Source organism: Silene latifolia, chromosome 4 (genome assembly GCF_048544455.1).
Source record: "Silene latifolia isolate original U9 population chromosome 4, ASM4854445v1, whole genome shotgun sequence".
In the NCBI taxonomy this organism is placed as follows: Eukaryota; Viridiplantae; Streptophyta; class Magnoliopsida; order Caryophyllales; family Caryophyllaceae; genus Silene; species Silene latifolia.
Window position 1 is genome coordinate 12515051 of NC_133529.1, and position 54761 is coordinate 12569811.

General features: G+C 38.7%; 7 protein-coding genes, 2 non-coding genes and 1 pseudogene across 14 annotated transcripts; 4 read left to right on the plus strand and 6 right to left on the minus strand.

The window, feature by feature from the left end:
* The first annotated feature begins 13652 nt into the window (after window positions 1-13652).
* Window positions 13653-19416, plus strand: LOC141652971 (uncharacterized). Of its 5 annotated transcripts, none has more exons than XM_074460602.1 (16): window positions 13819-13984; window positions 14602-15139; window positions 15256-15378; window positions 15929-15988; window positions 16095-16196; window positions 16805-16882; window positions 16985-17103; window positions 17543-17644; window positions 17740-17856; window positions 17983-18051; window positions 18135-18201; window positions 18327-18380; window positions 18473-18562; window positions 18640-18699; window positions 18799-18837; window positions 19040-19416. In XM_074460602.1, the coding sequence occupies exons 4-16, from the start codon at window positions 15947-15949 to the stop codon at window positions 19151-19153; spliced, it is 1053 nt and encodes a 350-aa protein (XP_074316703.1). In that variant the 5' UTR covers window positions 13819-13984; window positions 14602-15139; window positions 15256-15378; window positions 15929-15946; the 3' UTR covers window positions 19154-19416. The 5 variants fall into 5 exon arrangements, with proteins under 5 accessions (XP_074316701.1, XP_074316703.1, XP_074316702.1 ...); XM_074460598.1 differs by having other exon boundaries at window positions 13896-13984; window positions 14602-14665; XM_074460599.1 differs by having other exon boundaries at window positions 13896-13984; window positions 14602-14665; window positions 15259-15378.
* A 183-nt stretch (window positions 19417-19599) lies between these two features.
* LOC141652972 (uncharacterized) lies at window positions 19600-23462 on the minus strand. Its single transcript, XM_074460603.1, has 13 exons — window positions 23159-23462; window positions 22783-22840; window positions 22236-22291; window positions 22010-22110; window positions 21786-21855; window positions 21579-21648; window positions 21370-21426; window positions 21173-21240; window positions 21007-21087; window positions 20805-20882; window positions 20535-20690; window positions 20296-20448; window positions 19600-19898 (listed from the first exon to the last, which is right to left on the minus strand). Exons 1-13 carry the CDS (start codon window positions 23321-23323, stop codon window positions 19815-19817), a joined length of 1197 nt encoding a protein of 398 aa, XP_074316704.1. The 5' UTR covers window positions 23324-23462; the 3' UTR covers window positions 19600-19814.
* Window positions 23463-24581: 1119 nt separating this feature from the next.
* LOC141651075 (probably inactive leucine-rich repeat receptor-like protein kinase At5g48380) lies at window positions 24582-25493 on the plus strand. The gene is made up of 2 exons (XM_074458800.1): window positions 24582-25168; window positions 25379-25493. Exons 1-2 carry the CDS (start codon window positions 24582-24584, stop codon window positions 25491-25493), a joined length of 702 nt encoding a protein of 233 aa, XP_074314901.1.
* A 114-nt stretch (window positions 25494-25607) lies between these two features.
* LOC141652978 (UDP-glycosyltransferase 74G1-like) lies at window positions 25608-28013 on the minus strand. Its single transcript, XM_074460609.1, has 2 exons — window positions 27289-28013; window positions 25608-26502 (listed from the first exon to the last, which is right to left on the minus strand). Exons 1-2 carry the CDS (start codon window positions 27949-27951, stop codon window positions 25786-25788), a joined length of 1380 nt encoding a protein of 459 aa, XP_074316710.1. The 5' UTR covers window positions 27952-28013; the 3' UTR covers window positions 25608-25785.
* Window positions 28014-31476: 3463 nt separating this feature from the next.
* Window positions 31477-36863, plus strand: LOC141652975 (ABC transporter I family member 1). Of its 2 annotated transcripts, none has more exons than XM_074460605.1 (2): window positions 31477-31560; window positions 35671-36863. In XM_074460605.1, exon 2 carries the CDS (start codon window positions 35671-35673, stop codon window positions 36358-36360), a length of 690 nt encoding a protein of 229 aa, XP_074316706.1. In that variant the 5' UTR covers window positions 31477-31560; the 3' UTR covers window positions 36361-36863. The 2 variants fall into 2 exon arrangements, with proteins under 2 accessions (XP_074316706.1, XP_074316707.1); XM_074460606.1 differs by lacking the exon at window positions 31477-31560 and adding an exon at window positions 34728-34952.
* Window positions 36864-36904: 41 nt separating this feature from the next.
* On the plus strand, window positions 36905-39925 carry LOC141652973 (acyl-coenzyme A thioesterase 2, chloroplastic). Its single transcript, XM_074460604.1, has 5 exons — window positions 36905-37585; window positions 38122-38302; window positions 38437-38903; window positions 39185-39313; window positions 39518-39925. Exons 1-5 carry the CDS (start codon window positions 37193-37195, stop codon window positions 39683-39685), a joined length of 1338 nt encoding a protein of 445 aa, XP_074316705.1. The 5' UTR covers window positions 36905-37192; the 3' UTR covers window positions 39686-39925.
* A 2502-nt stretch (window positions 39926-42427) lies between these two features.
* Window positions 42428-47323, minus strand: LOC141652976 (formin-like protein 1). Its single transcript, XM_074460607.1, has 4 exons — window positions 45247-47323; window positions 44751-44950; window positions 43891-44135; window positions 42428-43367 (listed from the first exon to the last, which is right to left on the minus strand). Exons 1-4 carry the CDS (start codon window positions 47058-47060, stop codon window positions 42555-42557), a joined length of 3072 nt encoding a protein of 1023 aa, XP_074316708.1. The 5' UTR covers window positions 47061-47323; the 3' UTR covers window positions 42428-42554.
* A 4315-nt stretch (window positions 47324-51638) lies between these two features.
* On the minus strand, window positions 51639-51718 carry TRNAL-UAG (transfer RNA leucine (anticodon UAG)). Its single transcript has one exon. It is a non-coding gene; the product is annotated as a tRNA-Leu (tRNA).
* Window positions 51719-51791: 73 nt separating this feature from the next.
* TRNAL-UAG (transfer RNA leucine (anticodon UAG)) lies at window positions 51792-51871 on the minus strand. Its single transcript has one exon. It is a non-coding gene; the product is annotated as a tRNA-Leu (tRNA).
* A 236-nt stretch (window positions 51872-52107) lies between these two features.
* On the minus strand, window positions 52108-54550 carry LOC141652977 (pentatricopeptide repeat-containing protein At1g08070, chloroplastic-like; annotated as a pseudogene).
* Between the last annotated feature and the right edge of the window lie 211 nt (window positions 54551-54761).

Genomic DNA, 54761 nt, shown 5'->3' on the forward strand with positions numbered 1-54761 from the left:
GACCCACAACCATATCGAAGACTCGTGGGCCGGCTGGTTTACCTCACAATTACGCGGCCAGAACTACTCTACTCGGTTCATATCTTAGCCCAATTTATGCACGCTCCAACAACCGAACATTGGAAAACAGCTCTTACTGTTGTTCGTTATCTCAAACAAGCACCTGGCCAAGGTCTTTTACTTCGGTCAGATAGCGACCTTTGCCTCAACGCTTACTGCGATGCCGATTATGCTAGTTGTCCAACAACTCGTTGTTCCCTCAGCGTCTACTTGGTTTTCTTGGGCTCATCTCCTAACTCATGGAAAACTAAGAAACAACCAACGGTTTCTCTTTCATCCGCTGAAGCTGAATACCGCGCTATGGCTTACACCACATATGAACTTAAATGGCTTAAAGGGTTACTTGGTTTTCTCGGCATTCCACACAAACAACCCATCCAATTAATGTGCGATAGCCAATCCGCGCTACACATTGCCAAAAATTCGGTCTTTCATGAACGAACAAAGCACATCGAAGTGGACTGCCACTTCGTTCGTGATGAAATCCAACGAGGCACCATCAATCCTAGCTACATTCACACAAGAGCTCAACTCGCAGATATCTTTACCAAAGCCCTTGGCCGCGCCTCTTTCATTGAACTACTATCCAAGTTGGGCGTCTCGACTCTCCACGCTCCAACTTGAGGAGGGGGGTGTTAGCAAGCCTCTAGCTTCTCTATCCATTTTCTGCCAAAGAGCCATTAGGCTCCATATTCCTATCAAAGGCAATTTGTGATTATTTCTTTATATACGTTTTATAGCTGTTAGGTTTATTTTGCTTCCGTAAATAGTTCGATTACATTCATGTATATATAGGATGTTGTACCAATGTATAAAACACGATTGAACAAAGCAATAAAACATATATGTTCATCCCATTCAGATCTTATCAAAGTAACTACTTAAATAGCTTTTTGGGATATTCTACGGTGTACCCCGTGTTTTTCGGTTTTCTATGTTGTACAGATTTTTGAAATTCTATGGTATACTCATAAACTATATACATTAGTCTATACAATGACCTTATTCACTGTCTTTACTAACTTAATTTCTTAATTGATCTATTAAATCGTCTATTTTCCATTCCAATTACTCGACAACCTAATCAATTACTTATTAGATCGCCGAATTACCATTAACCCACCAAATAGTATACGAATTTACACTACAAGAAAACACGATAAAGGCGACAGACATACTACAGTCGCCAAATTGGCGACAGGAAAAAAAAAACGGGCGACCACTATCCGTCGCCAATTTGGCGACTATACCTTTTTATCCAAAAATTCGTATGAAATCCACGGGCGACGCAATATTATCCAAATTGGCGACCGAAATCAGTCGCCAATTTTGGCGACCAAAACCCGTCGCCAATTTGGCGACCAAAAACGGTCGCCAACCCTCTGTTTATTTTTTTTTCGCCAATTTCTTCACCCCGTCCCCTTCATTCACTTCAATCAACTTAAAAAAAAAAAAAACGCCCAGATTTGTCCGACGATCCGACGCCACCACCAACTACAACCACCGGACGCCACCACTCGCCGCCGCCATCCGCACACTACATCCCTACCGACCCTTTGTTTATAATAAAGGTTTGTTTTCGACTCAAATCGATTTAATTACTTCAATCCTTCATATTTTGTTTAAGTTGTGATGTTTATTTAGTATCTAGTTGTAATTTATACATTAGTGATGCTTATTATTGTATGTAGTTGTAATTTAATTAGCATTTTTGTTAATTAATTTGAGTTAGGGTTAGAAATTGGGGTTTTTGTTAAATTAGTAATGTGATTTGATTAGGGGATTGTATAAGGTAGTATAGTTTTATGAAGGTAGAAATTGGGGTTTTTGTTAAATTAGTAATGTGATTTGATTAGTGATGCTTAGTTTTAGTAATATTGAAGTAGTATTGTTGAAGGTAGTATAGTTTTATGAAGGTAGTATAATGTTAGGATTGTATAAATTTGCCTTATAATTAACCAAATTAAGTTAGAATGATTTAATTAGCATTTTTGTTAATTAATTTGAGTTAGGGTTAGAAATTAGCATTTTTGACAACTTGTATAATTAACCAAATTAATTAAGTTAGAATGATTTAATTAGCATTTTTAAAAAATTAATTAGCATTTTTAAAAAATTAATTAAGTTAGAATGATTTAATTAGCGTTTTATTTTGTCTTTTATACTTGTTTATTAGGTTTTATTTTTTTGTATCTTATAATAATTATCTTGTAATATTTGCTAACACTTTTTATTCAATTGTAGTACACATGGCTCCTGGAGGAAGTAGGCAAACACGGAGGCTATAGTGAGGGAGGTAGTAGCTCAGGAGAGCGGGAGGAGGACGTTGACCGTTCTACTACGGAGGTGAGTGAGGAGGAGGAGGAGGTTGCTATACCCCGACATACTGACAACAGGATGATCCTTGATCCGAATGGTCTTTGGTAATTTTTTATTCATTCTATTTTGTAATTTTTTTATTTAGTAATAAATGACTTTTTTTAGACATATGTTAATTATACATTATTTTTTTTCCTATATAATTATGTTTTTAACATGTTTGATTTCAGGTTTAGAAGTCAAACAGTTGTTCGTGGTGTGACTAATAGCACCCAAGAGAACATGACACACGGCGTTACTTGTTGGAGTAACGCTAGTGATGAAGATAAGGAGATGTGGTTCAACAACTTCCGGGTATCTATTTATAAAATATATATTATTAAATATAATTTATTTATTCTTTTTACCTTATTATTAATTTGTTTCTCATCTATGTGTTTACTTTTTGTAGCGTGTGTTCTATTGGCCAACCAACCTTGAGCGCCTAGTTTGGCAAAGGTATAATGACATTGGCAAGAAGAGGCTAAGGGACAACATGTATAAGGTGTCTAAGAGGAAGAAGGCGCCATCTTTCATGAAAGGTATTTAGTTTCTTTTAATACCCGTAATTAGTTAAAATTCATTACATATTTTGAAAATATATTAATTAATAATTGTTATTTTATTGATTACAGGTTCGTCATATGAGGAATATACAAGTAAGGAACAAGTCCGAGTTCAAGGAAGCATCGGCCGGAACAAGATCAACGGAAAGGAGGAGATAAGGATGCGGAAGTTGAGCCTACTCATTATGGAGGGTCTCAATCTTTTCATGATCGTGTGGTGTTAGATGTAAGTTATTTGTCTTAGCTTTTAATTTAATAGTCTTCTAATTTAATTAGTCTCATTAATTATCATGTTTGAGTAACAATTTCCTTGTTTTTTTCCGGAAGACCAAGAAGAATAAGGGTAAGGTACCCACGATTGTTGATCTCTTTGTTGACACTCACGCAAAGAAGACAAGCAAGGGCAAGTTGATCTTCGCGAAGGAAAAAGATCAACAGTTATATGTAAGTGTCAAAAAATAAAAATTTCTTAGCTTTTTAAAGTATATGTTTTATCAATTTTTAGATAAGTAACCTCTAACCATTAATGTTTTATCAATTTTTTAGGAACAATTCCTTGTCCGTAGGAAGAACAACCCGGAAATTGATGACAATGAGCTATGGTTTGATCTTGTTGAGGGGTTCCAAAGAGGAGATGTGTATGGAGCCGGGTCGGCAAAGGAGATTTTCTACCCTCCTACAAGAAGAAGAGGGTCAATTTCCTCCCAACAACAACCTTATACCCCAAGTGTCGTGAGTGTGCTCCAAGCTCAATTAGCCGCCAGGGAGAGGCAGGATGCCGAGAGGGAGAGGCGGGATGCCGAGAGAGATGCTGAAATTCGGAGGATGAAGGAGGAAATGGAACGGATGAACTCCTTCTTCGCCAATTGCAACACTGGGTGGCGCCCGCAACCAAAGGATCCTAGAGATCCTAATCATGGAGGTGGTAGTGGAGCGGGAGCAAGTTTCCCTGTTATGTAGTTTTTTAGAAAACATGTTATTCCCGGATAATGTTAGATGACCAAAACTCGTAGAACTCGTAGTTGTGTGTATGGAACATGATTTTCTTTATCAAGTTTGGTTGTGTTGGCTTCCCATGTGTTCTCTGCTGGAAATGTTGGTTTATTTGCAGGTTTTTACGTATTTGGCTAGGTCAAAAACGATTTTTACGCTAAAAAAAATGTAAATTTGGCGACGGATACTGGGCATTTGGCGACGGGAAACCGTCGCTAAGTCTCTGATCATGAATTAATTTTATGGGCATTGGCGACGGGGAACAGTGGTTTTGGCGACCAAAAGCTGTCGCCAAAATGGCGACCAACATCTGTCGCCAAAATGGCGACTAAAATCCGTCGCCTTTTTAAAAAATATGGAGATGACGTGGATTTTAGGAAAGCGACTAATAGCAGTCGCCTTTTTAGCGACTCATGACAGTCGCCAATTTGGCGACGAATTTTGGTCGCCCGATTTAAACAATTTCAGTCGCCAAAATTGGCGATTTAACGCTTTGTCGCTAAAAAGCGACCAAACCCAGCTACGAAGTGCGGGCGACGGGTCTTAGTCGCTTTATTCTTAATGGCGACTGTTCTCAGTCGCCTTATATGGTCGCCAATTACCTTATTTGTTGTAGTGTTAACTCAAATTCATCAAATTGCCATTATCATTTCATGCTTAATAACGGAGGTTTTTAATAGTAGTTTGTGCTTATTAAAAGTGATTTGTGATGCTTCTAATATAGGATAGTGATACAACATTAATGAGTCAAAATAAAGGCCAAATTACGGTTGTTTTATAGTGATAAAAGTTAATGGAGATTTGAAGGAGGTCATGATGGAAAATAAGTAAGAAGTTTTGGGCACCATAAAATTTCAAAAATGTAGGGGGTACAACATAGAAACTCAAAAAACACGAGAGTACAACGTATAATATCCCTAGTTTTATGATTTTACATGAAAAAGGGTTTTACATGAGACTTTGACCCTATTCTTTTGGACTTAATTTCAGTTCTAATAAGTTCAGTTTAGCTCCATTCGATTCGATTCACTCAAATTTCGAGTTGATTCGATTGATTGATTGATTCATATTAGTTTATTTCAACATTACTATTACTATTATTATTCTTATTGATATCATTATTATATTTTTATATTAATGTATTTACTATTGTTGTTGTTATTATTATTATTATTATTATTATTATTATTATTATTATTATTATTATTATTATTATTATTATTATATTATTATATTTATATTTATATTTATATTTATATTTATATTCATTATTATTAATATTATTCATAAATTATTATTATTATATTTAATATTATTATATTAATAAGTTATTATTTTATATTTATTATTTTATTAATATACTCATTATTATTAATACTATTAATCACATATTTATTATTATTATTATTATTATTATTATTATTATTATATTTAATATTATTATGTTAATAAGTTATTATATTAGACCTATTATTATTATATTATTATTTATTTTTTAGTTATTATTATTAATATATTATATTATTATTAATAATGTTATCATTTATAATTGATGGGGCATATTCTGCACCCGCTGAAGTCTGGTGCCGAGTCTTCCCAACGACCTTGCATGGGATGGCTCAGAGTTGGTACAAGGGGTTGCCCGATGGCTGATCTCTTCATCGTTACGCCGACCTAAGGGACGCCTTTTAGCCCAAGATACTCTTGCAATAAGAGGAGGGCCGTGGAGACATCGGATCTCCGACATCGACAGGAGGGGGCGAGTCTCTACGAAGCTATGTGAAGAGGTTCGATGCCAAGGTTCAGCAGATTCGAGAGTCGAACCCGAACTAGCGGCCTTCGCGCGATGAAAGGCCTCCCAAGGGGAGACTTAAAAAACGAGCTCATCAAGTGCGGAGGCCTGGGCTTAGACGCCGCTAGGAAGATGGCCGACCAGGCCATCAAGGTGGAAGACTGTCACAAGACCTGGGTAGGCCACATCGAGGCTGGGCACTCAGAGAAGAAGAGCCACCGGGAGGATAACCCGGATGAAAGACGTCGTGACAATAATAGGTCACAGTCTGACAGGTCCGCCAGGAAACAGAGCTCGGCGGGCGCCGGGGGGAGTTCGGGAACGTACTACCAGAAGCGGTACAATGATCACACCCCCTGGTCGTATCTGCCGCCGAAGTCTTCGCCCTGAGCAAGAACGAGGGCCAGAAGTGGGAAAGGCCCCCCAAGCCGAAGGGGGACGGTGACACGAGCCAGTACTGTGAGTACCACGGCCACACCGGTCACCTTACTGACAACTGTCGGCATCTGAAGAATGTCATCGAAGATCTGATCCGAAAGGGGAGCCTCGGCAAGTATGTCGCCAAAGGCCAAAAGACTGATGCCGGCGGCCCGAATAAGAAATCCGTCTTTGAACGGATAGGAGTGATCCATGTTGTCATCGGGGGCAACGAGAACGGTGGGTCCGCTCATGGGCACAAACGACATCTGAATGAACTATATCAGGTCATCAACTTTGTGCCCAACACAGCGACTCCCGCTTCCAAAATCCCCGACATGACTATTGGGAAGAAGAACTACGAGGGAGTCATCGCCCCTCACAGCGACCCACTCGTAGTCCACTTGGACATATCCAACCACCTGGTCAAGAGGTGCCTGATTGACACAGGCGCCTACACGAACATCATGTTCAGAGAGTGCTTTCTCGGCCTCGGTTTGAAGGTTGAAGACTTGAGCCCCTGCACTAACCCGGTGTACAACTTTTCTGGGGCCGGCCTGGTACCCCTTGGGTCAATCAGGCTACCAGTGAGGTTCGGCGAGAGAAGTGCGGCCAAGAATGTCATGTCTGAGTTCGTGGTCATTGACGGCTCGTCCGCCTACAACGTTCTCATAGGCCGAGTCACTCTGAGCGAGGCCGACGCAGTGATGTCCATCCGGGCCCTGACACTGATGTATGTCTCGGACCGGGGGGAAGCGCATAAGCTCGTCTCCAAGGACGAGAAGGACGAGGTGGTCAACATCCAGATATCTGCCAGAGGATGCAACATGCAATCCCTCAAAGTGGCAAAGAAGTCGGCGAAGGGGAAAAGCCCATCCTTACAACAGGAGGGCGACCTCATGGATGCAACTGACGGCTAACTGGGAAGGTCCCTACAAAGTGGTTGAAGAAATAAGGCTGGGTACACACCGGCTGACAGACATGGAGGGGGAGCCTTTGTTGGGCCATTAGGACACTGACAATCTCGGGAAAAACTTTGTATAGCGCCGGAGGTGCCCAAGACAACTGTGGCCACCCCGACGCATGTTTATATCTAATGAAGAATCGCCCAAGTTTTCCATCAAAGTGTTCATTTCCCCCCCCCCCCCCCATAGTCACTATCAAGAAGCGGACGCCACGACAGTCACTATCAAGAAATAGACGCCGCAGCAGTCACTCCAAGAGGTAGACGTCACGGCAGTCACTACCAGCGCAGTTGATACTCGCGAAAGCGATCAACATGCCTTAGAAACGTTAAACAGTTGAGATACGCACTCTAGACTGCCTCGGCCAGGCCGAGGCGGAAACAAAAGAAGCGCTCAATTAATAACGTAAGAAGACAACTCAGACGAAGACAAGAAAAGACCTCGGCCAAGCCAGAGGCAAAATAAGCAAACTCTTATTAAAAGTGATAACAGGTTACAAGTAAGGAGAATACAGACGACGGCCGTCCTCATAAGGATAAGCCAAACCACAACCTACCAAAGTTGTACAAAATACAAGGAAAAGAAAAGCAAAAGGTTACAGACATGTCAGTTGAAGCGCAAAAAAAATGGCAGGGAGGCAAGGCTTAATAATTGGCCCCCGAACAGCTGAAGCTATCCGAGACGCCGGGTGAACCTGGTGACGACCGCCCGTCTCCCTATGCCTGTTGCTTCTTGCCATCAGCAGCATTAGCAGCGCCATCTTTCATGGACGACCCAGAAGCTGTCTTGGCAGCCTCAGCTTCAGCAGCCTCAGCCTCAGCTTCCCTAGCGGACCTCGGCCTCGGAAGAAATTTCCCGCTTCATCCTCTCGGCTTCCTCCTTGGCCGCCCTAGTCTTCTCAGCAAGAGCTGCCTTCTCCGCGGCCACCTCCTCCTCTTTCTTCACCCTTACCTCCTCCTTGGCTTTCTCCTCCGCGGCTTTCTCTTTAGCTTCGAGCTTGTCGTCAAACAGCTCGTCAAATTTGTCCCACGGAAAGGAGCCATCAAGGGGGAAGAGCTCCCCAATTACTTCCCTGGCAGCTTCTTCGGCCAGGTCCCGGTATTGAGCGCACATGTTGGGGAGGATAACGGTTTGGAGCGTCTCAATGTCCTCCTCCCTTTGGGTGATGATAGCATCCTTGTTCCGAACCACCTTCCCCTGGGTCTGAAACATGCCCCTCCATTCGTCCCTCTGCGTACGGTAAAGGTCGGCGTGCTTCGAACGAGGTCACGCCCTCCAGCCTTAGCGGCTTCAGCCGCGCGACCTCGGCCTTGGCTCTCTCAGCAAGGACCTCCTTTTCAGCGTCCTCCCTGAGTTTTCTCTCAGCACGGACTGCCTCCTCAGCCTCAGCCTTGGCCCTCTCGGTTTTCTTGTTCGCAGCGTCGAGTTCGAGCCTTAGCCGCTCGAGTTGTGGGGCAGCTTCAGCCATGGTCTTCTCTTGCTCCACAATAAGAGCACCGGCCGTATCAACCCACTTCGACAGCAACCTGACCAAACTTAGGCCCTCCGACTTAATCTGGAGGGGGGTAGGCTTCGGGAAGGAGGTGGCAACGGTGGCATCTTGACCACTTGCCTTCGCAGTTTTCTTCTCGGCGCGCCGTTCAATAGTGTGGCCGGTTGACGGCAGCGGTTGATCTACAAAAAATTCAATTAAAGCATCCGTGTCAACATACATAGACATACCGGAGAGCCTGTCATCAGGAACGCCTAATGAACCGGCCAAGTCTGAGCCACAGGATAGATCTATACCATGCCTGGCCTTCTTGGGCGGAGGAAGCATTTCCTTGCCGGCAGCAGTAGCAGCAGAGGCATTAGCGGCAGGGGCAGGCTCTTTCCTTTTACGGACAAAGGGAGACCCCTCCGAATCGGAGTCCCCCCCATTGGTAATGTCAACGATCACCACCGTCTCCTTCTGGACTGAAGGAATGGGAGGTGGAGCTGATGTCGACGCCGTCGCCGCCGAGGACTTTGTTTTCCGCGTTCGGCGTGGCATGTTACTAGCAACCTTCGCCTGGGCCGCCTCCACATTCAAGCCTTTCAGCTGCTGATCCATGAGATCATTCGGCGACGTCCTACGATCACGGGCCAGAGCCTTAGGATGCAAATCAGCAACGGTCTTATCCTTGTGCAGCCCCATTCTCCGGAGGATATCCTCAGACAGGTCCGGCCCAAAGTGGTCTGCAAAGGAAGCAAAGCAAGAGTTAAGTAGAAGAAGTAAATCAAAATTCAAGAAACAGAAACATTGATAGCCGAGATGGGCCTCACACCGACCCCACTCACCCTGTGCTAGGGCCGGTATGAGGCCGACATGGCAGAGCAGCTCATCCTGAAGAATGATCTGCGTTGGGGGAATCCATCTTTTCGGCACCCCACTCTTGTCCGCCTCAAAAAGCCTCATCGCCAACTTCTCATTCGCATTAAGAGGGACCTTGCTGACGTCCATCTTAAGCTTCTTCCGGGTGACCCATCTGTCATGCTCCGCCTTAGTCTCGCACCGCAAATTAACTTGGTGCTGGAAGGACCGGGGTAGCGGATAATCATCCGGCACCTCAACGTACACCCACCGATCTTTCCAGTCTTTGCAGGAAGAAAGCTTATCAACGGAGACGTAACCCGGCTCCATTTGCACGCTGTACCATCCGACGCGACCAGCAAACGACGGCCGAAGGTGGTGTAGCCGGCGGAACAAATTAACCGTTGGGACTTCCCCCTTGAAGAGGCAGAGCCAGACAAAGCCGACTATGGTCCTAATAGCCAACGGGTGCAATTGGGCCACAGCGACGTTCATGGCTCTAATGATGGCCATAACATGTTCATTCAACGGAAACCGGAGCCCGTACTCTAAGTGCCGGATGTATACGCCGGTGCAACCCGGTGGAGGGCAACAGACGGCCTGACCCTCCTCAGGGATAACAATTTTGTATCCCCGGCCAAAGTAGAAATGGCCCTCGAAAAATGTCTCGCCGGAACAACTGGCGAACTTATGGGTCCAAGTACGGTCAGGACCGACCTTACAAGGGTCGCCGCGATCCATGACGTACTCCCTCCCCTCATTAGGACGAGCCCTTTCAGCGTCATCACCATCATCGTCAACATCATCATCATCCTCCCAACCCTCCAAAGCCTTTGGATCGACTTCGGGAGAAGGAGACCTAGGGCCCCCGGACCTTATCGGGATGGCGTCTAGTATCTCTTCCTCATCAAGACGCGACGGGGAACCCCCCGACGCAGGTTTACTAGGTCCGGCATCAGCAGAAGACATGTTTACAACAAAACTTACAAGTTAAAAAGTTGAGAAAATTTGTGTGTTTACCTTGAAGAAAAGCACTAGTCGAAGCAACGACTCTGAAGATTAGAAGAGAGAAGCCCTTGAAAGTTTAGAGAGAAGAAAATTTTAGAGAAAATGAAATTGGTGGCCAATTTCAGGGACTAACTGCCCTATTTATAGGGAAAAGCCCATGAAGAAGGACCAATCAGGGCACGACCTTATGAAACGTCACCAATCAATGCACGGACACGTGTGTCGCATGCAACCACGGAATGTCAATCGTTGCAACAGTTGAACGTCAATCAATGCAACAGTGACCAAGCGTCTTCAACACGCTCCTTCACGTCTCTCTGCCTATTCATCTTCCTCAACAAAATCCTAAAGTATCTGTTCTCCGCCGGCCACATGATCAACCAAGCTAGGAAGCACCGGCTGGGGGCAATCAAAAACAACCGACACTCTCAACCCAGGTCTCGGCTAGCGTCACTTTCTTTTCCACATCGGATGCCCTTTACACATCCATGTGGAGGGGGGATACGGTACGGCCTAAGCAGAGCCACGCCGAGGTAGAAGAAGAAGCGGTAAGGCGGAAAAATTTTGTCTTGCGCAGAATATACGCTCAACATACATCGGAGCCCATACCACGGCATAGACTACGCTGGGGGCAAATTGATGGGGCATATTCTGCACCCGCTGACCAAGTCAACATATTGAGCAAGGTCAAAGATATCCACAAGCAAGTCAACGACTTAGACAACCTAACCGAAGCCTTGGCTGTCGGCTGTCTCTTGGGTCCCGGCCAGGGGGCAACTAGCAGGCCCGGGGCACACATCCGCGAACTCATATCCAAGACCCCTCGGCGAGTCAACGGGGCCCGCGGGCCGCTGCCATGGGTCCTCGGCCGAGGGTAGATCGATCTTTCCACCGCTAGCCACTCAGCAACTTGGCCACTACGTGACAAAAGGTGAAAGTCTATAAATACTCCTCAACTCTCATTGCAGAAAGGATCCACAATTTAACCTAAGAATCACTATTCATCTGGTAATATCTTCCTTATCTCTCTACAATATATACTTCAAAATAACAACTTATCTCTCTAAGTTTCCGACTTGAGCGTCGGAGTGAGTTCGCTCGGTCCAAAGCCGAGCCCTCAGTTTGTTCACTGTTTCAGGAGACCGAAAGGAGGATTCAATCAAAGACGTCATTCTACAAGCACGGGTGGTAACAAATAACTGCTCTGGAATTACACCCGGAACAATAATACTAATATATTATTATTATTATTAGATTATATTAATATATTATTATTAATGATTAATATAATAATAATAATAATAATAATAATAATAATAATTATTATTATTATTATTATTGGTATTATTTTTATTATAATATTTATTATTATTATTATTATTAATATAATGTTTTTATTATTATTTCAGTTCAGTTCAGATAAGTTCAGTTCAGCTCCATTAAGTTCAGTTCAGCTCTATTAAGTTCAGTTCAGTTCAGTTCAGACAATTTTAGTCCAAAAGAACATGGCCTTTCTCTAAAAAAAAATACGGAGTTATGGTCTTGAAATCCCGAATAGTAATGCTTCAGTTAAGACGTTAAGTGGTCCGTCTCTTGGCTAAACCTCCTTAGACATTGGGCCTGGACTGGAAAATCACGCCTATGGGCTGATAGATAAGACCTACTAATGTTGGGTTGGGTTGAAATTCAACAGTTGACAACATTGCCCCAGCAATTTTTTCCTCCATTTTTAGCTGTTCGGCCCACAAATTGGATCACCACCGCCATAACCGTCCCGGGGATTAGGTCAGGTCAGGTTGGGGTTGAATCTCCCCAACTCGACCAGTCGTCTCTAGCCTGACAAAAAGTCTAAAATAATAAGGTCATGTTCTTTTCGGCTGATAGAAGCTGAATTTAACTGTTTTGTGTTGAGCTGAAGTGAATTGAATAGAGCCGAGCTGAACTGAATGAAGCTGAAAAAAAGAAATAAAAGTTAATTTGTGAAAGAATGAACTAAAATGAGCTAAATTAAACTGAATGAAATTGAACTGAAAAGAACTGAGTTAAATTAAAATGAGCCGAAGTTAAGTTGGAAAGAACAGGGCCTAAGTGGTCCTTAGCTAAAACCAACCACGAGCCAAGCCAACTAGGTCAAGCTCAGATATAAGAACCTAGTCACATACTCCCACGACCCCACTTAAGGTCAAATGGCCTAAGGTTCTGTTTGGTAAAACGAGTTGAGAAGGTACCTAAAATCTGAAAAGATACCTGAAAACTGAAAAGCTAACTGAAACCTAAAAAGGTACCCGAAAACTAGGAGTTGATAAGCTGACTGTTTATATAAAAAACGATATAACAAACTAACTGAAAATGTAGCTTATTTAGGTGAAATGACGTAAAATGATATAATAGTTATTTACTAATTACTATATTATACTCCGTAGATTAAAAGGGTAAAAAGTGAATATAACCTAGAATCGGGTACCTGAAATCTAAAATGCTACCCTACTCTAGGTAGCATTTCATTTTAGGTAGCTTATTTGGTAAAATAAACTACTTACCAAACATATAAGCTACTTGAATGTTTTGACAAAAAAATTACTTTAGTCAAAATAGGTATCCGAAAAGGCATGTTAAACAGGGCCTAACTCTTAATTCACTTTCGAGTCGACCTAGCCGAACTCAGTCTATAGCCACCTTTAACATTAAGGATGTGAAATTAAACTTCATTTTTTCGATAAGTGATAATTAAACATTGTTTTCGTGAAGTTAATAAGGCTGCTGATTTTAGGACTTCTATTGGACATTACTTCTATTGGACATTCATGTCCAACTCTTTTGAGATACTTTGAAAGCCGGTAGCTTTAATTTACTTCATTCATTCGAAAAAATGAGGTAAATTTGTCCTACCAAAAAAAAAAATCAATCTAATTTTCTTACATTATAAAAAAAAAAAAAAAAAAAAAAAAATTGGAAAGAACGCAGAAATAGGGAATAACCATAGAATCAAAAGTTGTGTACAAATCAAGTGTGTCCCCATGTCATCCCATATCTTTTTGACCATGAAATGCACATTGATGACACTTTGTCCCTGCTTAACGCTAATGGTGGTGCCACACTTTTTCAACCCAATGAGTACGCTTCACGATGCATCATTAGTCATTAATTCATTACCTTTACTTACCCCTCTTGTAATATAATTATTGGTAAAACCGTCTTATTCTATAATTTGTGTTACTTTTGAATAATGTGTATATCAACCTTGCTGTTCTGCCTCCACATTAATGCTTAATCTTGTGGAGCATACCTTTATTTATGCTAAAGAACCTAACTTTCTGGCTTTTCTGCACTCCCTCCATACCCTCTTCATTCTCCCACTATAAACTGCAGTATAAACTATAAAGTTCCCTCCTTTGTTTATCTTACCAAATTCTCGTTTATGACGGACATATCTGTCTTACACAAATTACCACACTTTCCTTCATTTTCATGAAAAATGAAGCTTTCCAAATTTGTAAGTATCCCTTTATTATTAAATACTCCCTCTGTCCCGGTCATTTGTTGTCCTTTTCCATTTTGGGGTGTCTCAGTCATTTGTTGTCCTTTCTATTTTAAGAATGAACTTGATGAGTAATTTGATCATTCACACTCAATTTGTTCCACTTGTCATTTAGCTATTGGCCCTCTCCTCTTTCCTTGGTCTTTGTGCCAAAACCAAAGGACAACAAATGACCGGGACGGAGGGAATAATATTTTTTCCCTTGTTGATTTTTTTTTGGTTAAAGTAGTTATGATCATTGGTTGATTAGTTAGTTTTGAGTTGGTAAATTGCTAGAAATTTGTCATTTCTGTATACCCTTTTAGCTGTTTTGTCTGTATTCCTGCTGCAGGCCTGTAGTATGGTTATTTGTGTTTAATTGTTTATGTGTGGCATATAATTATATCATATACATTGTGTGTTGTTTCTGACTTTCTGTCATATATTGTTTAAGCTTCAGGATTTGATAGATTTGTGAATGTTGCTAGAATTGTATTTTCACTTTTACCATTTTCTTGTCATTGGTAATGAAAAAGATGAGAAAACTAGACATGCTGCATAAATCCGACCTCCCCTTACCTCGCAATTTACAGGACCCCTTGAGGCACTAAAGTAATGTTGGTGTCGGTGTTGTTGGTAATGCAGAAGATGAGAAAGGTATATGTTGTCCCAAACTCTTAGAATACAAAGTTTTAGCAGATGGAGGGTGTTGGGAGATCAAATCATATGTTTTTCTTTTCTTTTTGGTTTGTATGATCGAGATGTATAAGTGTATAACAAGTGCGGCAAAGCTCTACCATTGGGGTTTAACATTGCTCTATTATGAGGAAATTGAATTCAAGACCGTTGGACTGTAGTTCAGTTAGCTCAAACCCTTGCCAGTTGATCTAATTGCTCGGTGATAAACAAGAGATTATTGTGCCTCTCTCTCGAGTGAAAGTGTGAAACTGTCATGTACGACGTTTTACTTGAGACCTTGAGTGGAGAGTTAGATGCCTACTGAGTGTAAGGACTAAGGACGATGGAGGTAGTCTCTTGATGAAGTGTCGTTTGGTTAGTAGTGAATTGTGATGGATAGAGTGTAGTATGTTGAGAACAGTCATTCGGAGGTGACGGTCATTCTTTTAACAGGTTTATATGATCTTCAATTACAATTACATGTTTCTTTCTTGATCCAAGTGATGATTAACAATTAGAAAAACTCTGGGGTTGTCCTGACTTGTGGAATTTTTTCTGATTTCATATAGCAGCTGGCTTCAATAAGTGCTAAAAGACGACGGCCCCTTTGTTGCAGGCCCCTTCCTACTCTGGCTTTGATCTGTGTTGCTGTATTTATTGGCAGTGCATTCTTTGTTACAGATTGCAAGGAGGTGCGTGTATTTGGTACTTTAAATGTCGCTTCTTCAGAAAAAAATGTGTCACTTTGGTCAGGTATTATGGTAGGGAACTAGGGATGTTTTGGGACTAAAATTAAGAGTGTCTACATGCTTCTACTCTGAAGTCTGAACTACATCAACCACCCTACCCCGTTATGCCAAGGACTCCCGCAAATGCCAGGGTAGAAGAGAGGGTTTCAAGTGTATGTAGTCTTTACCCTATGTTAAGTGTAACAACATAGAGACGTAAGTTCGTGATGACCCAACAACATAGAGCAAGTGCTACTTCAAAATGAAAAGAAGTGCATCCTGTTTAGTCAGTCATTTTTTTTCACTCACAATAGATAACTAAAGAATTAACGATTTTTTTGGCACCATTGAATTTCGAAACGCGCTTCTGCTCCAAAAAATCTTTCTTTCCTTAGCCTGGTTAGCTTGATACTAATACCAACTTTACAGTTTATGTAGCTGTTGATGCTATAACAAACATAAAGGAAATTCGTAAATTTGTAGCTCTCAGAACTGAAAATCTAACTGCTTGCAGAAAAAATCAGCGTTTGGGATGCTGGATTTTCTACTGGGAACGAGGTCTAAAAATTGTGAGGTTGGTGATCATTAAAATGGTTTGATGTGTTTGTAATATTCAGTCACCAGTTAGTTTGCTTTTTTGACTTCGACTATATCCTTATACTGAAGTCTTTTCATTCCAGGAAAAATGCAGACCCTCTGGAAGCGAGCCACTTCCTAGGGGCATTGTTTCCAGCACTTCGGACTTGGAAATGCGACCTTTGTGGGGTGCACCAGCCAAGAAGGTTAGCCAATACTCCTAACCATTTCCCAACATCACTTTACCTAGTAAAACTAATGGAATACAAATTTTTGGTCACCGATGAAAGTCACTAAGAAATACCATGGACACGCGTCGGACACGTGCCCAAATAAAAGATGAAAGTTAGACACGGCTTTACAGGTGTCCGACACGTTTTGACGTGTGTCCGACGAGTGTCGTGTCCGACACGGGAACACCGATTATGAGGAGTGTCCGTGCAACCTAGGTCCTCGACGCAATTTTCATCTTGGGTCATTCGGAAACAGCCTCTTTGTGTTGCTAACACAAGGGTAAGGCTGTGTACATCCGACCCCCCCTTACCCCGCAATTTGCGGGAGCCATTGAGGCACTGGGGTAATGTTGTTGTTGTTGATGAAAGTCACTAAGAAAGTTTTGGGCGAGTGAGAAAAACCGATAATTTAGGGGTACTAATGAGAAATCCCTTTTATTTAAGCATGTGCATTTTGTATTTATTACTAATTGCCTTCTACATATGCAACTCTTTCACTTATGACAAGCTGGCAATATATAGTTTCAATTTTTTGTGTAATCGGAGTTCTGAAATGATTTCCTTCTTTACTTGTTCTGTAGAAGCTAAATACAATGAACTTATTGGCCATGGCTGTCGGCATGAAGCAGAAAGAAAGTGTCGACAACATCGTGAAGAAGGTGAGGAAATTCGTTTTCATGGTTGCCTCGATTGATTTGGTGGTGAACAGAATGCACTTTGAATAAATATTAATTAGATATTATATTTTGTTTCGTCTGCAGTTTATAGGAAGCAATTTTGTTGTGATGCTTTTCCATTATGATGGCAATGTGGATGACTGGGGAGAATTTGATTGGAGTTCCCATGTTCTACACATTGCTGCTTCCAGGCAAACCAAATGGTACATATTGATTAATTCTTTCGACTATCATACTTCCCGACTTATTGTCATTGTTAGCAGATATTATCAACTTTATCATTTTTGAAAAATGGAGTCGATTTTGACGTTTAGCTGAAACAATTTCTCTGATTAGTAGGAATAAGCTATGTTGCTTTGACTTCCACTCTAGGGACTGTACTCGTGTCTAACAAGACATTTAAAAATAAGGTCGTTAGAATCTGTTCCTGATCTTTGCCACTCCTGCACTGCTCGTACAAATATCCAAAAATACAGGCCCGCGTAACAAAAGTAGAGAAAAAGTCTGCTTAGAACATTTTGTATGCCCCGCGTAGCAGTGTGATGTGTCCAGCACTTGTACCGAAGTTTGGGTAACATAGAGGAAATATTATGTTTGGGTCTTGTGAAGTACATGTCAACTTATCTGGCTATTATCCTTCAGGTGGTTTGCAAAGCGGTTTTTACATCCCGATATTGTGTCAGAATACTCCTACATTTTTCTTTGGGATGAAGACCTTGGAGTTCAAAGTTTCAATGTACAACGGTGATATATCTTGCTACAAATTTTTTTTAATAACTTCAGATATCAATCCTTGTCGAGATATCTTAACTCTCGGACGTTGGTGGGGTCTGTTGCAGCTATCTATCAGTCATCAAGAAAGAAGGGCTAGAGATATCACAACCTGCACTCGATCCAGATAAATCAGAGGTTCATCATGAACTTACCGCCAGACAAATTGGAGCACTGGTTCACAGGTTTTCTATTAACCCACTGTCATTCCCATTAACCCACTGAATGCTAAAATCGGAAATACTACCTCAATATATGGGTTAGTCATGTTAATCTCATCTGCAACCTTCAAAGTTTTCACTGTACTGCAGGAGAATTAACAAGGTCCTTCCCGGTAGGAAAAAGTGTGACGAAAACAGCTCAGAACCTCCTTGCACCGGGTAAAATGCTCGTCAGATTTCTTCTAATTTTTTTTCAGGCTTACCTTTTTTTTCTTGTCTTGAGATGAAATGATTTGTTACAGGTGGGTGGAAATGATGGCCCCAGTTTTCTCAAGAGCTGCATGGCGTTGTGCATGGTATATGATTCAGGTTTGTGCTAATCACCGCAAAATTACAGTTTGAAACAATAAGCTGTTTCGTACAAAAGACCGTCTCATACAGAACTCAATGTAAACAAACTAGTTCAATGACTTATCAATTCACTTTGATTGCAGAATGACTTGGTTCATGCATGGGGCGTGGATTTCCAGCTCGGCTACTGTGCTCAGGCAAACCTCCTTTAAAAAGATATCATGTTTTCCTTTTTATTGGCGAGTTTCCAAGATATTGACGTGTGGTGGCTGTAACTTGCATTGTACAGGGAGATAGAACAAGAAATATTGGCATTGTTGATTCTGACTACGTCGTTCATTATGGTCTTCCTACTTTGGGGGGTGCATCTGGGAATAAGGTAACAGACTCAAAACCATACTGCATACCAATTATAGTGATAATAACAATAAATAACAATGACGATGATGCATACAGACTGATGAAGCCTCTAATCAGGCAGCAGAAGCGGGTTCTTCACTGAATTCGTTGGAAGGGGTACTTGCATTATAACCCGTCACATCCTTTTATTTTTGTATGGTTATTACGGAGTACATACTGAGAGTAATATGCCTATTCATTCATGTTCATTTGCAGGGAACATCAACCTCCGATAAACCTGATCCAAGAACTGAAGTAAGTCTTTAAACATTTCATTGATTGTAAACTGTAAATTTCTCTTGTTTGTAGTTAAAACATGTGAGATCATCCCATATGTGAGACCGTCTCATATAATACTCACTGTTTTGTTAAGACATACATTACGTCATCTATTTTAAATTGGAAATAGAGAACGTTTGTAGATTGTAGGATACTCAGTGAAGCGAGTTTCTTGCAGGTGCGAAAACAGTCATTAACAGATCTAGAAAGATTTAAAAATAGATGGAAAAAAGCAGTCAAGGATGATGATTGTTGGAAAGACCAATTTCGACAATCATCGAAGAACAGCTGATGACATTCTTCAGTTGAGTTCTCCATAGCTGCTGCAAGATAAACGGTACATCTCCTTTAAGTGGCGTAACTTTGCCACAGGAGTAGAGCTATTTTTGGCAAATTTTGCTCGAACAATTTTTTTTATCTAAAATTACTAGTACCATTTTTACTCCGTAATTGTGAATGAAATGTGCCAAGTTGTAAATTTGTAATACCATTCATACTTGTAATTGTGTAATGAATCAAAATATATTATCAATATAGAAGGATTTTGTTCATTCATCCCTGATTTTTCGTTTTTCCTATTTATGGCCCCATCTCGATGTCTTATATTCACTGAACACGTCTCAGGTAAAACTATCCTGCAGTATGGACATAGTGACTATCCTGCAGTAGGGACATAGTGAACTTAGGGCAATTCTTCAACTAAAAAGGAATTTCAAAAAATCACTTCAAAACCATCTGTTAAGATCAAGATGACTTTTAACATTACACTGTCGCTATTTTACAGTCTCGTCTGCAATTTTTCTGCAGAAAAATACCGCTGTATCTTATAAACATGAAGAAAGTGCTCAATAACAGGTCAACAGTAGTTAAAGTACAACTCAAAGTTCAGGCAAGAACTGATTTTTGCAGTTTGTTCCAATTGCTAGATGTAACTAGCCCGAAAAATGCAAAATCTAATTGCGTCTTCTTTTACTGAGCAGTTCAGCGATAACTGTCCCAAGTTCTTCACCGCTATCTTCCTGTACATGATGTCCAGCCTGGAAAGCCAAGAACATGTCATTTTACTATTCATCGGCTCAAACTAGACCCGAAAAACTGGCCAGACCGAAATTCCGACCTAAATCCCGAAAAAACAAACAAACAGTGAAGTAAACCCTGAACCTGAACGACCTGACCCAAATGATCTGAAACAAGTCAAACAATCAATTTGAATATAAACCTTAATTGCCACGACCAAAAATGATCTGACCATATCCAAACTGACCCTTACGGACCCGAGCTCATAATGACTGACCCGAATAACTCATTCACCAGGTCTAGCCTCTAGGTGAACTAGACAAGTACTCATCGAGTCATCGGGACTATCAGGTTGAACAAAAGAGGTTTCATGGAGAGCACTGCGATCAAATTATCAGGAAGTAATAGAGATGTTACCATTGAGAGTTCGACCAACTTATGATTGGACGCTTTACAGAATTCTTCGACCCCATCAGAGTTCAGCCAGCGATCTCTTTGTCCCCAGCAAACAGTTGTCCTGACTTTCCAGTTTACACTCATTAGTGTATTCCTCGTTTCCTCAACATAAGCCTGTAATTTTGAAAAGCGCATGAGTTTGCGAAGCAAAATAAATCGGTACTGACAGCCTACACAATGCGATCCAAAGAAAATCTGACCTTTAATTGCTTTTTCATTGATCTACTAATTGCATTAAGTGCAAAGCCAGAAGAACCAGATGTCAGATAAGGCCTTCTATACACCATTGCGTCGTCTTCCTTCATTTTGTATGGCCCACAGCTTGTCAATGCTTTATCACTTGCCCTAAGCGGATCCTGATCGTGCAGCACATACATAAATTAGATTCGTATTGTTATAGGGCATGTACTAAGAAACTGGAATTCAGATAGTAAAGAAGAACAGCAAGCAAATGGTCTTAGATTTTATACCTGAGAAAATATTTCACCCAGTAGAAAGTTACTGAATATTGACAGTGTTGATGGTAAGTTGGCATGTTTAGCTGTTATCTTCAGTAAAACAGAAGTACAAAAATTGTCATTTTATCGGACAGTGAAAACCCATAACATTAAGCTTTGATCAGTGCAAAATCCACTGGAAGGTAGAATCTAAGCAAATATTACAGAAACTTACAGGTGGATTCAGAAGAATGAGATCATTGATTTTTTCCTGATTATCGGAAGCATATTTCACGACGACAGGAGCAAAATATCCCTGCACAGAAAAGATTATCCGTTGTTATTTCTGCTATAGCCATCACTAGTACAATAAGGTTCATAGTATTATTTAAAGCTGGTACCTGTACAACAAGCGAAATCTTATTGGGAACAAGTTCATCAATCAGGGATTTCAAGGATGAAACGTATTCTACAAAAGTACATTCATCTTGAAACATTCAGGATCTAATTTCTTCGTAAGATATCTAAGGAACATTGCAAGTGATTTTCTGATAAAAAAAAAAAAAAAAAAAAAAAATCAACCTCCTAGATGAATTACCTTCCATAGTGTAGTCAAAACCGTAGTTAGGCTGGGGCTTCTCTGAAAATCCAAATCCTGCAAGGAGCATAATGTAACATTGGTCCTGATATTGCTAACATGAAGAGATATCCAGAGACTTGACATAAAGATAAGGAAACTTGGAAGTTCCGTTGGTTGAAAGACATGGGAGCGGAGATTTTTAGTTAAATTCAGAAAAAAGATTTTACCTAACCAATCAAATGCTATGACATGATAGTCCTTCGATAGTACTGGAATAACTTTGCGGTATGAGTAGGCCTGTTTGCAGCATGCATATGATTAAGTAAAGGTCATTCTGAAGTATAACAGAGGAATAATCATGCAAAACACGACAGTGAAAAGAGCGGGCATGTCTTCAAAATTAAATTACAGAAGATGGATTGAATGCTAGCTACCTGTGACGGAAATCCATGAATTAGAATAACGGTAGGTTTGTCAGCATTCCCACTTTCGATACAGAACCATCTATTGGACAAAATCATATGTATTGGTAAACCCTGCAATTTTTCCCACTTCAATTCCTGTAAAAGATGAGGCTAGGCCACTAAAACCCCAAATCTGTGTAGACATGGCCATATGTTTTACGGAAAATTACTTAAAACTGATGAGACAACTTCACCTGAAAACATCATCAGACGCCTGTGAGCTGCTGGCAAATTTCAATCCAAAGATGGGATCTTTGGCTTTCTCTCCCGAGCCACTAGGAAGACACGCTTTAACCTGGGTACGTTGGTATGAAAGCTTTATTTTGGTACAAGAATAATGAACATGGCATTCTCACATTTTAAGCCTGATACTATAGTTCTCGATTTCTAGGGTGCGAAATTAAAAGGGAAAACACTGACCATCTTTCCTTGCTTGAACCAGTCATCAGCCGGGCTTGAACCGTCTGCATACTTTCCTGTGAAAGGTATATTTGCTTCACTGTAAGGTATATGTTACAACTAATTCATTTGCAATATCAGTTTTATCTCTTAATCAATGTTCCGAATCAACAGAAGGGCTGGATTTAAGTAACAACAGTCCTTCCTATGCCCTTACAATCTTACATTACTCAGTGTTCCAAACTGTCTACTGCAATTCCTTTTGCAGTATTGCTGCACAAGTTATAACTTGTCCCTAGACGATAACACTACTTACACTCCTCGCTCCCAAAAACAGCGATCACCACACATATTTCCATCTGACAATTTTCCTATATGTACATATCTGAGTACAATTCCATGGCGCGAAAGTGAGCATTAAGGGTATGTAACAGTTATACTAAAAACAGCATTACAACAACATTACCACACGGCCTTTTAAGCTATAAATATTAAAAACTCGTACTGTTCCGAATTACCCATGATGAAAAAAATGAAAAGATTAAAACTTGGAAAGTAAATTAATCACCTCCACTAAAAGAAAACCCATCACCAGCAGAAACAGGAGCATCCAACAAGTAATAGTCCTGCATACCAACAAATTCCTTAGTAAAAAAACAAGTTAAATTCATCAAACAAAGACCTTTTGAAATTTGAATCAGTAGCGGAACCAGGATTTATAATTAAGCACAAACATTTATGCAATAAGGTTAATTACTAAAAAAATCGAAACTTTTTACTAAAATTTTCATTGCTCAGCAGGCGGATTTACAGAAATTCTTGTGTAAGGCGGATTTACGTAAGAATATGCATACAGGTTTTTTAACCTAATTTTAAGTGCGTTTTTCTATTAAACTAAATGATGATCGCTGTACACAATATTAATGTAAAACCGCTTTAATTACCTCTTCCTGACCTCCACTTGATCGGCAACAAAACCCATTTGATTTATTTTTCTTAGTAACACCAGAAATTTCAGGAACCTTAAATTGAAAAGCAGAAATTGAATTAAGGGATTTAAATTGATGGGGTTGAATAAAAGAATTAGTACAAGTAAATTGAAGTGACATTTTTAAAATAAATTTAATTTAAGTATAATTAACATAAATAATATAGAGAGAAATGAAGGTTTATATTGATTGATAAATATCTGTAAAGTTGGTTGAAAAAATGGTGATCATAATAAATTTTCATGGACATGAAGAGTTTGAAAGTTGATAGGATTTCATGGGTTGTTAATCGTTATGCTCTACCGCCAAAATTGGTTAAATTTCTTTTTCATATTTTTTGTGAGGCTTTAATTTTGAGAACCCATTGAGATATTAAGATTTTTTATTTTTGACGAAAATATTTTATGATCTTTTGTTTGTAGAAACTGATATCAAGCAATTCATGGATTATACAACCAGTTGTATTGTATATGTTATACGGTTTGTCATAAAGTATCCGAGCTTTATGTTAAATAATATGAGATTTATTAGAAAGTATTGAACTCATCCATTTACACATTAAAAACTTTAACTTTGAATTAAATTTTGGAAAAAATATATATGTTCTCGATTCTTATACCTTAGTTAGACATCACAGACAACCTGGATGTATAATCCTATTTGTGGATATCAAGCCAATATCTGAAAAGCAAAGTAATGCATTACACGATCTAAAAGATTAAAATGTCTCGACTCATATCACTTATATTCGAAAGCACCTTATATAATAACACACTTGAAATTTATGCGACATCTGAAATAACGCGTCCCAAATTGAGCCCGCTAATTCTCAACCCGATCAACCATTTTTTCAAATTTAGTTTGGAACCCTTTGCAAATCGGTTCAAATCCGAATAAAGTGATTGGTTGAGGATGGGTTGACATTTGACTAGTTGAGTCATGAGCGTAGACCAGTAGAGTGGTCAAGGGGGCGGAATAATTTGGAAACCAAACATTCCAAATTCCACAAATTAGCCTATTCCATTTTTTTCAACATTTATCTAATATTTTTTATTATTTGTAAATTATAAGTACATATTTTAATTAAAGTTAAACAAATTATAAAAACACAGAATATTTATTTACTTAAAAAAATTCTTAAAATATCACGTGTTAATATTACCTGTTATATCGATAATATTATCTCAATTTCCTTTCAAAATTTCAAATGGTCAACAAAATACACCTCCATTTCATTGACCTAAAGAATAAATGAACATTCAAAGAAGGACACAAATCACAATCTATCATTTCTCCTTAACTATCCCACATCTAAACACCAAAGTTTCCATATCTCCTATGCACTTTCACAAGCATAAATCAAACATATCTTACTAAAATGGCATCAATGACAACTATCATAACAATATTAATCATAATCACTACAATTAGCAATATAGTTTATGCCTCTACTATGCAAGAAAATGACATACTATGTCTCAAATCCATAAAATCCTCAATTCAAGACCCTCACAACTCCTTAACATCATGGCAATTCCCCAAGAAAATCACACCAGGATTTATCTGCTCATTTGCAGGAATTCAATGCTGGAACGCACTCGAAAACCGAGTTCTTAACATTGATCTTAGCTCCCTAGGCTTAAAGGGTGAATTCCCAAGTGGCATTTTTAAGTGCGAGAGCTTATCAACGTTGATTCTTTCCAACAACAAGTTTTATGGGTCAATTCCTTCTAATATCTCAACAATGGTCCCTTTCATAGTTAATCTTTCATTGTCTTCAAACGATTTCTCGGGTGAGATTCCGGCGAGTTTGGGGAATTTCACCTACTTGAATAGCCTAGAGCTTGATCATAACCGTTTTTCGGGACGAATTCCGTCTACCATTGGTAGTCTTGCTAGATTGAGGGAGTTTAGTGTTGCTAATAATCTCTTGGTTGGACCAATTCCTCATTTTGAGAGTGGCATGTCTTTTAATGCAAGTAGTTTTGTTAATAATAGTGGACTTTGTGGATACCCCCTTAGTCCTTGCAAACTCTAGTCATGTTTCTTGTAAGAGTAAAACAATATCGGAGATGCAATAAATAAAAAGAGTCTGTTACATGCATACAACAGTCTTATTGAATAATTTGCATAGTAATTTCTAATTTGAACATTTTGAATGCTCTTAATTTTCAGATTGTTACCTGAACAGTCTTATTGGATAATTCCTGTAATTTCTAATTTGAACATTCGGAAATATCTGAATTTTCAGCTTTTGGAAAACGTAAAGAATTCACCAGAGCAGAAGTAACATCCGTTCGAGTAGTATCATCACTACACCAAAGAAGCTACAAATTCATCAATAATAGTGGACTTTGTGGATACCCCTAGTCCTTGCAAACTTTAATTATGTTTCTCACAAATGTAAAACAAAATCGGAAGCGCGATAAATATAAAAAGAGTATTACATGCGTACAAGAGTTTTATTGGATAATTTTCGTAATTTCTAATTTGAACATTTGGAAATCTCTTAATTGTCGGCTTTAAAGTGGAAAACGTAAAGAATTCACCAGAACAGAAGTAACATTCTAGTAGTATCATCACTACACCAAAGAAGCTACAAATTCATCAATATTCTTATCAGAACTTCCACCATCATCAATCGCCTCTCTAGCAACCTTCTTCCACAAATCCGCATTCTTTCGAATCTCGACACTCTTCTCTCCCTCCATCACTTCTCGTATACATTCGACTACTTCTTCCTTCCTAGCAATCCCCTCTTCATCGACCTTCACACGAAGACCAATCTTCCAAACATCCTCAACAAACTTAGCATTAGTGGGTTGATCAGTCCATTGTGGCACCCCAACCACAGGCACACCAAGGCACAACGCTTCCAGAACCGAGTTAAAACCGCAATGAGTCAGAAAACACCCGATTGCCACGTGTGCCAGCACTTCCAACTGCGACGACCAACTCACAACCAAACCCTTATCACCAGTCTTAGTAACAAAGTCCTTAGGAAGTTTGCTCTGCTCTGACTGTCTAACAACCCACAGGAAACTCTGTCCACATTCCTGCAAACCTTGTGACAGTTCGTCAAACTGTTCATCGGTTAACTCAGCCATGCTACCGAAGGATACATAAATGACTGACCCTTTTGGCTTCGTGTCGAGCCAGTTTGTGCATAAGGCTATGTCTGGCTGGATGAGCTGCATGCTGTAGTCTTTGTCATTCTCAAGTCTTTTGTCTAAGTAATATGATGGAACTGTTGGCCCTATTGTCCTTACCTTCCATAGTTCCGACATCCAATCAACCGCCTTCAAAAATAATAAATTCGAAGCACAAGCGTTAATTAATTAATGGATGGGATATTCTCTCGTGTACCCCTCAACTTTTTCATTTTCTAAAACGTACCCCTCTTTTCTTGCAAAAAAACTTTGACCGTCAATAACTTTGGCTACAAGTTCAGAATACGATAAAGTTTTTCAATTGAGCGTCTTTAAGAGGTTTTCAGTTTTTAAAAAAGAATTCATCGACGTCTTAACTCGTAGTCGAGAATTATGGTCGGTCAAAGTTTATTCGTTAAAAAAACTTTGACTAACCCTAACTACTGGCTACGAGTTCAGAAGGCGGTGATTTTTTTTTTTAAAAATTCAAGGCCTTGACGAGATAATTGGTTTGCAAAACAAAAAATTTTCGTTTTCTGAACTCGTAACCACTTACCTAATTTTAATTATTACTCCGTACATGAGACGGTCTTATACACTGGTGACTCGTGATATTATCATGAATAATCTGAACCATATTAAAAGTAATTATTTCTTGATTGTAACAGAGTAGTTTAATATGGTTAATGGTTACATGACAAAGTAGTAGCTTTCAAAGAATCAACGATTTGATTTTGAGAGATACGTATGTTTTTGTCGACATCTATCTAAATGAGTAATACTAGACCGTTTTAACTAAAAAACGGATGCTTATATCTTAAATAAAAATTTGTGAACCTACCTAAATATTCATGTAGACTTATGAGTACGGTTACGTCTAATTTATTATTATCATTAAATGACGTGCAGAACGGTTTTAATTATTGTACTTGTTACCTCTTTCTCCATCTCATAGAAGATATTGCAGAGCACCCAATCAGCTTGATCAATATTACCAAATTGTGACTTAATCACATCAAACCAATACGGGTATGACCCGTATTTATGCATATACGACGGAGCTTCCCACGGCTGAAGCTCCGGTACTCCAGGAACCGACACAGTACCCGAAAGAGGTAACTGAATCAACCCTCTTTGAACATGATAATACACACTATTAATAGAACAAGACTGAGTAAAAAATATAGCCGTTACTAACCCGGCTCGTTTAGCCACATCCAAAGCCCAACTCGTAAACCCGTCATAAATAACAGCTTGGACCGGGTCCCCTTCCTCATTAAGCTTACTAATGAGCTCAGCTAAGGTCCTAGACCCAGAGTCTCTAAGACTGTCTAAGTAAACTCCAGTAGACTCGGCTTGGCCAAACCCGCCTTCGTCGTATCCGTCGGAAATGGGTCGGATTTGGATTGGTGGACCGTAGTGTGTTGGAATGGTGTTGGAGTGCATTGATTTCGCAAGGTAAATGGTTGGTGATAAGGTAGTTTTAATGCCTTTAGAGGCTAAACGTTTGGAGAATTGTAGCATGGGATTAATATGGCCTTGTGCTGGATATGGTACTACTAATACGTGAGCTTTTTGGGTTTGTTCTACGTTTGCCATAACTTTTTTTTTTTGTTTTGAGGAAATAAGAGTTGAAATGGGATGTATTGGTTTTGTCTAGGTTATGCTACAGTTATATAGGAGCAGTAGTTGGGTGCGATTATATCAGCAATAATGCACTGGATCCTATCAGAACTTAGTAAAGCTGGACAATTATTAAGTGGGTCGTCCCAACCTGTCTCGGCTTATGGGTCGTCTTTTTTGTACCGCCGGACTTGCTACTTAGCCTAGGCTTGGGTGATGGACTGATGGTCTGCATACTTGGAACCCGTAGATTTTATATTTCCGTACTTTATTTTTTCTGTTTTTAGTATTTGTAAAGATCATACTCTAAGCTAAGATTACCATCATTCTTAAAGATGGATTTTGGGTTATGATTTTGGGTTTATTTTGCATTTGGAAAACATATCGTTATTCGCGTTTCATGTTTCCTGTTACAATAGTTGAGCTATTAAATAAGCCTTTTTATTAGCGAGTGCTAATTGAAGAAAACCGCTTTGTATCTTTAAGCTAAGCTTGTTTATATATGATTATTGCTTTCTTTCAACATGAGTATTGCAAAAGTATCGGACCGTGACACCTTGCCGCACTCGGGCCACTTCAAAGTCGTTCTCCCCTAGCTCGGCGAGCCCAAATCCTTTCGAAGGGTCGTTAAGGGTCAGGTGGCTGCCAAGTCCGTCCAAATCCTGCGGTATTTAGAGTAAAAGTAAGCCAACATACCTTAGTAAAAAGGATTGAATGGTCCAAATTAGAGTAACAAAATTTTTACCAGTAGACTAAACTCTTCTTAGTTGGATTCCATTCTAATAAAGAGTAAATTTTGGGACCTCATGTAGCACGTGGTACATGTACTCATCCTTTTATATGCTTTTTCATTTGTTACTCAAATTATTATTGGTTGTACTCTTGACTATATGATAAGTATTTTTTTCTATCTATATGGGGCTTCATTCTCCTACAATAATGCAATGACAGATGGGGTATTGGGGTGGTAGTAAACATGTGGTCTGAGTAGTGATATGAGGAGATAACATTGCTGCTGTTATTAAGAGCATCCACAACAATAAAAAAATTTTGTTATTTTTTGTGGGTCCTCAATGCGCCGTCTAAATCAGCGCTACATATGCGATAGACAAGACTTACCAAAATTTTGCGCCAAATCTTATTGTCCATAAATAATTGAAAAAAAAAAATGGAATTAGGCAACTCAAAAGCACGGTGTGTCTTATACTCTATTCCAATACTTCAAGTATTCAATCAATTCAATTTCCTTCCTAAAATACTGAGTAAATTAATTTTCTTCCTAAAATGATTAAATTTGCTCTCTAGTTTTCCCATAAATTCATCCAATGTTCCTAATTTTGAAATCTTTAAATATGATTTATCCCATATCAATTTCCCACCATTCCAAATTTACAATTAGAGAGATTGTAATCAAAATTTTGCTATATTGTTTCGATTGTCAAAAAAAATCCAGATTTACACTAAGTTTCAAAGAGATAGAAATATAGGTAATATTTCTTCTTAGTTTAATGAATTGTTTTGTTATGGGGATAGTCGATTTCTGGTGAATCTTATCTTTATTTTTCTTTTATATGATTGTCTTAATTTTTATTTGCTTTATGAATTTGCAGCTATTTTCGGGAGATTAGAGGATTTTATTTTGTCGGTTTTTGTTTCACACCGCCGCAACGATAGTTTTGCAATTTGGCTTCAATAGGGCAGTTTCAGTATTTTGTAAATCTTGGGGGCCTCGTATTTTTTTGCTCCGGACCTCCACTTTTCTTGAGACGGCCCTGGTCCTCAACCCATCCATCTCATCTTATCATAAGATGATTTTTTTTACAAAAACTTTACACAACAACAATTAATGTTAAATTGGTCTTTACCTCCACTCAGGGGCGGACGCAGGATTTTTCTTCAAGGGGGGCACAATTTTTTTTTTCCGTCGCGGAAAAAATCTTTTGAAAATATGATTGCGATAAACTCGGAAAATCGATTATCGAACAATGGAATTTTACGGTCGATTGTTAAAATCCTTAATGCAAAATTAGTAAATTTTGAATGAATTTTCGAAAATAAAACATAATTAACGTAATTCCCTTATAGTCTATACTCTATAGATATATTAGGATACAAACTTGAATGACAATAAATCATGATTTAAATATGATATGTGGTTTATAACAATTTTTAATTCCTCTTATAAATAACACAAATTATTGTATGGGACTGTCTTATAGCATAAGACCATCCCATAATCCAAAAGCCCAAACAATTACTTAAAGCTCCCTTTTTTTAATCAAATAACCAAAAGTCCTTAATATACTTGTAAAAAAAATATTTTATTTTGATAACCTAAAATTTTATATTAATAAATTGTATATTTAAATATGTTAGTTTATATCATAAAATATCGTGTTGTTAAAATAAAAATAGAATACTAATTAACTTAGGTGTTATTTTTGCTTTCTTCCTTTTTGCCAGTAGGTCATCTTTATGGGACGGTCCAGGGAGGATTCTTTGTATAAATAATAATGATGGTTGTAAAAGTGGTCTTACCTTTAGCCGTGATAAGACAGTGGGCGTTTGAACCCCCCAGTGCCAACATGTACATACACATTTAATTAAATTCCCCCAGTGCCAACATGTACATACACATTTAATTAAATTGTACGTAGAGGGAGTCGAACACAGACCCTCGTGGAGTTTGTACACAACTCTTACCACTGCGCCATTTCACATTATTGATATTATAGGCTATGTTAAATACTTATTATTGATTTTTAGGATCTCATGGTGGGCACGTGCCCACCCGGGCCCCCTAGATCCGCCCCTGCCTCCACTCAACAACAAGATCACATTAAAAAAATAAAAAAAATACTTACCAACACCTACAATTCTCATTGTCAAACTCATCACATTTGGATGAGAGTGACAAAAAGTCATTTTTAGATTAATACTTTTTGTTGCTGTATGATGATGAGTGTAAAAATATCATGTTTAGGCATAGATTTTTTGTTGTTGTAGATGGTCTAATGTTGTCATTTCTTGATGAGTTTTTGGGATGACAATATCATCCTCTATAATGTTTATTATTCATGACCAACTATGACCGTCCTCCTTTGTGAATTGGGCAAGTGATCGTTTGGGTCATGGATCACCCAATAAGCCACTACGTCAAAAAAAAGTCTAAACCCATTGATAGTCATTGACTTGGAGAACCTACCAAAGGCCACAACATTCTTGGGCTTAGGAGTACTCGTATTATCGTAGACTCGTACTAGATTGTTCGCGCCCACTGGAAATATTACTGACCATAAAACAAACTTAATCGACTCAAACAATTGAGACCAAATCCATAACAACTACACCATGGTTAGGCCGTTGGTGGAATAAATCAAAATTGAGATCGAAACTGAATCGACTAAAAAAAAGGAACATGAAGGGATTGAGACCGAAATTGGAACAACTAAAAATTGAATAAACCGAACTAAAATCGAACCGTCTCAGAAAATAAAATCCGATCAAAGAAACATCAAGCAATTATCGCCGCCATTCTTCTTTGCTCCTATTCTCCCGTGTGCTGCTTCTTCTACTTCCGAATTTGTGAGTATACTTTCCTAATCTCCATACCTATTTCATCTAATTTCATTCTTGTTTCAAACATTATCTTTACTTCATTTCAGTTTCCTTCAATTAAATCGTTATTAATTGATCAATTTTTAGGTTTTTGTGCTCGATTAATTTCACTTATCTCTCGATATTTATTTGCGTGATTATATTCCAATGTTATATTGCGAGTATCTTATTAGCGATCTTATAGAAGCTAAATTAAGTGTTTTGAATTAGTTTATTGTTGTTTAGTTGAGTTGTTTGCCCGCAAGGGTGGAGTCTAGTGGTTAAAACTTGGGTGAAAGTCCCAGGAGACTCAGGTTCAAGCCTCCCCACGAGCAAAATCTTATGGAGCATTCTTGGCCCGATTCCATGCCTAATAGATTTCGAGCCTGTCACTCTCGGGTGGCTTACCTGGTATACGTGGTTTGCAGGCTATCACGTACACCCGAGGGTTTACCCAGTGCGTACCGAAGATAGCGGCTACAGGTGCCCTCGTCATCAAAAAAAAAAAAAAAAAAAAAAAAATAGTTGAGTAGTTGTTAGTCATATAATTACATAGACGTTATAGGTAGCGTCAGGGGCGAATTTGAGGGTGGAAAGTGAGGGCACGTGCCCTCACGTGAAAGAAAAAGAAAAAAAAAAAAAAACTTGAAAATCTGAAAAATAGAAGGAAAGACACAAACTACACAAAGTAAAAGCAAACCCTTAAAATCCCCAAATACAACCACCCACTCCAACTTGCTGCCTCACTCCTCGGCCGTCCACGGTCCACACTCCACCGCCGGCCTCCCTCTCCGTCCACCTGCCGCCTTGATTGATAATTTTTAAATTGTTATCATTAATTTGTTAGTCTATTTATCTATTTGTGTAATTGTAGATTTGTGTTATTTTAGATTGAATGATTTGGTCATTTTTGTCAAACCCTAAATCACTTCCTTACTTAGCAATTAATTTCGGTTAGGACACTTATTTGAGTTCAAGAATTATTTGCGAAATAGTTTGAGTAGCCATTAGGGAGTTAAATGTTCTGGTGAAGTTTTTGTGAACTACAAGCCAACATCACTACCGATTATTTAGGCTGTCTGAAATGCATTGTTGTATAATATGAGTGTTTTTTTTTTTTACAAATGACTTGTGAGATTGGTTAGGCATATTTTCTGCTACTATGCCCCTTGAGGCTCTGGAGATAACCAGAAAGTTCATGAACAAGCCTGTAAGAATCCTTGTGAAGCGTGATGAGCTCACCCTTGAGGGTATTAAGCAGTTCTATGTCAATGTTGACAAGGAAGAGTGGAAACTTGACACCCTCCGCGACCTTTATGAAACATTAGCAATCACTCAACATCCCTCCTAGAGTCCTTGGCCACCATAACTGTGTGGGTGGGATGGGAGGTCTTCCTTCCATCACAATGGGTGTAAGGTATAGGTCCACTAAGAGCACAAATATACACATTTAGTACCCAACAAGAATACCATGAGTCATGTCATCAAGACAACACAAATAGGTTAGTTACGGTTTTTTGTACGATCACATTTAAATATTGTTTAGTGATTTATATTGAGAGAGAATAATTAATTATTCAATCGGTTAGATTGAATAACTAATTTCGGAATTATATCATTTTTCTCAAACTTTTGAATAATTGAACTTTTGAATAATTATTTTGGCTGCAAACATGGATCAATCGTGATGAATTAGTTTGTGTACTGTAATAAGCCCTCAATAATCAAACCATAATAAGCCCCCAAACGCCAAAAAAAATAGAATTATTGGCAAAAAGAAATGCAAGAAAGCATTAATTTGTTGAATAATTTACATTTAAGAAGTCAAATACTTGTTTTACGTTCAAATTAAAGACTACAATTAAAGAAATTTGGTTGGTTTGAAATGTTTCGTGATTGGAAATTGGGAGAACTGGTTATAACTTATAAGTATTTTAGCTAAAGGTATGAAAATGGAAATTATTGTGCAAAAAATACTCAGTTGAGTAAAGTGTGTACCGCGAAAATAAACTACGTTAATTATTATGTATTGACGATATTAGAATTCTAATGTATAATGTTGTCCGCAATTTTTTTTCTTAGTGTGCCACCCCTTTACTCAAATCCTGGATCCGCCCCTGGGTAGCGTTAAGTGGACCATATAGCCTGATAGAGGCTATCTTTTTAAGCTTAAGACGGTCTCAAATCAGAGTTTGTGCTGATAAAGGTGTTTTGGTTCATGAAGGTTGATTTTTTAAGTTCCATTGTGTTTTGGGAGTAGTGGAGTGGATTAAATTTAGTTTGTAGATAATTCGAGTAAAGTGTTTTACTGTAGTATCGATGAATTCAGCTACAAAGTTCGAATTGATATTGCGTTTTGGGTAATGAGGTTTATCAAAGCTATGATAGTAGTGAGGCTGAGATTATTATCTTGAGAATGAATTTCGGAATTTTGGTTTGGGGTTGGTGGTCTGTTTGAAGTTGTTGCCTTACTGTCAGTTGTGAGTTGTGACCTTTGTCTTGTGTGAGATTAGCCTTAAATTTACCCTTTGAAGTGTTAAGGGAGGGTTCTTTGACGATATTAAGATTGTTATTTAGCCTTTTGTGTTAAGTTAAATTTAGCTGGCTATTTTATCGAAATTGACGGAGAATAGGAGGTAATGTAGTATTAATGAAGAATTAGTAGTATATGAAGTATGCTATAACTGTTTTGAATTTGTAGCGTAATAGGAGTAACGATACAAAGAATTTGAGATCTAAACCCCCTCTCCTCACAGAAGCACAACCCATAAAGCCCCATGTAATGAGCCTTGCATGCCTCACCACACTATCTGTGTGTGACCTAACAGCTCATTTCTTCAAAGGCTCTTACAGGGTAAAAGAGGGTCAGAAATATGCATCCATATCTTGTGTTTGAGATCACGAAAGAGACTATTTCCATGAAAATCTCCGTGGTAGTAGTGTCGATACACTTCAAGACCAAATAATAGAATATTTCAACGGAAACCGAATGCTTCATGGGCTCCTATAATATAACTATGTTGGTTTTGGGCATCATTTACAAGTAGCGGCGAACAAAAATATACAATACGGTTTTATTATATGTATACGATCTGGTATACGGTTTCAATTATATGAATTTCCGTATATCCGATCAGATACGTATCGGCAAAATTGCAAACATTTCCAATATAGTTTTGAATTACAATAAAAGACACGACTTATCTACTAATCTACTAACCTACTAACCTACTAACCTTAACCAGATCTGCTAATCTACCCTCCCCACAGCCACCGTTTATCTAACCTCTCACGACGGCCGCCACCTGAAACTTATTCCGATTCCTTTCTCGAATATGCCCACTTGATCGTCCTAGCTCTAACCTGAATCTACTCCAGCGGTATTGTGGTGTTCCTCCTCTTTCTTATTCCTTTAGTTTCACGAATTCATATTTTGATAAAATTTCATGGGTAACTTTAATTTGTGCAATTTCTCATGTCTAAAGTCTAAATACGAACTGATGTCGCTCATATTTGCGTAGTACTTACATTAGTTGATTTTGGCATTCATTGTGGACATGTGGTGATTGTATGTTTCATTTAGATGCTTTGTAAGTTTAATTAGGTGTTTAATGTAGATGCTTGTACCTTTAATTTCTCTCACAAACATGAGCTTGATAATTTCAGTAGCTTTACTCGATTATATTTTTTGGGTTTTCTTTTCATTTTGTCATAAATTGTAATTATAATTGGAAAATGGAAACTGAAAACCATATACAGGATATACGGAACGGAAACCTGATATACGGTTTTCGTATATCCGGAAAATCCTTATCGGATACGTATAGTGAAATTTGAGATTTTAAAACCGTATATCCGTATCGAATATCCGTTTTGCTCACCCCTACTCACAAGGACTATTTCACATGCACTGCTTCTGATATGAAGTTTTGGTGGTTCATGTTGTGCTGGTATGTTGGACATGAAACCAAATGTGGTAGCTGATTTTTGTATCAAGCTTTTGGATAGTTTTTTGCTATGTAAAATTCTCTCAAGTGGTGATGACACTCTATACATTCATCCCGGCCTTGTCTTATTTTATCTGTTCCTCATTTTCAGATGTTTATTAGGAAACCTCCACTTCCCCGCTTACTTCTTAACAATGTTTCTTGCATGCGAAATGCCCAACAAATATTGCGCCATGTGAATATATCTCTCCATGATGGAGGTGCGCTTGTGCTGACTGGTACTAATGGCTCGGGAAAATCCACATTTCTTCGGATGTTAGCCGGGTTTTCAAAGCCTTCGGCTGGTGAGATTCTATGGAACGGTCATGATATAACACAGTCGGGAGTTTTCCACCAGTATAAGCTTCAGTTGGGATGGGTCTCTCTAAAAGATGCTATCAAGGAGAAGTTTACCATTCGAGAGAATGTTGAATGGCATGAAGTTTTGGAGGGTAAATTCGGGAGGTCTTTGCCGGCTATAGAGCTTATGGGCTTAGGAAGATTGGCCAATGACAAGGCTAGGATGTTGTCAATGGGTCAGCGAAAAAGGGTCCAGCTTGCAAGGTTATTGGCTCTTGATAGGCCCATTTGGTTATTGGATGAGCCTTCGGTTGCTCTAGATGATGATGGGGTGAAACTGCTCGAGTATATAATTGCCGAGCACCGAAAGCAAGGTGGTATCGTTATTGTTGCGACTCATCTGCCTATCGACATTGAAGATGCCATGCACTTGAGGCTGCCCCCAAGATTTCCTAGAAGGATGACATTAGTAGATATGCTTGATAGAAGTGACATTACTTGATTATTCTATTACTATTTGATGCCTATGACATGCTCATTGTACTAGATATCGGGCTGCACCCATTACTGAATTACGATCAACTTATGAAGGGTTTCAAGGTTACCTTGACAAGGTCAGGTCACAGCAATGATTCTGACCGAGGGTGAAAATTTTCAAGGTGAACAAACATTGGCAGAAAAGGATATATTTTTTGTAGATGCTTTGACGAGACATTGTCATGAGCAGAGTAGATCAGTGCAGAACTGCAGATGGTAGATTACTCCATACTTAGATTAACGGCCATAATCTCATCATAATAGATATGCTAGCCAATATTGTTCTGGTTATCGGCGGCTTGTGCTCAAGAAGCCTATGATGAATGAAAAGATATCAGAATTGTTGAATCATTCTTTTGTAATCTTGATATCCTTTTCTAGTCAGAAGAAATATATTGTATCCTTCGAAATTTCATATTTAATTTTAATTTCTCGATACATCATCAATGAATTAAAAAATTTGGTAAAGATTGTTGTTGAATCATTCTTTTATACTTTGACTTTTTCCAGCATTGCATTGCTCATGTAGAACGTGCCTGCAAATCAAACTCTAGAAGCAACCCCATAAACATGGAGCATAACATATACCTGCATACATCGCAGCTGAAACCCACATCAATGGAAGCATTATTTTAATCCAATTTTCCGTCAAAGTTTCTACCTTCCTCTCTTTACAACCCAAACCAGTCCTTCACCAGATTTTATACTTACTTTTCTTTCATAAAGTTCCCATCTTTTTAGTAAACAACGGTTAAATCATTCACTTTTTTTGCTTTTCCCCAAGAAAACAAGTTTCAATGGAAAAACCGATATCATCATCACCATCTTCAGATTTTATTTCAGTTTACTCGAATTTGCCGAATTTGTTGGAGAATGTTAGATGCAATGGTGAGGGAGACGAGAATCATAAGCCGCTAAGTTTGTGGCCTGGAATGTACCATTCACCAGTAACAATTGCATTATGGGAAACAAGGGTTAAGATGTTTGAGATTATGAATGACCCTTCAAATGATGCTCCCCCACAAACCCATTTGCTCAACAAAACTCCTTCTCAAAGTAGGATGACTGTTCTTTATAACTTCTCGTCTGATTTTATTCTCAGAGAACAGTATAGGGATCCTTGGTATGAGGTTAGGATTGGGAAGTTGCTTGAAGATCTTGATGCCCTTGCTGGTACCATTTCTGTAAAGGTAGCATTCTGTTTTCTAGTTTTCGTCGTAAAAAGTTTGCTGTTTATGGTAGTAGGACTTGTAGTATAGTAATTTGAAGTCCTGGACCTGGTTCAGTGTTAGGTTGTTGTCCTTGTTGATTGATATGTGATAAAACAATCTTATTATGATTCTTAGCATATTGGTTGAGGCGGTGGTGTTATGGACATATAGGTTCCAAGTTCGAATCCCTCTCCCCTAGGTCTAATGCCCTTGTGGCTCATACGACACCAAAAAGATTATGATTTTTGATTAGTGGCGGAATGTCCGTTGTTCTTGAGTTGGTTTTTCGTTTGGATTTCTTAGTATTAGGAATGATGGAAATGTCCGTTGCTTAGAACAAATTATATAGGTTAGATCGTGACATGGGCTTTGGCTGCACCCACGAGGAGAACTGGAGAAGAGTGTGCATTTCATGAAGAATTTTTGTTTTCTTGTGTCCCGGGATTCCATGTACATAAAAATGGGTCTGCGGTCTGCCAGCGCTCTTCTTAATTTCATTTTTTCCTCTGGTTCAGCATTGCTCCGATGACGATTTCACAACAAGGCCACTGTTGGTGGTTACGGCTAATGTTGACCAGATTGTTCTCAAAAGGCCATTAAGTGTAGACAGAGATTTGAAAATATCTGGTTCTGTCATATGGGTTGGACGGTCTTCCATCGAGATTCAACTTGAAGTAAAGCAGGCTGGGGAGGAAGGTACACTGCTGACTAAATCTCATGTGGTTATTTTCACAGTACACTCTTTATTCTCTTCTGCTGAGCATATTCTAAAATGAACATTGTTTCCGCTGACCCTTCAAATGATGAACACCATATAATATCTCTCGCAGGTCATCCTGATTCCGATTCAGTTGCCCTTACAGCTAACTTCATCTTTGTAGCTCGAGACTCCAATACCGGGAAAGCTGCTCCAGTAAATAGGCTTTCCCCTGAGACTGAAAAAGAGATTCTACTATTTGAAGAAGCAGAAAGAAGAAGCATACTAAGGAAAAGGAAAACAGGAGTCGACAAAAAGGAGTACGCAAGTCAGGAACTCGATCATTTAAAAGCTCTTTTATCTGAGGGTCGTATTTTCTGTGACATGCCAGCATTGGCAGACAGAAACAGCATTCTTTTGAGGGATACACGCTTTGAGAACTCGTTGATCTGTCAACCTCAGCAGAGAAACATCCATGGTCGAATATTTGGCGGATTCTTAATGCACAGAGCATTTGAGCTGGCTTTCTCCACGGCTTACTCTTTTGCTGGCATGAGACCTTGTTTTCAAGAAGTTGATCATGTTGACTTTTTAAAACCTGTGAGTTATGACTATTCTTTTGATATCATTAAGATTCTCGAACTCCATCGTCATCAGACCTGCCAAAAAAAAAAATATCATCAAGCTTTTGTTGTTTAACTTGATAAGCTACCATCTGAATTTTGTAGTTGAATCTTGCACTTTAGCCCTATATGCATTGCTTTGCGGTTTTGATTATCTATTGCAGGAGTCTTTTGAATATCTGTTTCTTACCCGTGACTAGTATTGTGGTGCCAGTATTTATACAAAGTCCTTTAAATTATTTCTTTTTACTCTTGCAGGTGGATGTTGGTGACTTCCTGCGTTTCAAATCCTGTGTTCTTTACACAGAACTTGGAAATCCAGAACATCCCTTAATAAACGTTGAGGTCGTTGCTCATGTTACAAGACCCGAAATAAGGTCAAGTGAGGTAATCCAGAACATCCCTTAATAAACGTTCAGTACGCATTCTGATGTCATATTTAACAACAGAAATAGTAATCCAGAGGGTGGCAGGGTAAAAGGAGTTGGTCTTACACAGGACTGTAAACCGTCTTTTATGTCATTATATCTGAGCATTATATTACTTAATTGTAGACATTCTGTTTAATCTACTGAAATTCGGTGTAAACAGGTGTCAAACACATTTTACTTCACCTTCACAGTGTCTCCGGAAGCAAAAGGCGGGAAGTATGGAGTTGCTATACGTAATGTTGTTCCTGCAACTGAAGAGGAAGCACGTCGCATCTTAGAGCGTAAGGATGCTAAGGCCTTGCAGGGTACCAAACGAGCAAACAACTGACCTATAAATTCCTTCAAAATAAGTAGATAATCCACAGCACAAAAACTGAGATACCTGTAAAATAATATCCGTCCATCGTTTTACATACCACTTTTGCATCGAAAAAAATCAGTCTGATCTGAAATTTTAGAAATTAGCGAGGAACTTGAATTATGTCGTAACTTTTACTTGTACATCATGACAGATACTAAATATTTCTAGAAACATTTCAAATGTGAGAACGATTTATATACAGAAAAACATTTCACACAGTAATACGAAAAATCAACGAAGGTTGAGTCCTCTCCCGACATAACTAAGGTCCTTACCCGGAGAATCCAATAATAAAGGGCAGCAGTTTCTGATGCTATTGGCAGCTTAATCATGTAACGTAAGCTGCACATGGTGTTGTAGCATCTAGAAGCATATTATATGAGCATATATCAGTAATGTACTGAGAATTTGAGAAATGGTCCCTTCTATTCTATGCCCAATAAACTAGTAACAAGTTGAATAGACAAAAATCATTTATATGGGTCACATCTTTGATAAAAGTTAATATATAGCTCCAACCAATATATTGGTATTTTTTTTTTTGGCAGCAGTAAAGATAATGTTTACACATTAGTAGCACGACCCTCAGAGCCGTACATATATATTACATTATTGAAATTAAAATTACAATATCTTATTAATAGACTACGAGAGATGAAATGTCGGGTAACTGCAACATGTTGATGGAGTACGCCATTGGTATTTTAATGTGTTGTACAACAACAACAACAAAAACAACAACAACAACATCAGAGACGCCTCAAAATGCGAATAAAAAAGAGAAGATGAAAAACAAAGGGAAGAACGAAAATGTGTTGTAGAGGTGATAAAATGCGAGTTTGGATAAAATATGAATTAGATTAATGTTAAATGTTTGAACTTCAGACAAGCGGTTTGAAACGGGTTAATAGGTTGATCTTTGTAAATTTTTGAACACCAATTCTTATTTCAGACCAAGGGTATCCGTCTTATTAATAAGACGGATACCATATTCTCTCACAAAATACCCATTTAGGGTGAGTGAAGAAGCACATGGAAGGTCCCACCTTTGTCCCCTCTACCCATTTCCTCTCACACAACTACCCGTCTTAAAATCCAACCCGTTTTAAGCAAGACTTACTCATTTTTGAATATGAATCGTCCATACTTGCTAATTTTGCGGGTCAGAAGAGCGGAGTTCCATGAACAGGAGTCGAGATGACTAGTAAACAACTCTAATGTGCGGTAAAGTAGCTTTCTACGCTTTATTTACAAAGATTAGCACTTCTATATCTCTTGTTGCTTTAAGTTTGTACTCCAAAACCCCAAAATAACCTCCAAGTCAATAAAATAGAATTTTTGCATTTATCTTCATAAGATGTTAATTTGTTCAAGGCCACTAAAATAAAATCGTTTCTTGTTTATATCGTGGTGGGAGTTCTCCATCTAAGTAACCCTCTTGTATCAATATTAAGGTTTCTTTTTTCAAGTCAGCTGTTCAGAATTTCAGATGTTAATGTAAAGTCAAACAAGACATAATAAGTAAAATTTTAATTTTGTTCATAACACTTAAGAATTGAATATCTGTATTCCTAATAAACGCAAATAATTGTCCAAATATAGTCATTATTAGTTTTAAAATTCAACTTGTGAGGAGTGATTAGCACAAGTGATTAGTTTTCAAAAACAACAATAAGAAAAACACATAGTCACATGTAAGTGGTCACCATATCAAAAACATGTTCTTTATAGAGTTGAGCAAATTAGATGGTGGTTGCATGACATGGTCCATTTTCTTTGTAAATTATTAAAACCAAACATTAGTTTTTTTAAGAAAGTAGTTGGTGATTCAACCAAGGAATTCTACATGTGCATAGCTTCATTCAAACTTCATCATTATTGTCTTATTCCTATAATTATTAAAACATAAAATGATTAGAATCATATTATAAAGGGTATTGCTTAATTTGAGCCCATTTGCCTTATTGCCTACAATCATTGACACTACTAAACTATTTGGGTGAAAATGAAGTTTAGGAACATACGTGATACATCAACATAGATACTACAATACCTATATCATATAGGCTATATGTCCTTGGAGTGTCGGTAGCATATTCAATAAAGCACTTTTATACTATTATTTATATTATTATTATTGGTCATCACTATTGGTTTATGTGTGTTTTATGAGTGAGTATATGTATGTGAAAATTTTCTATCAAGCGTGCATAAATCGGTGAGAATGTAATGCAAAATCGAGCTAATTTTTTTATCCTGTGAAATATGTTTTTAAAATTTTGGTTTCAGTATAGTATATAAAGGGCGCGTTTTAAAACTAAAAGAAGTGAAAAGTAAATTGTACATAAGGAGAATAAGTAATGTGATACTTAAAACGAGAACGTAAAGGAATAACTGACAGTCTGACACACCTAGCTGGAGTAGTAGGTCGAAGGAGAATAACTACTTAAATAAACGTAACATAAATAAATGACTGAGACACCTAAATAAGGAAAACGTAAAGAATTGACCCAAATAGATGGGTTAGTAAATCAAATGAGAATAAGTAACCTACATATACTTAACACGGAAATGTAAAGGAATGACTGAGACAGCTAAATAAGAAAAACGTAAAGAACTAACCGGAACAGGGGTAGTAAATCGTAAGGGATGGGGCTTTCAGCGAGGTGATCCGAATTTGGATGATGAGATTTTAAGGTTAGACGAAAGTAATTTCCAAAGTACTGTATATACTTTAATAAATAACAAAATTATGGAAATTACAGTGGAAACATATCATGCAGTGCAGTTTCTTTTTACAGATGTTCTCTACTGAAGCTAATAACTCCCATTAAAACTAAGGGGATCCATCGTCGGAGAAGCTAGATTTTCTCAGGCCTGATAAACCCGGTAAAACTTGGGGTTGGAAGGGATTTACTGGCACGGGCAGCATAGGATTCACCGGAACAGGGAATCTATGAGCAGAGCTTACAGTCGTCCGTTCATTGATCATCCCAACTTCCTTACAAACCCGATCTAGGACTGTTAAAAAATCTCTCACCACCATGAAGATTCTAAAGGGATGAGCTTCTTCTTTAGCCGAATTACCATGGAAATATTCTGTAATTTCCTTCACTAGAGAAAGAGCCACGCGTTCTTGGGCTTGAACCCTAAAAATGTCTTCCTCTGCCATTTTGATGAATTTGTTCATCGATTCTGAAAACCGTCTTTTACTTTCTCGGAAATCAACCTGGTCAATTAGCTTGACCACTTCCCCGATATTCCCAAGCCCAAGGGTTAGCTTCGCGACATCATTGCTTAGGACATCAGAGTCCATAGCAGCTGATTTTTTGACGTTGGTGAGCTCTGAGCTGAGAGAAGAAACTACCTGAAGCCCTAACTTTCGGCATTTGGGTTCATCATTTGAAGGTTGGTTGTTAGCAACTGATAAACGCTGGCCTTCCGTTCTTATGATTTCTTGAACCACAAAATGAAGAAGGGTCGTTTTGCCATCAGCACCCTTGATGTCTACCAGCTTGAGCAATGTATCAAGCTTGAATGCATGAGCATCACCGCGGTTTGTCCCCACGTTCATGCGGTTTCCTGTTTTTAGTACAGCTTCTAGAAGTTTCAAGAACAGTCGGCTACTCCGTAGTTCGTCACATGCTACCTGTCATAGTAAAAACAGAAGCATGATTACCATTTTTTTAAGGCAGACGACAACCTACATCAGCATCTAAATCTTCTACTCCGTATCTTAATCATGTAGTGACACTGTTATTATAAACTTCCATTTTGTGTACAGTTAGTTGATCGTTATTAGAAACTTGAAACTTCTATGCCATCCAGTCATCCACTCGAGCGTTTCTGAAGAAAAACTAGTCAAAACTGGCCTGACTCGAACTAGCCTACCCAAAATGACCTGATAATAGCACCTGAAACGCACACAAAGCCATGTGACCCTACTCGAAGTGAAAATCCCCATAAACAACCTGAAGGACCTGTTTGCCAAGTCTACTAAATAGGTATGCTGATGATGTTCATTGTCCAGTACAGTTCATTAAAGTGTTGCTCTTTCTTTGTAATTATATATCGTGACGCAAGAATTTTAATACAACTGGGGAAGTAGGGGAAGGAGGGAGGAGGGTCACTAATTCATCTAAGGTCTTAAAAAGGGGAAGGAGGGAAGTTACCTCTAATGTCTCAAAAGACTTCTTCAGGTACTCGACCTCAGACTCAAAATTGGCAATATACAACATTGCTTCGACCCTTTTGAATGCGAAAGGTATCTCAATCACAGCCTTCAGAAACTTCTCGGCATGGCCAAGCTTGACCGGTGAATCATCCTTATATTCCATCAGCTTGCGTTCTTCTTCCTTGGTAGGAGCCATTTTTAGCAAACTCTCCAAAAGCTCTGTTCCGAGTGTCTCTGCATTACCTGTACAAAACCAATGGGTTACGACTTATGACTTACATGTCCTTCCACGCCATACAAATACAAATCTATGACACTAGAATGGACTTCAAACCATGAGAGCTTTAGAAATTTAAAACATACTCCGTACTTCGTATATGCAATCATAGGAGGGGCTAACTGCAATTATTCCAAGTTTTAAATGTTTTAGGGGAATACTATTTCCATGAGTACAATAAACTCATCCGAACATCTATTAACTGAGTCTGAGAGGACTGAAGAGTATTTGCGACACGCGCCTCTCGAAAAGATATGTGGGTCAGTCCATAAACTTCAACGGTCTCTCGGAGAAACAGAATCATATCACAAGAGCATCAAACATGGTCTCAGGAAAAGTAGCGAACTTTCATGAAACTAATTTTTTTCACTGAGGACCATATCCAAGGTAAATGACTTTCTAGAAAAGCAGAAAATCAGTCATAAAGGAACATGTTGAAAGAACCCAATGCAAACTTTAGAAAAGGAAATGATCCTTTGATACAAAAGGTATCTACCACAAGTAGCAAAAGTGTCGACAACATATTAAGTAGCGCGATTAATACACACTAAATGAACTTGTTACTACGGAATAGTATATACCTTCCATGAGAGCCTCGCAGACTTCCTCCATAGTCACATTAAGTGCCCTAAGCAATATGGCAATGTTCTGAGCCTTCTTTGGATCAAGAACTCTATTTTCTTGCTTTGGCATTAGCTGAACGGAATTTCGTGGCACTTCCTTCTGACTTGGATTAGGAGTATTTACGATGAACAATGTCTCAATCATTTCCTCGTTCAATCTACACAACGATAATACACCAAATTAATACTGGTCAATACTAAATCACAAAAAGAACATATGGGACGATCTTCCATGTGACTTCGAGACAGCTTCACATAAATCATAAGGAATATTAAGGCGAGGCCGTTTCATACAATACTTAATCACTACCATCAACACAAAGCTTCACACAATTCATAAATCTATGGCAATCAAATAAAATAAACATCAACTGACATCATATTGTAAGCAAATATAGCAGATTAATGATAAGAAATAATCATGTTTGTTAGCAAATGAGGTAAAGGAAATTACTTGAAGGAGCTAGAACGGAACTGATCCCACACCATCTCCCTATCCGAGCTCGCCCTCACTTTGTCCCAATGCAATGGTTTCAATTTCGGCTTTGGTGTCGTCTCCTCACTCTCTGCACTTGCAGAATATTCCACAGGCGATTCAGCCTGTCGTTTCTCAACCACCACCGGTTTCAATGGCGTTGTAAAGGCAACAGGTTCACTCATAGGCGGCCGAGGAGGTGGAGGCGGTGGAGGACTATGAGACCTCCTCAATGCAGGTGGTAGTGGTGGTGGTGGTGGAGGTGGAGGTGGAGGCGGTCCAGCAGCAGACATTTTCCTCTCTGAAACATTAGATAACGGCGAAGCCGGATACGATCTCGAATGCCTAGAGGATGAACCGCTAGACGAGATCGGTGACGGCGGAGAATGTGGCGATACCGGCGAATTAATCATCGAAGCTGAATTCGGAGATCCTTTCCTCTTCCCACCACCGAGAAAAGCCGGTAACTTTAACGATGAAAAAGACAATCTTCGACTCGAAATCGATCCGTCCGACAACGCAGGCGAAGCAGGTGACATCACCGACGGAGAATTACGACCTAATGCATTCCATTCTCTCTCCTCCGGCGATGATTTACCAATTTTTCCTGTTAAAGGCGATAATCTCGGCGATTCAGGAGGCGATATCATTTGATTCGAGCTCGAACTGTTCGACAACAACGGCGATTCCTCCGCCTCATCCTCCTCTTCCTTAATCGCCGCCATCTCCTTCTCAGTACCAGATGACGACGGCGAGTACGGCGGCGAAAACGTCATCTCCGGTAACGGTGGTGATGCTGGCGGCGCATGCGATTGAATATTTAATTCAATAAATTCCGGCGACTTAGGGTTAGCATTTGCCGATCTATGCTTCGGACTAGCGCTAATCGGAGGAGAGATACTAATCGACGCCGATCTAGCTGGAGAATTACTCGCACTAGATGAACTAGAAGACGACGTCGTATCATCACAGTTTCTGCCACTGTTTCCGCCATTGTTATGACCTTGAGCTACTACACTTGCAAACACTCTTCTGGAGTCAGATCCACTTTCTCTTCCACTCACTGATCCTCTCGGCGAGTAAAACTCTTCCTGATCTTCATCTCCTCGATGCATATGTTCTTGAGATGTCCGCCATTGTTGTGCTTGCTGTTGTCTGCCGGTAAACGGCGGTAATGGATGAAGCTCCGGCGAGTCAAGCTTCCGAGGTACAGAACGACTCGTCCGAGCTTGACCTTGACCTTGACCTCCATCAATGGCGGCCGAGTTAACAAGCGTACCTAAGTAAAGAAACTCCGAACTATTAGGTCCAGGATTCCGAAGCTTCGGAGGCGGAGGAGGAGGAACATTACGCGGCGGCGAAGTTCGCCGGAAGTTCACCGGCGGCGGTGTGGCGGCGGCGGATGCGGATGATTTATCGTCTGCACTCTGGCGACGTCGACGGCGGCCGCGGAGAAAGAAGAATATAGCAACGGCGGCGATAACGGCGGCAGAGAGGGAGAGGGCGACGGTGACGGCGATAAGTTTAGAATTTACGGGGTGGGGAGACGGAGAATGTGGGAGAATAAGCGAGGAGATGTTGGCGGGAAAAGACGCAAATGGAGACGGGTTTTGGGAGGGGGTAGGGGGTGCGGGTGGTGGGGAAGGGTAAGATGGGAAAAAAGGGGGTGAGTCAGGGGTAGAAGTGGAAAATGGGAGTTTAGGTGCGGGAGGGGTTGAGGGTGTGGGTGGGGTGGAGTCTAGTGGGAAAAACGGTTGATGCAGGGTGCGACGGTTTGAGGTGCTCGGGTTCATAACTCTTTAATCTGTGATCGTAATGTGACGATGTTTGCGTTCACTTGGTGCAAATGTACATTAGTTTTAGTACCCGTAGTAGGAAAGAAGAGTGATGAGAAGAGGAATGTGTTTTAGGAAAGAAGGGGGAGAGTAGGAAGGAGAGTGAGGGAAGTTGTGACTTGTGATGGTGGAGTTGTGAGGGTGATTATTGAGGAAGGGAGAGTGTTGGGATTGTGATGTGTAGTTTTTACAATCCAGCTAAGATTATGCTGTGTTCTTTTGGGGGTTATGGTAATGGCATGTTCATGCTTTTATCTTCTTCCTTGTTTTTCTTTTCATTTTCACTTAAAAATTATCAAAATTTTAACCTAATTTCTTAATCTTGGTCTTATTTGTTACTGGTATATTAACATAGTTGTAACTTGTAAGGGTAAAACAGATCTAAAACGATCATTATATTTGATTCATTATGAGCATTGATTAGTGATACATGATGAGGATATGCTTTTACATCAGTTTCACACTTACGATAATCTTAAGTGAGAATTCAGCCCAGTTCAGTTATCTCTTCACAAAAGGTCTCATTTTTTTGGACTCAATTTCAGTTCATTTTAATTCAGTTCGGTTTAACTTATCACTTCATAAATTAATTAACTCCTACTTCAGTTCAATACATCTCCATTAAGTCGGCTCTTTTCAGCTGAGTTCAATTCAGCTCAGCTCCATTCAGTTGAGTTCAATTTAGCCGAAAAAAAGTCTTATTTTCTTTTTTTAGTATAAGTAATCGACTTGAGTAAGGGTGAATTTGACCTATAAATTATTTGACCCCAATAACTCGTACATGAGCAATTATCATGTTATAAACGAGTCAGACGTTAGGCTTAAGTCTAATTTTGACAAAACTTCAGTGACCACCTAACCCAGCTCGATGAAGCATTGGCGCAAATGCGCAACCCGATGGCAGGCCAAAGACGTGACCTCAAAATTTCAAACTTTATAAATGAATGTTAATCGAGTTAAACTTGAGTTTATCAATATTCGAACTTCAAACCTCTTAGACTCTAGCTTATATTTTCAAACCGCTCTTAACTTAAGAGTTAAGACTAATGGGAAATAAATATAATAGTTGGGTCTCAACCATCACCTTAAACTAAGATTTTTGGTTGAAATGTTTTATCTATCATGGTATCAGAGCCAATGTTTTGGTCACGGGTTCAAATCCTGGCAGCCAACTTGAGCACTAACCACCCTTCAAGCCAATGGTCATTCGAGTAAGGTAGTTGGGTCTCAACCATCAACTTAAAGTTTTTGTTGAGATAATTCATCTATCAAAGACCCCCCAATAAAACACTTCACAAATCAGTTTATTTTATTTCTTAACAAAATAATCATATTTGTACAATAATTGTACGGGTAATATTATAGTATACGTACTTCTACTAATTTAATTAGCTCGGATTAGAGTATTATTACTTGGGCCAATTCAAGTTGCAAAGTTTGGCCAAGATTATAAAAGTTTACCGACAGTTTAGAGATGAATGTACCAAGACATCAAGTGCACCACAAGACTCGCTTGGATTCGTACGACACAGCTTTAATGGTTTTTAAATGCATCACTGGCTCACTGAGACTCTCAGACATTGGACAACAACAATACAACATTACCAGTATATACTTTACTATACACTCATACCTAAATTAATTAAGATCCCGTCTTAATTAGGGAGTACGTATGTCTTAAGTTATTTAATCTAAACTTAGTTTATCGTACAATCATGCATGCACCACGTTGACAATACTGTAGTATCGTACAAGATTTATAAGGGAAAAGTAGACTGATTTCTTGGAATTTCTTGGAAATATAACAAGCAAAAGGCATTCATCTAACTTTATAAAAGCATCTTGAGTACGTTATTTAATTTAATCATTATTCTTGCCCCTATCATCATTATACACTGCTTGTATGCTAAAGGTAAAGTTGTTTGTCATCCAAAACTTCCTACTCTGATCCGTATATTTCAAGGAGAATGATAATGTCAAAGAGTTAAAATACTTTATCACTTGTTTTGTGATGTGTTTTGAGTGGCAGAATATATAATCTGAGTGGCGTTATAATCAATCACTCCTGGTCAAACTTTTAATACCATATTTGTATAAAAACTCTTGTATCAGATTGTTGCATATATATACTATCAGTCTCTGTATAATATTTTTGTTGAGTAAATTTTCTGAGAGACGGTCTCTTAATAAGCTTATTGTAAGACTATTGTTTACATTTTTAATAAAAAATGGTACTAAAGTTAATAAAATAATTATAAATCATGATTAAAGATAAAATGAATACATATATTATATAAATAGGTACGAAATTACTATGTCATGATCAATAATAAAATGGTCACAAAAAACAAATAAATGGATACGAAAGATTAGTCTCTCAATAACTCAGGAAGAGACTATCTCTCCCAAATTTTAGTGTTTTTTGTTATATTATGTAGGGTAATATAAATAGTTTATTAATGTTTATGTATACGCTATTGTTGTATTACGCAAAACGAACTAAATATTAATTTAATGTATCTTGTATGCATGATGAGTCAAATCTTTGTTACTAATAATTACTCCGTATATGTTATAGTAGTATATATACTAGACTACCGTTAGAAGCTGCGACATGATGAAACTAACACATGAGTGATGAGATCAATGTCTAGTGTCCACCAAATTTAATATCATTACGATACTGTTTTAATTTGCACTTCAATGTATGTATATGTTAAAGGAAATTGGATCCCACCACCGTATGTATTCTTTTGTAGTAATGAAGATGTTTAGGCCAGTAGTCTAAATGTCTAATCTAGCCGTTGCTTAAACGTGTCTCTCAAGCTTAATATTTCGAGTAAGAAATCAAATTTATCTTTAGTAGAATCGTAGACTATGCATAAAGATGATTATTTTTTGTTTTCGTGTAAGATTTTATGTACGGGGTGCGTAAAATTTTTTAACAATGAAAATATCGAGTTTTATGAAAAAAAGTTTGTTTAGTTGCACAAAATGTAAAGTGATATAGTATTGGATAAAAATTATTCAATATAAGAATTGAATCCACGACTTCTAACAATAAAAATAGTCTTAACAACCACTAAACCCACATAATTTATGTACTTCTATACTAAGCAAAATTGTAATTATTTTCGGAAATAGGGATGCAGATGATCCCATGCACCACTGTGAGAAATGCCCTAATTGTAGTATGTATCTAACTAGTACTCCATAAGACTTTCTTTTTATCGTAATTGTTGAGTTTTAATTTGTATGAGATGTGTTTAGACCTGGCTACTAATTACCTTCAAATGTGAATAAGTCCGATCGACTGAGATTTTCATGTTTTCGACTGAGGGCGTGACCTTGCTGCTTGGTTATTCCGATCCGATACGTAAATATTTGTATTTGATTTTCATCATATATTATGCTCCTTTGCTTACTTCAAAGACATGATGACAATTGACAAGAATTATTAATATCTGGGCCAAACACTTGTCTTTTTATTCCTTTGCTTACTTCAAAAGACATATTACTAGCCACACAATAGCATCATCAATTATATCTTGGCATGCAAACTTAGAATAGTCCTTAGCTTGTGCATATTTTTTATCGGCCATAACGTCTCTCAAATATATACATTATCACTCGTTTTACACAAATACTTAATTTGATTTTAACATTTGTTGTTGTGATCCGCTCTATATCGATCTTCAATCTATTTCAATTCATGTCTATTCGACTATTCATGATTGGAAAACTGATCACTCCCTAAGCTTCGACGCGATCATGCATGAAAGCGATGATGAAACTGATGGTTAATAAGATTAGCTCTAACTAACCTCTGTATACATAACTAATAAAGCGGATTATTTTGCTCCATGATTGTGAAATCTGGCAACATCAATTAAATATTTTGAAAGTTGGCAGAGAGGTCAAGAACCCAATTATGACAGGCCGGAAATTGACCACTAACCCACTGAAAGTAACGCTTTGATGAAAATACGAGTCAACAACACTAAAACCTAACCGTATGTAACATGGAGTAAATGAAAACAAAGCGTCTTGCTTTCATGACGCTAATCCCGTCATTAAAGTTCGAAAACCTCTCATAAAAGGGAGGGACAAGGTGCAAGACCCTCACGTTTCCCCCACTCACCTCTCGTGGGTATTTTATTTAAAGTAAATGGCGATCCGTCATGTTCTCAGAATCTGGATATCGCCGTTTTCAATGAGATTTTGTGAAATGAAAATCACATGAGATGCTGGTTTACTGTGGAAGTTAATTAGATATGGATTTATTGATCATTATGATTATTAGAGTAGTTCAACTCCACAAGTCCAGAACAACTACTCACCTAATACAACTACACAAATTTCTCTCCTACCTCAGTAGCTTTCTCTGAACTCTGACCAATTTTGTTAAACATAGGTGAGAGATAACTGAGATTTCTCAATTCCCCTTCGGTCGTCCCAAAAAATGGTAATATTAACATTTTTTTTAAAAAAAAAAAAAAAAAAAAAAAAAAAAAAAAAAAAAAAAGGCAAAGAAAATGACGGCTGTGGGATTTGAACCCACGCCCTTTCGGACCAAAGCCTAAATCTGGCGCCTTAGACCACTCGGCCAAACCGTCTTTGTGATTACAATTAAAAAAAAAGATTTAAAGAGTTGTCATTGTTATATAAAAAAAAAAGAGGAAAAGAAAATGACGGCTGTGGGATTTGAACCCACGCCCTTTCGGACCAGAGCCTAAATCTGGCGCCTTAGACCACTCGGCCAAACCGTCTTTGTGATTACAATTATACTAGAAAACAATTTAACATCTATTTAGTTCTTGAACTGCATACTGATTCTTGTTCAACTTTTCAGATTATTCATTCACTGTCAATCTGTCCTATAAATAAAAATTAGTAGATTTTAAATTTAAGGAATCATATATGCTTCCCCAAACTAATTTTATTTTCTTTCGTTTCATATAAAGTACTGACAGAGTAACGGATGACCGGCTGAATTTCAAATTTCAATATATACCAGAAAATTTCAGTAACTGGGCTGTAAAATAATCAAAAAACAAGGTATATTCATGTACCGAGTACAAAGTTACAAGACTTACAACTCCAAATAATCTCTTATTATCTATTATCTATTGCCAGCAATGTTGAGACATTACCGAACAATGTCGTAAATGTCCCTAAATAAAGGGTAAGATAATCTCTAGGAAGAAATTTAGGATTCCCATCCTCCGGTTTACCAACTAAATGCTGTATTTTTCAGGAGGTTTTTTTCCCTCATCAGATTTCCAACTTGCAAAGACTCTCGCCATCTACCTGCATCAGCGTAGATGTTTGAAAGGAGGACATAGTTAGCCGAATTCTCGGGCTCTAGCTCTATTAGCTTCTTTAGAGCGACTTCTGCAAGCTCTACGTTTGAATTTTTCTTGCAACAACTCAATAGAGTGCTCCATATGACAGCATTTGGTGGGTCTTCCATTTGACATATAAACTCATAAGCTTCATTAAGCTCCCGCTTCGACAAAAGAGGTCGACAATGCAAGCATAGTGTTCGATCTGGGGAATGATATTGTAGTCTCTGCGCATGCTACGGAAGAATTTGAGTCCCATACCGACTAGGCCAACATGGGCGCATGCTGTTAGTAGTGAAGCAAATGTAACAATATCTGGATTTAAGCTGGCCTTCTTCGGTTCCTTCCTTTGAGCAGAAGGAGCTAGAGAGGCGGTATTCACGCAATAAGGTTTGAAACCTTGGTCATGTGTACCTCCCCCAACGACCTCACCAGCCAAGCTCGTTGACAGACAAAGTTTCTCCATTTCAAGGAAAAGGTTAATCGCGCCCCCTGCATGGCCACTGAAAACTAGTCCAGTAATCATTGAATTCCAACACACGACATTTTTCTCATGGATTCGATCAAACACTTGCCAAGCCTTCTTCATATTTTCACACCGTGAATACATGGTCAAAAGGGCTGTAGCAACATATACGTTTGAGTCGAAACCTCCAACTTCTATGTAGTTCCCAAGTTCTTCCCCTGTCTTTACAGAACCCAATTTAGCACAAGCTGATAAGACGCCTACAAGAGTGACATCATTCGGCTTAATCTGCTGACGTTTCATGCTCTCAAACAATGTCAACGCCTTGACTGATCTCCCATTTTGAGCATAACCAGCGACCATAGACCCCCATGTAACTATATCTCTTTCCTCTATTCGATCAAAAACTTGACGCGCTTCATTAACGGCCCCGCATTTCACAAACATTTCCAACAATGCAGTTGAAACTTTCATATTAGACCACATATTGTTATCGTCAATATACTTCTTGAGCTTCAAACCCATATCCAAATCCCCAAGACTGGCACAAACAGAAACAACAGTCGCCAAAGATCGTTCATTAGGTCGAAACTTCTCCAATTGCATCAACTCGAACATTCTCATTGCTTCATGAAGTTTCCCACTACGAGCATAGCAAGTAATCATCGAATTCCACGAAACAACCGTCTTCTCAGGCATCTCATCAAACAACATCTTCGCAGCAACATCATCACCACAATTCGAGTACTCGGAAATCAAGCAATTATACATTTTAGGATCTCTATCTAAAATGCTATCAAATACCAATTTAGCCGAAATCAAGTCACTAGATTTCGTATACAAATCCATCAAAGCTGTCTGAACAAAAGAATTCGACTCGAACCCACATTTTACAATCAAATTATGAACCTGTTTTCCCAATCTCAACATAGACAATGCTGAACAACACTTCAAAACCGGCGGAAAAGTCAAATTTGTGACACGGGTAATTTCACAACGCATTGAATAAAACAAACCCAGAGCTTCTCTGTACAAACATTGCTTACTATAAGCAGTAATGAACGCATCATACACGCGTTCATCTCGTCTAGGCATTTCATCAAACAGCTTACGTGCATAACTTGTGTGAGATAAATTGAGCAAGCTTTTAATGAAAGAAGGGGACATTGAATGATAATTGGCTCGAATTAGGGTATGGATTTGCTTGAATTGGTCGATATGAAGTGAATTGCGCAGAAAAAATTGTATTTGACGGTCCATAATTTGCTAGGGAATGTGTCTAACGAGCATGGGGATGGGGGTTAATTGTTAAGTACCTGGTAAATTAGGGTTCTATAATTAGTTTGTAATAATCCAAATACAATCAAGAATCTCCGATTTGATTGGTGTAGTAGGATGTATTTGCTCGAGTTTATTCGAGTGGTTAATTCTTTTTCTCATCAGGTGTTGATCCTCACGTCCCCGCCAAGGCGCCAATCACCATTGATACCTTTCTTCATTTCTTTCCATTTCGATTTGAATCTGAACCGACCGTAGAGAGACGGGCCAAGTTGGCTTAAGCTTACATTAAACCGGCCTGTGTATGGTAAAGGGTTACACCCTAGGGATGTCAATTTCACCCGCACCCGATCAAAATCCGATCCACCCGATTTTGAAAGATGGATGAAAATCCGACTTAAATGGATGATGGATGGATGGCGGATGAAACGAATGACGGATGATGGATGGGTTGGATGAAGAAATTTTACCCGCCATCCATCCATCACCCGATTTTATTACTTTTTTTTTTTTTTTTACATATACACTAGTTTAAACCCGTACAAAGTTGTACGGGCATACATAAACAAA

What these genes read in the sequence shown, in the direction of transcription:
- LOC141652971 (XM_074460598.1), top strand. Translation starts at nt 14,624, where the DNA reads ATGTTGGTGTCGGTGTTGTTGGTAATGCAGAAGATGAGAAAG. An exon ending in CAAAGTTTCAATGTACAACG is followed by an intron (nt 17,645 to 17,739) that starts GTGATATATCTT and finishes GGTCTGTTGCAG; the next exon opens with CTATCTATCAGTCATCAAGA. An exon ending in AGCTCGGCTACTGTGCTCAG is followed by an intron (nt 18,381 to 18,472) that starts GCAAACCTCCTT and finishes TGCATTGTACAG; the next exon opens with GGAGATAGAACAAGAAATAT.
- LOC141652972 (XM_074460603.1), bottom strand. Translation starts at nt 23,323, where the DNA reads ATGTCACTTCAATTTACTTGTACTAATTCTTTTATTCAACCCCATCAA. An exon ending in TTTTGACTACACTATGGAAG is followed by an intron (nt 21,241 to 21,369) that starts GTAATTCATCTA and finishes GTACTTTTGTAG; the next exon opens with AATACGTTTCATCCTTGAAA. An exon ending in TCATTCTTCTGAATCCACCT is followed by an intron (nt 20,883 to 21,006) that starts GTAAGTTTCTGT and finishes GTTTTACTGAAG; the next exon opens with ATAACAGCTAAACATGCCAA.
- LOC141651075 (XM_074458800.1), top strand. Translation starts at nt 24,582, where the DNA reads ATGGCATCAATGACAACTATCATAACAATATTAATCATAATCACTACA. An exon ending in CCTCATTTTGAGAGTGGCAT is followed by an intron (nt 25,169 to 25,378) that starts GTCTTTTAATGC and finishes CTTAATTTTCAG; the next exon opens with ATTGTTACCTGAACAGTCTT.
- LOC141652978 (XM_074460609.1), bottom strand. Translation starts at nt 27,951, where the DNA reads ATGGCAAACGTAGAACAAACCCAAAAAGCTCACGTATTAGTAGTACCA. An exon ending in TCTATGAGATGGAGAAAGAG is followed by an intron (nt 26,503 to 27,288) that starts GTAACAAGTACA and finishes TTATTTTTGAAG; the next exon opens with GCGGTTGATTGGATGTCGGA.
- LOC141652975 (XM_074460605.1), top strand. Translation starts at nt 35,671, where the DNA reads ATGTTTATTAGGAAACCTCCACTTCCCCGCTTACTTCTTAACAATGTT.
- LOC141652973 (XM_074460604.1), top strand. Translation starts at nt 37,193, where the DNA reads ATGGAAAAACCGATATCATCATCACCATCTTCAGATTTTATTTCAGTT. An exon ending in ATGTTGACTTTTTAAAACCT is followed by an intron (nt 38,904 to 39,184) that starts GTGAGTTATGAC and finishes TTACTCTTGCAG; the next exon opens with GTGGATGTTGGTGACTTCCT. An exon ending in CCGAAATAAGGTCAAGTGAG is followed by an intron (nt 39,314 to 39,517) that starts GTAATCCAGAAC and finishes CGGTGTAAACAG; the next exon opens with GTGTCAAACACATTTTACTT.
- LOC141652976 (XM_074460607.1), bottom strand. Translation starts at nt 47,060, where the DNA reads ATGAACCCGAGCACCTCAAACCGTCGCACCCTGCATCAACCGTTTTTC. An exon ending in TTCCGTTCTAGCTCCTTCAA is followed by an intron (nt 44,951 to 45,246) that starts GTAATTTCCTTT and finishes ATCGTTGTGTAG; the next exon opens with ATTGAACGAGGAAATGATTG. An exon ending in AGTCTTTTGAGACATTAGAG is followed by an intron (nt 43,368 to 43,890) that starts GTAACTTCCCTC and finishes TTACTATGACAG; the next exon opens with GTAGCATGTGACGAACTACG.